The sequence below is a fragment of the Melanostigma gelatinosum genome, assembly GCF_949748355.1.
Source record: "Melanostigma gelatinosum genome assembly, chromosome: 9".
Taxonomy (NCBI): Eukaryota; Metazoa; Chordata; class Actinopteri; order Perciformes; family Zoarcidae; genus Melanostigma; species Melanostigma gelatinosum.
In genome coordinates, this window is record NC_136642.1 from 14,830,716 (window position 1) to 14,902,061 (window position 71,346).

A 71,346-nucleotide genomic window follows, 5' to 3' on the forward strand; every position below is an offset into this window, starting at 1 on the left:
GCAATTCTTAATTGCATGCAAATAACAACGACCTTGGTTCGAGATGCAAAGCGCCACATGCTGATCACCACATGAGAAATAAAGGCTGCCCAATGTCCTTCCCTAAGAGCGTCTTTATGAAATGACTCATCTTTGTGGAAACGGGTTGAAACCGCCAGAAAGACTTTTGCTTCCCAGGACACAACTGTCATTAAAGTTATGCGATTCGTGTTTGGCGTCAATCCTGAAATCCCTCCTCTTATCATCCATTTCTCATGCTGGCTTCCAAAAACACTCCATTCCTCCAATCCTCCAATCCAGAGTCATGTTTGAGCTGTTGCCCTCCTCTATTCCCTTACCTCCATCAGCCATCTGTCACAGGAGGGTCCATGCTGCCAAGCATCTCCCTTGAAAACATTTTAAAGCTAAAACGGGCTCACGCTCAACGTTTCTAACTCATTCTTGTAGTCCTCGATCATTTGCAACACTTATTTCCATTCTGTCACGTTAGCATGGGCAGAGCTGTTTTTTTGCATCCGTTGCTGCTGAAGGGAGTGAATCTTGAATTATACCGCCCTTACTCACAGATATTTGTATTGGAAAGAACATGAAATAGTCTGAAATACTGGCCTAAAAGGCAAAATACAGTAACTACACATTTTCTCAAAACAGAGTACAGAAGTGATCACTTCTATCAAAGCAGATTTTTATTTTTCCAGTAACTACAAAAGTGAGCTAAAAATCAAGTTAAAGCTTGGCCTGTGATATGATGTGGCTTGGAAGTCTCTGCACTGTAGAACCAACCGTCACGCTAAACAACAAGCCGATTGCAAGTGAAAGCAACCTGTTGAGATAGCCACATAGCCTCAGCGAAAGCTGAAGAATAAATGTACTCATTGATTATTGCGTTTTATCTTGACATGAAGAAAATCTATTTTGATGAACGGACATCTTTGTAATTCAGTTACTACATCCAAACACGATGGAGAGAGAAAAGAAAGCTCGCTAAACCTTTGCTCAGGGTACTTAGCTTAGATATCAGTGACTGCCATCTCAGCATTTGACTGAATTAGGATTTGGTGAGGTTAAGCAACCTTAAAATCACATATTCAAATATACTAAATTGTAAAGTGATTCATGATATTTCTTTGTGATATAGTTGTAGAAGATGGACAGACACCTGAAACAGAGATGTATTTATCTATGCAATGTTAATAATCAAAATAAACTTTATTTTCTTTCTTTACAAATATAAAATGGACAAGAAAGCTGAAAGAACGCTTGTGAGATATTGCATTTTGCCATTGAATCCTATGAATGTTCTTCACCAGCAGAGTGCAGCAGCATTATTCAGGTAAAACAATCAGCCTAAAATGCAGACGTTGAAACCTTTATATCTGTTCTGCAGTTTGCAGCCAACTTCTTTTCCTCAGCTGTCACTGCTCTCAGTCGGGCGAACTCCAGACTGTGGGTGCGTTTCAGCATAGCATGTTTTTCACATCCAAACACAGTTTTGAAGGACATGTCATTTTTACATGCTTTTCAATGCAGAGGCCCTGATTCGTGACCTTCTTCATTGGGATACACATTTGCATTGCGATTCCAATTTCGCACTGAGCTATCACATAAGACGTGAAACGCCAAGACTTCTTGAACCGTGAATATGAGTGCTCGGGGGCTTGTTATCTGAATGATGTATTGATTCCTGTTGCGCCTTTATACTTCAGCTCTGTGTTTGCTGTCACACCTTGTGAAGATGGAAAAAAATGATTAGCGTATGTAAAATGCAAACAGTGCAGACATGCCAATGAAAAATGATTCCCATGTGGAGCATTTCATGGAGGATGGATTAATTAAAAGCCCAGACAGCGTCTTTTAATGCAATACATGATGTGGATCGCATGCTTAGCCATGTCCCTTTTGTTGTGTATTTTTCCTCACAAAGTGGCTGCCACTGAGGATTAAAGTCAAAAACAGAGAATATTTGTTGTTTTGAAGCATTTAGGAGCAAAACATAATTTACAGCCCTGTCTGTGATACATCCCTATCAGAAAATGCAGCTGCAAATTCAGTTTTTATTTTGAATGTTGTGTGTATTCAGATAGCATTTTATATTTGGCTGGCAGCCCACGGTGCACTGTATTTTGGGACAACAAATGCGCCATGTTTTTGCCTATGATTATTACAACCCTGTGAAAGCCCCCAAATAGCTCGCTGCTCCAGGAATAAAAATTTGTAGAAATCCTCCTTGACCTTTGCCAGAATGCTTTAAGGTAGGCCTTTAAAAGCTCCGACATGTTATTGTCCCAGAGATACAAACTAGCACTTGATTAAATATTCTATTTAAATTCCCCTGTGTTATCATTAATGGACCCCGACTCCTTATCACCTCATGCCAGTCCGCTCTATAAATATTTACCCCAGAAAGTTGTGCCTGCAGAAGAATACCAATTCTATGTCAGCAGACCTTCACGCCGAGGGGGAAGAAGTGTGTGGCACGCCGCTGAGTATTGGATTAACAGCAAGTAAATGAATACAGCATCGGTTCTTCTTCTCATTCACTTGGTTTTAATATGTTTATATTATTTGTGTTCCAACTACACTCCAATCTGTGCTGATGTATGTTATGGTTTGAGAGTTTTTGGGCGGTGGCCATCGCTGCGATAGACAGTCTGAACTACACCACAATTTAAATATTTACAATGTCCAGATTTCATCATCTAAAACATATTGACAAAGACTGTTATTGCCAAAGCTGCAGACTTCTGCCTTTTTTTATCGAAATAAGTAGACAAGACAAAACTGCCAAAGGACTCTCTGACTTAATTTCCTCACAACTGGATGAGCAAAAGTAAAGAGGTATTCGGAAAAAAAGCCTTTTGCTAAAAAATATGTCCGTGTCCAAGCTGAGATAACTGTGATGACATCACTATGACATCATCTGGGTTATTGAAAAGGACCCAGATTAAAAGCTTCCTTCAGGAATCACAGTAAATATTTTACAACTGTTTTCTCCGAGCAAGACTACCCTCAACAAGTAAACTGATCTTGTTGTGTAAAAACTGTTGTTTGTCCCTCTTGAGAAGTTAAAGTCGTACTTTATGTGTATTTGTTGCAAGTGAATGTAATTAGAACATCATCTCACAAAAGATGCTCTCCTAATGCAAAATATGGACCATAAAAAAAGTTTGCTGTTTAGCATTCATCACATTACATTTAATTGCATATTTAAGAATAAACCCAAATAAATACTAAAACTTTGTGGAAATAATACATGAAGATATGAACGACTTTAAATAAACTGCTGCAATAACTCAAATATGTTGTTGCCAAGTCTGGTTCCTGAAGCTTACTTATTTGCTGCTCCACATAAATTGTTAAGCCAACTGTCAACCACAGCAGAGGGAGATGACTCACATGTGCATGTGCTTGTGCATACTTTGCTAAACCACAAAGGGTTGCTCATCACACAGCTCGAAATGCATCGTGGTCCCTTTCAAGGGCATATTCTTTTCGAGGATTCTTGAGTTTCCACCAAAATGCAAACCACTGTCATCTTCATAGCGTTTATTTGAAGTGAGCATGTCATCAATCGTTCATGAAATCTAAGGCCTGATTGTTTTTGGACTTGAAAGTGCTGCAATACATTCTAAATAACACCATAACTAATCTTCAAATTGACCGAAAATGGAATACCGCCAGAACGCATTCTGCTTATGTATGAGTAAGTACACAACGTTTTGTTTGTCAATCCCTAAAAAGACATAAATTATTATATTTGGCATATTTTGATCATGTCTAATTGGAAATCAGCCCCTCAGCAGAGGGGGTTCCAGAGATTAGATGGCCATGTCTATTAAAAAAAAAGAATAATAATTACACAGAAATGTTCCTTTAGGTATCTGTCCAAATGCAGGCTTAAAAGGCAAGCGTAAAATCTAAATTGATACAGTGGGGAACACACTAAATGCACATGATGCTAGACACCTCTCTACTCCTGCAGAACTAAAGGGCTCATGTTAATTGGGATGAGCAGGAAGTTCTTCAGCTCCCTCCAGCATCTCTAAAAACTCTCCCCAGCCAAGTTTAAAAGTACTGCTCTTTTACAATGGAGAGGCTGAAAGGGAACCTTAATCAGAAACAGTGCGACAGGCCCAGAGTTTTTATCAGCTCTGCCCCTCCTCTTTGTGATTTAGTTACTGTGCCGGCGCTGTCAGCCCGACCATCTATCAGCCTGTGTCGATTCTCAGAGCCGGGAGCTCCACGCCACAGCGATTGCCTACTCCCATTCCTTGTTTTCCCTCAGACACTTCTATTTAGATTTTGTCAAGATACACTCATCACATGATATGCATTGTTTCAGAGTGATGGGCACGGGGGGGGGGGGGGGGGAGTTCTCTTCTGCGTAGATATCTTCACAGTCCTTTTGTTAATACTCCCAGCGCACCTCCTCAACAGATAAGAAAAAGTATGTGTTACATGTACACGGGGACTTGGAGGTTTATACTATTGTGGGTCAGTCGGAGTTGTTTTGAATGAGGAAGACGATCTGAAGCATGTGTACAACACCACCTGTGACTCCCAATCACTCACCGTTTATGTCTATTTCACGGAGATTACATTTCACTCTCTGATTCAGCTCTTGACACAAGTAATGACTCGATACTGTAGTGGTTGAAAAACAAACAAGCACATTGAAAGAAAACTGAAGAAAGGCTTTGTGAAGTGACCCTCACTTGCAGTGTGAATATGGTCAAGTGGCAATCACTAAATGTCTTATTCACCGCTGTTCTGCCTGAGAGAGGCTATTATAGAGTATTTATTGAATAATGGCCAGTTATGCAAACATGCAATATGTACAGATAGATTATTCTTCTTTTGTTTTTGTATTTGTGGTCATTTTCAAACCGAATAATAACCCATGTACAATGCACAGCGGAGCACACCCCACTGACACCTTCGACCTGCTTAACTGCTGGCAGCGAAACAAGCATCTTGACAATTGTATTGAATTATATTTGCAACTAATTGAAATACAAACTGCTGATGCATTCATGTCTTCCTCAGAGCATACATGAGAGAAGTGAGATCTCTTTTTAAAGGAAGTTCTTTTCACATTGCCTTTGGTTGTATTTCGCCTGCAGGGCATTTGTATTCTCAACGTGTATCCATAAAAAATAATTAGTTTGGTGATTAGTTTCAGTTGATGCCATCATTACTTTTTATATCCTTATTGCAGTCGCTATGCTTACCGGTACTTTTTTTAAATCTTGCTTTCCTCTACATCTGGTGCACAACTTTTCACACAAAAACAACCTCCCACCAGATGCTCAACTGTTGCTGAATAAGCCGGTTTAGACTGTAAGAGATCAGAGAGGGTTGCCAGTTTCAAGCGGCTCTTGGGTCTTCGCCTCTTTGAAGAAGAGCAAGTCTATTCCGCAACACTGAGCCAATATACCATACAGCACCATTTCTCTTTATCGTCTCTCCCCAAAATTAAATTTAACAATTTCTGTACTAATCCTTAGTGTGGATGTAATCCCTGAAAAAGTCACGACAATAGCGGAGCCTATCCAACTGCATAATCCAAGAATTACATTCAGAGTGACAAGTGAAAACTGAAAATAGATATAACTCCGTGTATCTACTGTGAGGGCATTGTTCTGTCTTGTTAACTACTTTCGTCATTCACTCAAAGAAGGAAGTTATTTTAACTGCTCCATCATAAAACAACTCTTCACATTGACTTCCAATATAGAATATTTTAAAGATATTAAAACGAGTAAATGGCTTCTCTTTGTCTGTAGCAACATGCAGGAAAAGCTCATTCAAAGACTTCTGCTGAAAAATCTAAAGCGGCGCTGCAGGTTGGTGGATAATTGAATCGTGTGCATCAACATACAGAGATGAGCCGAGGAAGCCTACAGATAGGCCTCGACAAAGGGATCCCGAGCCATCTGGAGTCTTTTGAGAAAACTCATACTGTGGCGGAGGAGGGGAGTCTTCACCAGGTGATGGATTTTCAGAATTGGAACATAAAGACTCTACTGTGAGGCACAATGTGAATAAAGTAAAAGAAACACTGAGTAAGAGGATCTGGGGCTTGACATTTTGACAAGCACATAACCATCAATACTTTAATGAATTCAATATTTAAATCAGCCATACAGATTATGTAAATCCTTTGTCCCAATTCCATACTGATAATATACACTATGTGATATAATCATTACACTGTGAGTGAGGACACAAGACATCAATATACTTAACTGTGTGATGCTACAGACTAGTATCTGTACAATACAGGTGCCATGCTGTCAATCAAACTTAACAAGGAACCAAAATGTTTCAATAAAAGAGTTTTGTTTTTTCCTCTGAGGTGTTCATGAAGCTGTTTCAACACAATCCACAACGAGCATTGTTAGAATAGATTCAAATTTTGGGAAAAACCGAGTTGTTTTTTGCTGACAGTTAGAAGTTGTCATCTAACTCTCAGCAAGAAAGCGATTAAGAGGATTTCCTGCAATGTCAAATTCTGTTTTCAGTTAGGAACAGATCATCTGCTTCCTTTGTGCAGTGCATTGTGGGAGAATAGTTATATTGACTCTCAAAAATCAAGCGAGTAGCCAATACTTTATGTTAACAGTGTGGCAGATTACAAAGAAAGGTTGGAGTAAAGGAGTAGCGCTACAGAAGAATGGAGTACTTAAAGTGAGCAAAAGGTTATTCAAACCACAGCAAGTCTCCCTTCTGGATGAGACAACACAACGTCCAGGCCTCTTAAAGTTTCCCCCTTTCTGGTTATCTGGGTATAATGTGTGTCTGTAACCCTGCTGTATACAGAGCGGTTAAGGGAAAGGAGGGAATTCATTATCCTTGAGCGGCTACAGGCTTTGGCAAGAGAGAGAGAGACCTTCAGATAGGGCATACGTGCCTCCTCCTCACCTCCGCCAGCCTCCAGTATCTCGGCAACCACCTCATGATGAATAGGCCCGATCAACGGGCGAGCCGATTGGTAAAGCAAGTAGCGTCAAGACTACAGCAAAGATGAAGAGGAGGTAGGAATTGTCTCTTTTGGAACAGACTGAATCTATTACGTCTGTGGTAAATTCTGACAGTGCTGTAGTACAAGTGCTCCAATATAAATCAATGCCAACAAGGACAATGCCATTTTAGTGCAATTGTAAAGACGCTGATTCCCTCATGATACTTTATGAGTAGCATTAACATTAGACTATCGAGGAGCCGTTGCCTCATTAATGCTTTTTACAAATCCAGTCACACTGTGTAACCTGAGGGGGATCATAGTCTTTCTAAAACAACCATTGATTGGCTGGAGCCTCACAATTTACATTCCTCGACAGTTTGCTTCATCTACCCCGTTATTTATATTTCATGGTTTGGTTTCTTTTAGCCTTTATCCGTCCACGGCAGTTTCTTCCTCTGCTTAAACAATAAACAGTAAGACGACTGATGAGAAACACCGCTGTGTGCCGGATTAACTGAACACTGTGCGAGTAAAGTACACATTTTAGTTGCTAAATGTGACTCCGGAAATCAATGTCAATCAACACAATGCAGAGAGCGATACAAAGGAGAGCAGTCGAGTGACGAGTATAGAATATAACATGGAAAGTCTAGCCAGAGGGCCAGCTTTCTCAGAAGGGTCAGATTGTAAAGAAAAGTTGTGAAGCTGGAGCCATGCGGGTTGTGAAAAATCTGTTTTTGTTCTTCTGTAGATTAAAAAGAATAGTTTGACTTTTTGAGAAATTCTCATTGTTCACGTTCCTGCTGAGAAGATTGACACCACTCTCAAAGTCTGTTAAATGTGAAGACGGTTGGGGGTGAAAGCTAGCCTGTATCTGTCTTACCTGATGTTATATCTTGTCTGTTTAATCCTCGTAAATTCACATAGTTTGTTTAATTCATATAGAAACTGCAGTGTAAAAATGACAAGCTGCAGGTTATGTGTCTCAGTAACTCTTGGCTGCGAGCGGTGACTTGCTATCCCCCATAAAACCTGTAGCTTGTTATTTTTATACCTCAGTTTTGGTGTGAATTACAAACAGTATATAATGTGTTGATTTGTGAGTTTTAGAGATGCTGGTAGGTGGATTTGGTTAACTTGGAAGGAATCAGGCAAACTGTTTACCTCCGGTTTTTATGCTAACCATCTCTTGGCGTCAGCTTCATATCAAACAGACATATATGAGAGTGGTATCAATCCTCTCATTGAACGCTTGGGAAGAAAGCAAATTTCACAAAGCTCCCAAAAGTCTATACAAGCACAAGAACAAGTTTTTTCAAAACCCTGCGTCATGTTAGGTTAATCAAGTGTATGTCTTTGTACAGCACTAAAGGTTATCTGGCTTTTGTTCAGTTTATTTTAGACTTAAAAAGCCAAATTAACTTTTCAAAATCGTTTCACTACACTTTCCAGACTTCAAATAGACCTTTGTTTAGACTGTAATGTGAATTACATCTACTGTATCAAGAATACAATGAGGTTTTAGTGGGAGAAACATTTCTAGCCCTGCTGTTTATCTACTTTCACATGCACCGACTCTGCACCATTATTAGTTACGAGTTGCAGGGACTGGAGGACAGGTATTACATTTTTGATTCATTTCAAATTTACAGTCTGACAAAGGATTGTTCAGTTCCTCATATCATTACATCCCTCATAACACAGTGATTTTCCCAAAGCTTTTCTCCAAGTAATAACAGAAGCGGGAGACCACATGAACATGCCACAATAACAAAAGATGCGGGGACAAAAATACCAGGCAGCACAGAAGAGGTTCATCCAAAAAAAGAAAAGAAGTTGGCTGTCTGTCACTTGGCAAAAAGAGGCGTTTTAATAACTCTGAACAAAGCCGTTCCATTATAGCAAGTCAAACCTTTAATTACAAAACACGATAGGAGACCAAGGCCCCCCCCCCCCCCCCCCCCCCCCAATATTACGTCGGGAACCTTGATACAAAGCAAATGAAGCGTTTAAAAAGGAGAGGAGAGAGGAGCAATAGCTTTGCAGAGCAACTCGCCGAGTGAGGGAACCACAGAGAGAGGGAGAGGAGTGATGCTCAAAGGGAAGCTGCTCAAGAAACAGGCGTATGGAAATTGATGGGAGTCTGGAGCAGCAATTGATAGAGGACAGGAAGCAGGCTGTAAGGCAATTAGCGCTATCGCTGCCATTTGATTTAAGACCGTCTTGAGTGTGTAATACTGTGAATTAATCACATCCAGGGTAGGTGCATCAGGAGCCCATTCCTGCCTTAAATTCCAATACTTCTCCATCACTGAAAAATGTACTTTAGAGATTTTCAAATTAGTGCAGCTTATTCATTTCCACTCACTCCGGGTGGATATGTTATGCATGTGTTTGTAGGTAGGAGAGGCAGAAGGCGAGGCATGATGAGAAAGTTACCCGATGTGAATGCAGTGCCAACTTAATTATCAGATGCAATCAACAAAAGGCGCGATGCTGTGGAAACCCACACAAACGTCCATATAGTTAGACTAATGTAGGAAAAAAATAAATAGACACGCGTCAACAAAAAGCATTAACACCCGAGCCATCGCATCAACACATACAGAGCATGCGTGCATTAACAATATGTGCCACGCACGAGGCTGCAGCTTGAGCGAGACGCCGCTCCAACTGTTGTTCCGAGGGAAACATCTGCATGAATACAATCCGATTTAATCATGTAATATTATTCTTAGTCTGTTAGGCAACTATTTACAACAATAATTAACTTGTGTTCGTTTTAACTGACGGTTTAATTCAACTAAATAAATGACAGTATACAGTGTTGTTTTGTAATCGAGGCTGCAGATTGTAATAACTACGTTACAGCAGGGCATCACTATCAATAACATGCATTTATGAACCGCCTTGATCGACCTGCAAGTTCATTTTAAAGAGCTGCGATACATCGGTAATATATATTCGGGAAGCTATGCAGATCGTTTGTGCCCCCTAATGGTTTTTTTGTGGGATGAAATAAATCGTGTGAGGGATATCCTGAATACAATTTAAAGCTTTTCACCAAGAAGATAATTGTGTGCTTATCTATATTTCACTCATGTATACTGTACAGAGGAGAGAAGCCATCTGTTTTGCATTTTTGCCACCAGTGGGATCAACATAATAGTACATTAATCAACATGCAGCAGTAAACAGGCCAACACTGGCTTTCAATGTGCCCTCTAATTTAAATATCAGCATTTGTTTATCAAATAACTGAATAATGCTCATGACTGAATCGGCTACTCTTGATGAACATCTAAAGCCATTTTCCTTAGATTCACAGGTTTAACTGTTTTTTTGTATGTTGCACAATCAATGAGAGGATGCCTTTAACGAAAACCTCCATAATGACTCTGTGAGAACTGCTCCTACGTCATTGAAGACTCTTGTGATTAACAGCACGGCTCTCATTAGTTCCTCTTGCAAAACAAAGACGTTACGCATCTTCTGCATTCATCGAATACTTTCCACTTCAAAATACCTCTTCAGCGTCAGTTTTACCTGAGATGAGTCAATGCTCTTAATACGCTGAAGTTTTTCTCCTTCGCTGTCAAACTGCAACTGTCCTACCGAACAACAAGGCTGCCCTCTGGTGGTGCTGGAAAGAATGACTCTTACAGACAGGTGTGAGAAACAGCTAGAGTCTTTCCAGCCTATTATTTACATTTACCAACTCATTACCTGTAGTCCGGGGCTATTACTCACCCAGTAGTTGTGTCTCAGAATAAAATGAACTGCCCGTCGTATATTATGTGGACCATATAACATTACTGGTGAGGGTATGGCTTAAGAAGATCTGCATTCAGGACTGTTTTATTGTCTGCAGCGTGAACAGAGAGGCCAAATAGATAAACCATGAAATCTTGTATCTTGGCAGACCTTTATGTGTTGGAAAATAAAACAATGCAAGATTTACAATGGCGTGCAGTTAAAATGAGTCTTCATAAACCTTCAGCCTCACCAACATTTGAAATGAATTTAAAATGTTGAAATATATTGGCATTAATCCGTCGTGATATATGGAGCCAAAGAAAAGCCGTAATAATTTTACTGAAAACATACTTGTGAAACCTCCACCGGAATATATATCCTTGCATTTCTGACTACCATTGAATTTATTACATTTGTACACGGTTGACATGAACATAATGTCACAGAGCAGAGGTCATTTCAATGTGGGGAGTGCAAACTACATAAGATTCATACGTATTCTTTTCAGAGTAAAATACTTCAATGTATATGAATTCAATGCCTATTGAACGTCAACATCCAGCAGCGGTTACACTTCACAATAAAGGTTTTCAGTTGCGACTCAAGTTATGATGGGCTTTCTCCGGTTCCATTTAATCCCTAACCTCTGAAGAATAAAAAATAAAAAAGAGTATTTGAAGTTACTTTATTGAAGTTACACTTTATTTTCTTAAATACAACAGAATATTAGTACAGTCAGTCACACACTTTTTCTTTTTTTTTTAGAGGCAGAAGACATTCTGGTCCCTCTCACCCTGCTTTCATAAAGGGAAACCTTGGGTGGCATCAGAGGCTACGTTTACACACAAATGCACTTATACAGTAGCGAGTGCTGGCCATATTCCAGTTAACATCTTCGTCAGCTATAATTGGCATGCAACCTAGATCATGTTGCGACAAACACTTCATTTAGCAAACAACACTTCTCACTTTCCCACTGCCCCTTTCCTGACTGAACAATCCAGGTCATCGTCAACACGTGGGTAAGAGATGATAACCCCAGTAGTCATATTTTTGGTTCTTTTGATGGTCAGGACAATAAAGTCATGTCACAGGCATGACTAGCGAGGCTAGTGAGAGACTTGCGGGCTTCATTCGCCAATCGGATATCATTAGCCTGCGATGAAGCCTCCCAGTGAAGCACTACATGAACAAACTCAGCCTTGTGCACGAGAGCCTCAATTTAGTCGTCAACCCATTTTTAACCGATCCCAACAAGGGCGGCGTCCACGCACAGGTTTCTCCAGGTTATTCGGAATGACATTTCCAAGAGTCACCACAAAACCAGAATAACCACATTGACTGCAGATACCTCCAGGCATGTAAACATAGCCAGTGTTGTCAGCTACAGTACATACAGTGTTGATTTCAGGCAGTGCATGATGAGACCAGGTCAGTAACGCCAAAGTTTAAAAGTTTCATATTTAGGGGAGTGGCACCGGTAGCATGTTCGCAGTCAGGTCAAGACATCATTTACAATCAACTCCTGACAGTCCGTCTCTGGATCCATCTCTCAGTAGTACCATCACTGAAGCAATAACAGATTCATTGGCATGTTAAACACATCATGGACAGAGAGCGCTGTAATGAATAGAGATCATTTCTGACATTTAAAGATTTCTGTGAGGTAAACACCTAAGCAACATTATCAGTGAGCCATATCTGTGTGATATTTTCATAACAAGAGTCATCAAACTAAGAGGAAGAAAAGAAACCCATCAGGACTTGTCAATTAACAGTGCGGCAGTATGAAATGATGTATTCATAGTCATTTAAAGTCTGACAGGCAGCTGGACACTGAACACAACGTATCAAAACCGGAATGTGCCGTATTCCACGAGAGGGAAGACGCATTCAGTTGGGAGTGCTATTAGGCGAGAAAATGGGATGCAAACGACGTTCTAGAGAAAGACAGCTTATTTACAGGGTAAGAAAGAAGTGCAAGGCTAAGCTTTCATAGACATTCACCCACTTAATATCCACAGTACATACCAAAAGACATGCATAGAGGCACATACATCATACAAAACAAAAAACATACCAAAAGCAGGACACCAGCCAGGTGGCTTTTTGCGTGTCAAATCTGTTCAACCGGCGATTAAAACAATGAGCTGAAAAGCTTTGACATCATGGGATGTGAAAAGGCAAAAGCTGAAGTTCCAGCCCTTTGAATTAAAAAAAAAAAAAAAATAGATTAACACCGTCAAAACTAAGAGACATCAGTAATCTTCCATCTATCTCTTACTGAGTGCCAGCCTCATTTGCAAAATAGTTCAACAGAATGTTATCACCCAAAGAAAGAAAATCGCCTCTTTTTTTTTGTTTGATGAGAGGTACAATATTTGGTTTTCAAATTGGGTTCTCAATTCTTTCCCAGAATATGTTCAAACATTAGTGTTAGCGCCTTGATAGTAAAAAAGGAAGAAAAGAAATCCCTGTTTTGATCCTTACAGAGAGGGGCAGAATCAAATGTGTCTCAACACCAGCAGTTTAAAGTGGATCTGAATCTGGCATCTGGCTGAAATATACAAAGTGTCATGGGACTTGTAAATTGTAAAAAATAAATGCTTGCGTCATAATCTCAAATGCTACAATTTGATTAAGACAGTCAGATTGTTGTAGATACAATTGGGTAAAAGGCATATTAGGAAACTCGTCTGTTCCTTGTTCTGCTCACCTCGACAGAAAGTGTTCTTGTACGGTGAAGTAAAACCACATTCTCTTAGACGCTGACTAAAAACAGACTTCTAAAATGCAGGGACTCTTTGCAGTGTTAGAGTACTACCTGTATCGCTACAGACAAATTATAAGATTCTCTTTTCATCATTATAAGTCACAAAAAACACACCATTAATCACTTTTACATTTTTTTTTTTTAGCTCACTGTAGTTTGGCAGATCACATAGAGGAAATAATGAAAAGTCACTCGCATAAACTGATAACCATTGACAAAAACATTTGAATTTATTTTCAATGGAGGTCAGTAAAATAAATTAGACTTTCTTTTTTTTACTCTTTTTAAACTCTTACTCCTCCTTCTCGTGCAGCGAGGCACGGACACGATTGCGCACATAAAAAGCGGTAAGAGCACTGCAGCAGGCAGTGAAGATGAAGAGCGCCACGGCGTCGTGCGCCAGATCGCCGTGAAGGCGCTCGTAGAAGGGGCGGCGCTCCGTGAAGTCTGTTTTCAGCGCTTCGATCTGCATCAGGGTGCACACCACCACGAATATGTGAAAGATCTGGTGGCCCTGCCCGATGAAGTCACACTTCCCGGGGAACAAACTCTCCGGGTGTGGGCAGCAGAAGAAATAGGCGCTGATTAGGAAAAAGACCACGTGGTAGAAATGGTACGCCACGACTGGGTCGGTGCAGCCCTCCTGGTAGCAGCTGTAGATGCGGTGAACCACAGGGCTTATGTCTAAGCAGTAAGCCAAGGCAGAGGGCACCACTTGGCAGAGCTTGAGGGCGAACTTTGGCAACTGAGGGCTCGCGTATTTGCCGTAGCAGCAGCCGAAGCACGTAAGCCAGGCCAAGAATGCTGCAGCGGGTAAAAAGAGCCCTTGCACTCGAGTGTGCCACTCCTTCTCGATGGCGTAGTAGTAGTGCGCCAGGGCACTGCCGTACTGGTAGACCGCGACCCCCACATAGTCGAGGAAGTAGAAGCTGTAGTAGGAGAGCTCGGACTTGGCAGAGAGGAGATGAGCCAGAGCGCTGAAGGAGAGGTAGGTGAAGGCCGACAGGAGGACGATGAAGAGGGGCTGAGCGTGAGGGTCTCGCAAAAAATCCACCGTCACCGAGAGCTCCTGCCACTTCACCAGGATGATGAAGGCGGCCAGCAGGTGGGTCCACACGTTGAGGGTCTCATTGTGCCTCTGGAAGAGGGTGAGGAAGTAGTAGCGCCAGCTTTGGTCCGGCTGTCTGTAGCCGGTGAGGATGTGTCGCTCGCGGAACACCCAGGGAACATCGGACACCTTCACAGTGCAAGGTAGCGTGGGGAAGGCCGACTCCAGCAGCTGAGGGATCTGACGCAGCTGCTGCGCGTTGATGAACAGGCGACCGATCTGCTCCATCACCACCGTCGCCATGGCAAACTGGAGGCCAGAGAGGAAGGGGCGGAGAGAAGGAGCGAACAGTCAGTTTGTCAATATCTGTCTGACGTTGAGCTATGGTGGTCTCCAGGTAACCCTAAAGGTCTGTTTGTGTGCAACTGCACCATGCATTGTGTGCGTTCCTGCATTGCCACTATCGCAAAGCAATTAGTATGTGCAATGAACAGAACAATAATCAAGGAATTATTGTCTAAATTATCAAGCAAACAGTTGTACTGTTGTTCAAGCAAAGTATGTCTTTTTTTGGGGGGGAAATTGTAACGAGCAGCTTTTCTGTGTTCTTACATTTTCTGTACCAAAAATCAAGACAGCTGAAAACATCTGGTCAAACGATAAATAAGTCACCCATGGGATGCTTGATGACGTTTTAATTCAAATGTTTCCTTAAAGCTGCAGAGAAAAAAAACACAAAATAGAACTGGAGTCCTATTCCATTATTCCTAGCTGCGGTATTCAGGCGACCGATTTTTACTTTGTCAACATAAGAACAAACCATTGTCATAACACAGAGCGATATCAACGTTCATCAGCAGCCATGTATCTGGCCACCTTACGAATGCAATATTCCTTTCAGCTCGGTTTTGTTCCACACCAACTCCTAAGAAAAATATCCGTCTCTTCACCTCAAATGCTCCACATTCTTCACCAGCTAGTCGCTAAATGTGTCTTTCTGCCCATTGTGGTGGACAGTGGTTATTGCTAAAAGCAGCTGCTGGACTCGAGGTTGATGAAGAGTGGAGTTATGAGAGTTATGGGCCAGAAAACCAAAAGAATAAGCCATAGACGAAAAGGCTCCGTAGAGATCAATTGTCGTGTTGAGTGATAATCCTGTGTGTTTTACACTGACAGCGACCTCATTCACATTAGTCATTTGGGTCTATTGTACAAATATATTGATTAGTGCGGTTTTAAGTGTCTTCATTTGAATGAGTGAATCACTTTGCTTCATCGTGCATCATGGATTCTTCTCAAATTGTTGAATATGAGTATTATCCGCGGTGGCAGTAGTTGTGTCTCTTTGTTTTTGTTTGTTCGGCTGACCATCTGATTTGTGTCTCTGAACGTGTCCCAGAGGCTTTAATCTGCTCTACAACATGATGCACTGCTTTGAAGGACTGTTGCACACCACAGGACCTCAGGTGCAATAAAGCTCTGACCTCAGCTGCCCTCACGGTCATAAAATCTGCCAATGAGGCCTCCTTTTTCGGTGATTGCAAACGGTAAAATGACTTCCTGTAAGGCGTACAACTCGACAGAGTCAATATTTCTTGGAGCGTCTCTGTTCAAGAGGTGTAGGTCAGATTTAAAAATAGGTTTTCATGTAAGAGAGAGTGGACAGCGATGCTAATAAAAGGAAAGATTAATGAATACAATAATCTGACTGGTGTCTGTTTATGACCCAGAGACATTAAAGGTAGGGATCATAACATAACCGGTAGAAGACAGTTGACAAAATGCCTGATTTTTGCTTCCAAAGCCTTAACTAACTACCCTACAGATAGTGGGACCATGGTTACCATCAGTTCCACTGTCATTGATGTGATGTGTCCACTCCAGATCTTTGCGGGTTCATTAGCAGTAGTTGGGAAGGCAGCGAGCAGAGACAGCGGCCTCTCAGATATATCAGGCTGTGTGGGATGAACACAGGCCGAGGTTCAGGAGGAAAGGCTGCAGTGATGGATGGGAAGAGATTACATAACCCCATCCACCGTCCACACCCTCCGTTCCCAACAAGGGTTGCATGCCTTTAAAATATTTATGGCGAAAGAAAAAAAGCTCGACAATAAGAAGGAAGGGTGCATCAAATTGTATGTATAAAACCCCGGCCTGTGTGGGCCTGTTGCAGTCAATTCCCTCAAGCGAATATATGCACCTGATGTCTGTGTGAACGTGAGATCCGGTGTCCGGAAGAAAATGTGCATCATTCACCGTTTCCCCCCGAGCCTCGCTTCTGTCCCCCCATGTGCATCTAAACCCTGCGCCGTATAGTGCTGCGCGTATAGTGTCGTATTAAGAAGATGCCGCTGCACATCCAATGCAAACTGAACGTATTTCACGATATGCCACTTTAGCATTTTACCGGGGGGGAAAAAATGCTTGGATTAAAATGAAGCGCAGGAATGAAACGGACCTACCTGTAGACGGTAGACTCAATCCAAAGCCTTGGGTTTAGCAGTCGATGAAGGGTTTAGAGCCGTGCAGAATGTAGATAACATCGTTTGAAGGGGTAAACAGAAAGGATGACCGTGACAGGAGTAGCGCCTGACGGCTCTCACCGTGCAGCTGCTGGGAGGATACAGGGCGGTTTGACGAGCGGGTCTTCCAGCCAATCAGCAAACGCGGCGCCGCTCTTTCCTGCGGCCGCGCGCATCGTTTGACCAATGACAGCTGCCACCTGGCCGATCGGCCCACCCGCTGTCCACTGAAATTCTTCCACTGACATGTGAACGCATGGCACTCATATTAGGCATTTCTATCCGATGAGGACCGGTTTGTTGTCTTATAGTTGACCTCAGATTTAATTAACAGATATGCCTTTTAATAAGTAATGTAAAGTTTCGAGTCTAAATGAGCAATTATTACTTTATGATAATCTTATTTTAACTCACAGGGGACACCATGATGTAATGAAGGAGAGATTTTAATATACCGGTATCCCTCGTGACTAAGTTATGAGACACTGTCTCGTATACAGTCTGTGCAAACAGAGACCTTCAACAGCAATACTGATGATTAAAGTCTGTACTCTGTAAAGCCTCACATATTTTCCCACATCTTTGAATTCAGGCAATCTCCAGAGGAAGATAGTTATAACACACTATTGGAATGGGTGTCCCGTATTCAAAGTATTATTCAGTTAAAGTGCTAAAGTATCAACAGTAGTGGCAATCCTTAACATTCATTTAAATATAAAGCTTCATGTTTACCACTTTAAAGTATGATAAGTAAAAGTGTGCATTATTCAAAGTGTTACATTACCTATATAAAATAGATTCTGTTTCAATCATCTTTTTCTAGTTCAATGTGAATTTAATATGGTAAAGTAAATGTACTACATTCCTCCATTGCATACCTCACCTGCATGTATCGTGTGTCAGGCTGCTACATGAAAGCAAAAGGTTACAGTTTTGCAAATAGTATTCCTTTCAACATGCATCATTCTCCAAAAACCTTAAGAACTAACTGGGACGTAAAGCCTGTAGATAAATGAAGTGGGCAGTATCTTAAATGGCCGGTACAAATTTCAAGTTCCTACATTCAAATAAAATGTAAAGGTTAGATAGTAGGCCTACTTCATGCTTCGTATTGTAACAAAGCTAGCATTTGATGCATGACATTATGTACATTCTTAAATTGGACGTCCCTTCTGTCAGTGATTTTGGTTTCTAAGTTGACATCCAAATTGCAGCAATAACCCGACTGGATCTCATTTGGTTATCAAAACAAGCCTCCTCGACTTGTGTGGCCAAATCAGTTTAGGGGCCTGCGACTTTCCCTTGCGAAGCATTCTGAAACAAAGTGTCCTTTGTTAGACTCAGAGCTTCTGAAAGATCTGCATTGTTTCCTGAATCAAACCATCCTGGAGTGTATATTCCCAATAAAGATGGATTCAGGGTGTGTCTACGATAACACTGAATATGTTTTGGGGTATTTATTCACTCCAGGATGATCTGCAACAGAAGCTCAAAGCATGATTCGTATTATGGAGTAGAGCAGATACAATTTATGCTGACAATGCATCGGTGAATCCAGGAAAAGTCATGACCATGAGCAAGACTCCAAACAGCCAGCACAGGCTGGGAAAGGCATCTTGGAGTCGAGCCAGCCATTGTCCCCGGTGTTGTCGGTCAAGGAACACTGCACAGTGGGACAGGCAGCTTTCTGGGCCGATGAGTCCGGCAGTTTCTTCCCAACACATGACAAAGATGGGATTGTGCAGCAGTGTGTGTGTGTGTGTGTGTGTGTGTGCGTAGCCATACAAACAATTCCAAATTATACTATACTACTTGTGGTGAGTTCAAGTACTTCTCAAAGGAGCGACGTTTCTATTGTTGTCCTTGGTTGGATTTAAGCACAGTAAGAATTATTTCTTATTGAGGAAGTGAACTGATCCTTTACTGCAACTGTAAGTGTAAACAAACCCGTAAGACAAGAATTCTGAATGCACACAAAACACTGCTGAACTCGTCCCTTTTAGCTGCTTATGAGTGATGATGTCACTGCTTACAAGTGAGAGAGCCACCGCTTTGTACACTTTCAAGAGCAAGTATAAGCAATGGATTGATGGAAACATATTGATCCATGAATCACATATTACATTCTGTATGACAGTGGTTCCCAGCCTTTTGGGCTTGAGGCCCCTCAGAGTGATGCAAGCTTGTGACCCAGTCATTGGTCTCGTGTGTGTTGGTTATGGTCAGGTTAACTAAAGAGTGCGCCTTTCTCTGGTTTATTTAAATCATTTAAAGATTTGTACTTGATTGAGAAGAAACATTAAGGTGTTTTGTTAGCTTTGACTACATTGAATATGATACTGCCAGTACATAAATAGAATACATTATTTTGTAATAATGTACTGATTCCCAAACCTGCTCCAAATGAAGGCTGAGCTGAACTGCCTGTGAATCAGGCAGCATGTTTCATTCAAAGGTTGCCTCTGTTAACTGTTAGACGTGTTAAACACGTATTCTATTCTTCTCTAAAACCTTTGTCATGTAACATTGTTCTTTCCTCTCCTTAATCGAGTGACCCCTGATTTATTTTGGGATCATTTGAGAACAGCGTTACAATTTCAAGATTACCTGACTGCCACTAGGTGTCAGCAGTGTCAAAATATCACTAATTACATTATATGCCACATGACTAGTCAGTTTCCCCCCCCCCCCTTCATTTAAGTTGTCGATTTTCATCACAAATTACGGAAATATAATCCTTCATCTTCAACCCTCATGAGGCACAGACACACAAAGAGAAAGAGAAAAGAACTTCGGAATATAGTTTAATGGTTGAACCTGTGTATCGTACAGTACAAAACATTATCATCTTCATTTCAACAGCATGAACTAAAATGAAGAATTTGTTACAAAGTAATGCCTCTTTGTAAAAAAAATATAGTTTGCACCACAATAACTAATCAGCTGCCAATAAGAAATCTACAAGCGAAGTAAAATCTGAATACATGCACACCCAATCTAACATTGTGTAACTAACTTTATGCAACAGCAGAACTAACACAACAAACATGTCGATAGAAGTGTCAGTTTAACAAAAAATAAAGCTTATCTTTGGAGATGTAAAGACTGTTTTCCAGATCCTAAACAAATTGACTGTCTTCTTTCATTGCCTCCTTGTTCTTCCTCACTTCGTCCAGCTTCTTGTCCTGTTGGTGTTTATAAGCAGAAGCATCACAACGCTGTAGTTTATTACTTCAGCACTAAACATGACAACGGTTGACGCGCCATTAGGAGCTTACCTTCTCCTTGAATTTCTCATTGAGGGCTGCCATCCTTGCGGTGCGGTTCTCTTTGTTTGCCGCCATCTTCTGATTGAGTTTCTCTTTTGCCATCTTGCTGAAGTTGCTGTCTGCTTCTATGGCGTTCTGGATGACCTCCTTCTCATGCTCTCGTTGCTCCGCCAGGTGTTTCAGTACCTCAGCCTCGTGGCTCTGACAAAAAGAGAACTTTTGCAGTAAAAACCTGAATCCTAAACCAACGTGCAAAGCTTCGCAGCTCAGTAAGGGGTATTCACAGTGGTACTTATTTTAAAAATACCTTGCGTCTCTCTTCTGCGGTTTCCAATTTCCTCTTAATCTCATCCAGTGAAGTTGGCTTTTTCTTCAGGGGGGACAATGGGAACGGGGATTTGCACTTGGCATCTGGGGATGTGGGACTCAAGATGACCTCAAACGCCTGACCGGAAGCACGCTTGTTCAGCTCCTTCACTTGGATGTCTGCAGATGTGTGATGAGCTCAATGTCACAACATAGCAAATGCTTTATTTCACATTTTCAATTAATAAGCTATTTTTATTTGAGTAACACTAGATATAGATGCTTCCTTTGAGATTGTTTGTCTGAGGATATTAAAGGAGGTCGAGCCTGCCCCCTACTGCACTTTCCGGGGTCACTGCTTCGTCAGAGAGGTCAGAAGAGAACATTAATCCCTGCTGTGTGGCCGCATTTTGTGTTTCCAATGAAGGCTAAATGAACACAAGATGTGACAAAGCAGCTTAGACTGTTTTAAGAATGGCATGAGGGCGGCTTTACAGGTCACTTTTGCGATGCAATTCATTATTCCCAGCACATTAAAGGTCTCCAGTTACTTGTATGGAGTTGAATAACATGTTTACATCTTGTTGGCTGTTTCAGAGGCATTAAGGACTAAGCAACTTTGCATCGCAATACTTTTCTGATGAATGTATAAATGCTGTTGTTTTGTCTTACATTGGAATTGTAAATGCAAGACCACTTAACGACATAACTAGTTGTTTACACCTACCTCCACAGTCTTCCATGTCAGCAGAAATGTTGTCTCTTTGATATCACTAGAAGAAAACATGAAACAAAGAGATTATTATTTAGCAAGAGACGGCTAAACTGGATAACCTTTCATTTCCCGTTGGTCGACTGTCCACATATAAAAGTACTCATGCAGCGTGCACATGTCCTCTCAGCAGGAGCAGCACAGCAGCAATGGTGCTGGAGCTGACAGCTTACGTTTTGATAGATAATCGACCATGCATGCGAGCACTATCTAAGTTTCCCTCCCTCTTTTGCTTCTGGAATCAAACCGCCGATTGTTTGCATAACCTCATTTCTCCATGTATGCACATGTTGTTTAATTTACTGCATAGTTGCACATTGTGCATCGTAATGTTGCATTGTCTGTCAGGTTACCAGTTAAAACATGACATGACTTGTCAGGCAGAACAAGTTCTCCACCTCACTGGGGCCTTCAGAACTAAAAGTACAATATAAGACCCCTCCTCCACTAGCACGTGGAGGAGGGGTCTCTGAAGCATGGTAAGACCATGATGTCGGTTAGCTAATCACGAGTCGGGTAAACGGTGTTGATTATTGGGGCCCACTGCTCGAGAGTGTTGTTTCAAAAATGGCGGAGGTGGGGCAATACAAATGCTGCACGAGACCTCATTTAACACACACACTTGAAATACGCAGACACAAACAAGTCACTTTGGAAAGGTAATTAAATGTGATAATGGTGATGAAGAGCAAAGAAAAAAGAAATGCCTGACTACACAACGACAGTTAACTAACGTTAAACTTAACATTATTACAAGATTACATCGTGTAATTGTCGATCAAAAAACACTACATACAGCCAGCCAAAGTGAGCTTAAATGAATGAATCGTCCTTTAGTGTTTGGTAAGATGTTGGAATAAATCAATGTTGTGCCTAGGACCCAGCGTGAATGCATTTTAAAAGCTTTTTGAATTTCGACGTGTACAGCAATACAGTCCACTAATTAACGTCACTACAGTTAACTTCAGCGAAGCTGAACAAACTTAAGCAATGCTGCAAAAGGTGACCACATTGACCTTTAACTCCAGCAAGACGTCGTCTGAATGGTCTGAAAGCCTGGCTAATTATAAGCATAACCGCATTGTTCTCACCGTCAAGTGCCTCACGTGAACAGCAGCAGCAGCTCCTTCTTCTCTGTTCACAACCGCCAACATCTGCACCTTCTTCGCGCAAAAACCCTCCTAACTCTAACCGTCACGAGAGCTGTTTGCAGTCATTGGTCCACATCCACCAATCACAGAGGGGGTTGTAACTTTAGCGCGAGAAGCAGCAGGCCAAAATAACAGACACACAAAGCTGGGACAACCTCGTGGCGTTGAGAGCAAAACAAGCCTGCGTTTATCCAAAGTTATGTAACGTTATTTAAATCATCCACGATAGCCACATAAGTAGATATGCAATTCAGTACATGTTACATTGAAAGGAACCTGGCAGGTATTATGACATACAGATTATTTAGTGTACAAAACTACATGCAACTTAAAAAGGAGTATGTTGTTCATGAAAATAAACATGTTTAGACTTTATGCAGTCTTGCTTGTATTTCTTCACACCACTAACACACCCACAATTATAGTTGAATAATGCCCAAATTCAGAACATGAATGTCTCAAAGTGTATCTATTGACTTTTGTCAGAAGATACTGTAATGTATTTATTGTCATCACGTTCATCAATAGCTGCTCTTTGCAGAGGATGCATGCATGCTATCATCATGCTGTAACAAAACATATGATTAATCAGCCATGATAATTCAAAAATAGAAAAGGAAACTCAAGGTATTACCAAATCCACATTAACAAGTGTTAGACTCTAACACTTAGAGACATGATGTTTACATGACTACATATTGTCATATGTCATTGTAGATATCTAGCCTATCAAAGCTTTGTGAGCTGGGGCTTCCTTGGATGAAAAATACAACTAGTTATTGCAGCCTGTGTGGTTCTCCTCATTCACAAGAAGCTTACTGACGCCCAAGGCAGCTCGGGTTCAGACCCTGCTTCAGGGACCCGGAAGACTAGCGCAGCATTCCCCGTTGTCCGGCTCCTCTTATGCGCATAGGTCCTCTGGGATGGGAATCTTTAAAACATCATCCAACCCGACGTTAAATTAAAGACGGCTTCAGGACATCACCAGTGACAGCAGACCACCCCTCCGCACTGTGGAGAACTATCAACTGGCAGACAACCTGAATGTGTTTTACTGCAGATTTAAAAGGCCCAAATTCATATCCCTAACCCGGACCGACTCAGAAATCACACAACCAGGTTGAATGGCTGGCCCTGCCCCATTCAACATACTGAACAACACTGTCTACTGTGGAATCCTTCAGGTTTATGGGATCCACCATCGCCCAGGACCCACACTGGGCGCCAAACATATCGTCACCATCAGGGAAAATGCCCATCAGAGGATGTACTTCCTGCTCAGGAAGGTTCCAAAAGATGAATCTACAATAAACTGAAAAAATAATCTTATTTTCTCAGAATAATCTTGTTTAAAAGGAAAACTACAAGAATGTCCTTGGAGTGAGTGATGAAAGAGAAAAAAAGTGATGATGAAAGTAAAGTTTTAATCCTGCTAGCTTCGTTGCACAAAGGCAGACATTACCAACTGCTGCCAGCCAAGTGAGCCCGCCAGTGTCAGAACAAAGAGGTGATTATACAAGACTTACAAGGGTGAGTGGCTTACCCGCCAATGGATGACAGAGGTTGGTTGCACAGGGGTCTTACTTTTCAGTTTGAAAAGTACCTCACCACATACATGCAAGAAAATTTAAATAATTGAGATTCTGGGGGAAACTAGGTCCCTGAAGGCAACTCATATAGCTGTTTAACGGGAGAAAACCTGCATACAGGTTGACTCTCATCTCTTTTAATTAGCAATGTCTTGTACACATGTAAAAGCAGCAGTATGTTCGTAAGGATCCCTTATATAATGGCACTGAGGTTTCTGTGTTCCTCATCAGTGGACATGCAATAAGATGATGCTTTTTATTTTTTCATTTTTTTCATCGTACAGCTGACAAAGGAGGATTTTAATTAATCAGCATCTACATCCTCAATTAGAAATAATGAACGTTTTAATTGCAGCCAGTCTTAAGGCACTTACGGCACTCTTGAACTTCAAAGCCCACAAATGAGTGTCACCACTAGTCCTTAAATCGTCCCTTAATTCTCTGGAAACGTGTTTTCTCGTTATCCTCATGGAAACCTGGGTTTTGACTGTAATTAGCAATATACTCCAGTAACATTAAAAATGAATCCCAGAGTTCTAGAGTCAGTATCAGGAGCTACAGCCATCATCGACTTATGCTCATGTCACTTGTCCATGCTTTATTGTCCATCCCTGATCTCAGTGCAGATACTATGTCAACACCTTGCAAGGACCTGAATACACAAACCTTCCCCGGGTTCCAGGCATTAATCATAGATTTCAAATTTCATATTCATTGACAGACCTTCTTCAAATATTAATCTCAGTCCTGCAAACAGCCCACCTCTTGCCATTCATCTCAAACCAATAGATAGAATAGAATGGCACAGATGGGTTGACATTGCACGGATTCTTACTCTAATTGAATTGCTTTCTAGCCAACGACCAGTTCCTTCTGTGGAATCATCATACCATCTAGTGGTGAGAATAAGACATGAACAGTTTTCTCGCGTTTAGTGATTCGATTTGACTGCTGTTGTTGATGTGGTACAAGGCATTTTGGGACAGGTTACATTAAGTCAAAGAGAGGCTGTGTCCCAAAATGTCCATTGAATCTACTTTCTTTCCAGCTCAGGTTGTTCAGTGTTGCTTGTATTTAAAAACCTTCCCCTGCAGGAATATGTAAAGAAAAGGTAAGAGGTGTTCATGCTCTAAACTTGTGTGTAAGGCCTGTCTATCAGGGCCATCCAGAGGACTGTCTTTTAAACTGTAACATTACTATTGAAAGTTGATTAGTCTGTTGAAATGTGAAATATAGGAGCTCACTGAATTGAATACTGTATCTGTGGTGTCTCAGTGTCTTTCCATGTATTTTCAGTTCATCAGGTGTTTTAATGCTTGTTAGAAATGATCAAGTCTGTAGAAGTCACAAAGTGAAAGCAAGGATGTTTTATATCTTTGTGATAGAACATCTTAGAATATCTGAGGTGTGAACTCTGAAGCTGTGATTCTCTTCTGAATGTAAATATGTTTAATGGAGGTTTTGTGCTGTATGATATATTCAGTTTCTCTGTGGTTTTCTCCAGGCCCTGGTGGACTCCACAGACTTCCAGATCCACCAGGAGCAGGTGCTTCTTCCTCCTCCTCCTCATCCTCCACGTTCAGCCACCAACTCATGCTCTTCTCTATGTTGAATAAAGTCCATCAATCTCTGCCGTCATCTGATCAGATCATTTGAGTCCATCATTCCAACAATTAGCATCAAACAGATTCCTTCATATTTGAGATCTCATTTTTATTATTTGTTTTGTAGTTTGCCAGCAGCTTTCTGCTGTCATTAATTTAAATGAGGAATGCTCATTAAAGTACATTTAAACTTCGAGACGATCAACTCTTATTCTTCAACTAACATAGATAAAGATCACAGGTTGTTCAGTCTAATAAATGTAACCTTTTATATAATATACAAATAGTTAACTAATAGTCTGCCAAAGCTGAAGAATTAAAGCTGCCTTTGTGTTTAAACTTTAACTCTTTTCCTGGAAAACCTGAAATAACAGTTGACTGATTTTCCAGTCATGAAAAGCACATGGGAAATAACAGAAAAGGTCAATTGTCCTGGAAAATTTGTTCAAAATGATTCTATTTTCCTTCAGCTGAGAATAAACTTCTTGGCTATCAGAGCTCCCCAAAAAAGGTACCATCTGAAAAGACTTGTTTATTTTCATGAACATAGTAATGTACATGAGGTAGTTTATCGACAAGAGTAAAACAATCAGTAGGAAAGATAATTGTGATGGTAGTGGAATGAATAGGAGTAATAGTGTGGAAAGTATTATTAGTAGTAGTATTCGTGATACTAGTAGTAGTAGCCTTAATAGTCTTGATAATAGTAGTACTGGTGGTAGTCATATTAAAAGTAATGGCAGTGTTGCAGAATTAATATTATTAATAGCAGTAGGCTAGTGGTGGTTCTTGTGAACGCGATGTCTCAGCAATGCATCCAAACACAAATGTCTAATGTAATGGTGCTTGAATGCTTCCACCTAGAGTTGTACATCCAAATCAACCCGTACACATGTTTTAAATGCATAAAACGACTTTGTGTCTGTAATCCACATAATATTTGGAGCAATTAATTAAGTATTTCAAAGTAAATTTTATGTTACACAATCCACTCATGTTAATTAAATTAAGTTGCATGGTCACGTTGTGTTTTATGAATACCCTTGAAATAGTACTCCTGCTTGCTAGTAAATGAATCGAGAGTCTGGCACTGGCATATTTCTTGTTCCAGATAAGATAAAGGGTCTAATAATAACGCCTTCACAGTTAGCTCCTTGCTGTGCTGGTGCACTACCAACAGCAGGGGCTTTGAAGAGGCTTCTGTCCTGATCCCTCTATGTCCATGTAGTTTTAAAAAGACCTCAGCTCCTGGGATGCTGAACAGATTGTTGGTTTCAAAGTTGGTTCCCGACATTTACTGTCCTGTTGTCCACTGTGCTCTGCAGACAGAACTATAGACGTTTTTTTTTGGATTGGTGGAAATAAACAGTGCCGCAACATATACAACAGCGTTTACCACATTAACCAAGATGTGTTATCATTCCTAAAAATGCAGCATCATCTCATTTTTATCCTACGCACTCTACGACAGTTATGTGTTTTATATTGAAGAGTTTTTAATCGTGAATGCCTTTATTTTGAAAAGCATTCGAATAACTTCCGACTGTTTGTGTACACTGTGAGCGACAGGCTACGCTACACTAACATCATTTCAGCAGTTTAATGTCAAGATGGGGGCTTGTCTGGCATTGTTCTCTGTAGCCAGCTGTGTAAGTATATAATAGTTATATTAACGTTATTTAAGATGCTAACGGGGTGCTTTGACGTCAGCTCACTGTCGTCGTTTTACCGTTAGGTGAGCTAACGCTAAACTTAACGTTAATAGCTAAACTTACATTAACAGTAACGTTAGCTAAATAATCAACGTTACTTTAAGCGCAGCGTGACAGTCAGCGATAAACGCGTTTACTAACGTTACAAGTTAATGTATTGACTTTACGTCAAATGTCAGCCGTACTAGACGCACTAAACATATAAGGGAAGTTGGCTTATCAAGATAGTGAATTAGCATTGCAAATAATGACAGAGGGAGTGACCGAAGAGGCCCTTTGCGCTAACGTCAGAAACATTTAAGCTAGGTGAAGTAGCTGTTAGTGCTAATGAATCCGATATGTGGGTGATGCTCATCCACTTGAATCCAGTGTCCACTATCAGTATTCACTTCCTCGTTAAATAATTGATCAGGCCAGTATTTATAATGGAAAAAAATATAATTTTCTGCCAAAGCAATTGCCCACAATTGTGTGTGACTGTGTCTGTGATCTCCTTTTGCCGTCCTCTCCATCCTTCACAGGCCTCCTGTCTGTGTGGCTCAGCACCATGCCTTCTATGTGGCTGCTGTCCCTCCTCCAATAACTCCACCATCACACGGCTGGTGTTCTCCTTCTTCTTGCTACTGGGTACCTTGGTGTCTGTCATCATGATCCTTCCTGGAATGGAGACACAGCTCCGTAAAGTGAGATCACCGGTCCTCTTAATCCGGTTGCAAAACAGTGTTCAGGGTTGTATTGCATTCATTTGCTTGATGCTGTTACTGCAGTTGTATATATTCTCTCTGGTAATACTTTGTAGATGAGCTTAATTACACATTGTTGTCTGCTGTTTTGTAGATCCCAGGATTTTGCCAGGGAGGAACTGCTATACCGGTACCTGGTTTTGAAAACCAGGTTAACTGTGATGTCATTGTGGGCTACAAGTCTGTGTACCGCATGTGCTTCGCCATGACCTGCTTCTTCTTTCTGTTCTCCGCCATCATGATTCGTGTCCGTAGCAGCAAAGACCCACGTGCAGCCATTCAAAATGGGTAAAGTGCCTTATTGAGCTTATATGGAAGACGTGTGTTGAGCGATGTGCTACTTCTGTCTGTCTGCTGTACTGATGGTGGGTTTGTAACTTGTCTACTTTACAGGTTCTGGTTCTTTAAATTTCTCATCCTGATTGGGATTACAGTGGGAGCTTTTTTCATCCCCGACGGAACATTTCCTACTGGTATTAACATACTCTGTTGAATTTCTATAAACAGTTAAACTAGAATAAACCAGACACTGACTTTGTGAATTATAAGTGAGAAATCTCTCGTTTCAGAAAACTATTTTAGCTGTGCTTCCTTTTCCCTTCACAGTGTGGTTTTACTTCGGAGTAGTGGGATCCTTCATCTTCATTCTAATCCAACTTGTTCTTCTCATCGATTTTGCCCACTCCTGGAACAAGGTGTGGGTTGCGAATGCTGAAGATGGTGGCAGCAAAGGCTGGTTTGCAGGTACACCATTCACTTAAAAGAGGCATTTATTGCCAATGTTATTCTACATATTTGCCAAATGATTAATTATACAATTAATGTAATATTTGAGTACCAGTAGCACATTATTATATCTGTGGTTTTAGGCCATCGGTGATGGATGTGTATCCATGTCATTTCCAGGCCTGCTGGCGTTCACCGTCCTCTACTATGCACTGGCTTTCACTGCTGTTGTGCTTTTCTACGTTTACTACACACAGCCTGATGACTGCACAGAGCACAAGGTCTTCATCAGCCTCAACCTCATCTTCTGCGTCATCATTTCCATTGTCTCCATTCTGCCCAAGATACAGGTACAGTGTGGACCAGTCTAAGACCGTACTGATGCAGAAATACTTGGAAACACATTAAGTGTACGTCTGTCCTGTCTGTTACAGGAAGCTCAGCCACACTCCGGTTTGCTCCAGGCGTCGCTCATCTCCCTCTACACCATGTATGTCACTTGGTCTGCAATGACCAACAATCCAAGTGAGTCTGCTGTTGTCTTTGTCCACAGTTGCAGCTCTTTTCTGTAGGTTTTGGTTGTTCAGTTGTAATTATGCTCACTGTTTTCTGTTAATATATGTATTTGCTGATTATCTGCGGCATCATTTTAATCATGCGGGTACGTTTTTACATGGCAAGCTATAGGAACAAAGAGCTGCTTTTTGCTAATAGTTAGCACACATTCCTTGTCTCATGCCATGCGTTCTACCTTTCCTAAGTGAACGGGCACGCTTGTGGTGACTCTAGGGTTAGTTGTATCTACAGGTAGGCATCTGAGAACCATTTACACAAAACATTGAAAATGCATAGTGTGCAGAAAAACATGTACACTTTGTTATTAATATACATACATGTCCAAATGCATCTCTTATCACCTTCTAATCTATTTGCAGCATCTACAGTATCAAAAATTAAAGTAATTTACATATGAATTAAAACATTGTATTGCCATTACGATAGCGTAAACAGGTTTAATATCTAATGATGTATTTAATGATGTAAACTATTAACGTTTATTAAAATGTCTAATGTGTGTGTGCTCTAAATGTTTTAGATCGAAATTGCAACCCCAGCCTGTTGAGTTTCGTGTCAAACATCAGCACCACTGAGCCCTCTGGTGACGGCACCCCCGGACAGGTGCAGTGGTGGGACGCTCAGGGTATTGTTGGCTTGATCATCTTCCTCTTCTGCACTCTCTATGCCAGGTAGGTTTAAAACCATCACAAATTATATGTTTTATGTTCAGTTTTGTATTATTTATGTTTTTTGTAAACCTGGCTCTCTCCGTCCCTTCCCTAGTATCCGTTCATCCAGTAACACCCAGGTAAACAAGTTGATGCAGACAGAGGAGGGTGGAGGGTCTGGTGGAGAGGGCGTGGTGGGAGAGGACGGCATCCTCAGAGCCGTGGACAACGAGGAAGAGAAAGTCTCTTACAGCTACTCCGTTTTCCACTTCCACCTCTGTTTAGCCTCTCTGTACATCATGATGACTCTCACCAACTGGTACCAGTAAGTATCTGTCACCTACAGACTGTTAAACGTGTAACATGTCCAAAGGACAGAGACGACGGCTCGTCACATCTGCAAATACAAACTGCATCAAGTTCAGCTCCAGGGTCCTGACACTGTGCATCCTGGCTCACTGGCATGGCTAATGGGGACACATGAAGGAACCGAACCATCTTCAAAGGAATGTGTACCGGTGATCAACAGATATGATTGTAGTTGAACTTGACAAGATCCAGGCGTGAGTCTGACTACAGAATGTTGCCTGTAACAATATTAGATAAACATATGGACAGATAAAGTATGTGAGACAGATACTAATGCAAACAAACAATTGTATTGCCTAAACTGACAGCACGATTCTTCAGATATGTAATGCAATACCTCATGCAAGAATGTACGCATGTTTGATGCTTTTCTGATGCCCAAACATCTTGAAACCAGAAGCTTTCAGTAGTTGTTGCACAGGCACTGTAGGCCTCCCGCTTGGCCACCAGAGGGCACCTCACTGTACCTCACTGTCAGTTATCCATTCCTTGAACATAGCTTGAATGTCATTTTCTAAAATCAAAAAGCCCTTCTCCTATAGTGCAGTTTCCAATCATTCATGGGCCACATGTGAAAAATACGAGGACACACATTTCAGTGCATGTGTTATGTTAACTTTAACTTTTAAGGTTTAAATTGTACTTTTGCCTCTGTGTCCTACCTCAGACCAGACGCCACCACCCAGGCCATGCAGAGCGATATGCCAGCCGTGTGGGTGAAGATGAGCTCCAGCTGGCTGGGCCTCGGCCTCTATCTCTGGACCCTCATCGCCCCTGTCCTCTTCCCTGATCGGAATTTCAACTGAGTATGCCTTGTCTTTTTAGCTGTATTAGTGGTTGTTTTGTTTCTCGCCCATGTATCCGGCTGTGTGAAGGATGCTATCAATGAAATAGGAAGGGTGTTAAGAAGGAAATGCATTCATTTTTGTTCAATTAATTGCCTCTGGTGTTATAGTGCTTGTGGTGTTTTACTTCTCTCAGTTATATTTAGTGTGATGATCACTACAGATTATTTGAAAGTGGAAATGGATTTTTTTTTATTCAGCCTGATTGATGATGATTTTGGCGACAAGAAGTTATTTTTTCTGCCAATGCCTCCCCTTCATAGGCAACTCCCAACCTTCCGCCTGATGTAGTCTGAACTATCACAGAGACTCAAAAACAAGGCACTTTCTCCATAGCTCAGATATTTCAGTAACAGGTTCCCCTTTTAAGGGCCTGTGAGATCTGACTCCTCTGATTGGCCAGGTCTGGAATTCCTGATTAGCTGGACTCTTTTAGTGCTGGAGGCAGCGAGGAGAACCCTCCGTAGGAGCCCCAGAGTGAGTGTGAGAATTAGATAAGACGAATATGACACGCCCTACAGATCATAACGGGGCTTCCCTTTAGCTGCTGGGCCGTGTGCAAATCCACGTCATTACACCTCAAGCTAGAGATTCATAATAGACCACCAGTCGAAATCTCAGCTCTTCCTCGTCCACTCCAACGTAGGATAATTTAACTCTGGTGATACGCCTTTCTATGTCTAACAACCTGTACCTGTATAGCGGTGTGTTTGAAGCAGGGAGACGTGTATTGATCCATAGCTGTCGGCATCATGCGATGTGCAGCGGTACGGTTAAGGAGCTGATGGCTTGAACTCCACAGACCTGTGCTCTCGCAAATGCCATTATTTCCAGAATTTTGCAGCAGAGCGTGCTATTGAGTGGAGTTGAAGAAGGGAATTCTTAATTGTTACAAAACAATGATATATTTCAGAAATGATGAATTGCTGTTAAATGGTAATGACTCTCATCGCGTGTTCACGGTTGTGATGGTGGTACAATCATTTCGTGCATTTTCTAGTAGTTACCTCACTTTCAATGAGTTTAAATAAGTTGTTTTGTACCTTCAAATGCTTTTGGTACAATCCTGGGAATGTTATTGATTGTTGTGTTCTTTTCAAAAATGTCAATGCCCACACATATGAATTTAGATTTCCGGTTTCTCTGGCTGCATAATGAGTATTATAAATAGAGTGTTGCGATGAATTCAGATCTTTTTTTTTTTTTTTTAGATCATAACTTTTTAGAGCATAAAAACTCCCACACATTGTCCTCCTCACTTGCATTCCCAGATATTTAGAAAGCTTTCGGTACACTTCATCGGGTTACTTTACAAAGCAATCAGGTCACACTACTAAAATAACATCACACAATCAATCAAGAATCATGATTACCAAAACGTTGTCACTGAATATCTCTGAATGCAAGTGAAGAAGACTGTGCAGGAGTTTTTTTGTTTTTTTTGTAGGTATTCTCCTACGCACCTGTCGAGCTACTGGTGTGCAAACGTTTGCTCTATTTAGATCGAAGTGTTAAAATGTCAAAACGATGTGCCTTATTGTAGTCCTGCGTTTCAAGAAGAATTAAACACTAATGCTGACGTGTGCTCATTATGCCTTGCCTTACATTGTGGTCAGTCAGTCATTGCATGCGAGTAAGGCATAATCTTATGACATGAATTAATATTAATGTATAAACACTGTTTTTAATAAAGATGGAAATATATCACTCACTCTTCGTCTTGATTGAGCCTCAACAGAAGCCTTTCACTTGTTTCGTAAGTAAAATGATCCTTATTGGTATGCTGTGAAGATGGAGTGTAAAAACTACAGAATATTTGATAAAAAGATTTGATTACCTTTTGATTTACAAGTAACAATAATTACTGGTAAGCTAATTAATACATACACGTTCAGGGTGATTTAGGAGCCCCATGGATGTTATTGATTGTGCATAACATCTCCCTATGTCTAAGTACCACCAGGGTGCAGATAGTGTGAAAGCACTTTTTGCTTCTGTACATCGCCCCGTAGATTTAGGTCATGAGGTACCAGAGTTGAGGGCAAAGGAGGGGCTGATCTAGACATCACAGCGTGTTCCCTACATAGTGCAGATGTTTATCATATGCATAGATGACAGTCCAAAACAAGCAAACCATATGTTTGGCACGTTGCTTCAGTGCAAGCACTTTCTGTCAGATTACTATTTGGCCTTACTCTGCCATGTCCCCTGCTGTGTTTCACTGTTTGCTCCATAAACTCTTAACACCGCTTATCAGCCACGAATGTCTTGACCCTTCACTGTGTGTTTGCTCTGCCAATTTGCTTCCTGCGACAGAAGTCCAAAGATAAATTGAAAAACTTTTGAATCCAATAATAATCACAGCTCTGACCAGATTTTTGCCTAATTGTAAACCAAATCAGGAAATGTCTGTGATGTACTCTTGTTCTACAGAGACAGAGCAGTGTGTGCCAGTGTTTGCAACCTCTGCTGTTTTATTTCCTTCTCGCCTGGCTGGCAAACGGAGCCTGTTGGTTTTGGCAGCTACACTCACTCCAACTTGGCACAGTGGATCTGTTCAGGACACATCAGCTCCTGTCAACTTCCACCCTCCCACAACACCACCCCTCGTTCAGCCTATCCATGGCCATCCTGAGTTGATGGATTGTGTCACGCTTTAGTTGATAGAATGAATTCTCATTTCCATTGCATGTAGTGGAGGAAACAAATACTTCCCTGCCACTGTAGAGAGGACAACAGCACACAACTGTAAATGTAAAAACAACAGCTATGAGGTTGTTTTTGCTATTTGGCAGAGAGGGGGAAAGAAGCACTCATTCAAAATGGTAAAAAAGTTACGAAAACTAGAGCAAAAAAGGTGTTTTTGTGTCGTTACAAGCACTGAAGTTTCAGCGATGAAAGTTGCCTATCGTCTTGTTCTGTGAGCTCATTGGCCATCGCGGTGTCCCTGCGCTCTTGAAGCTGGTACATTGCACATCGCATGATGTTTTGCAGAGTGGAAGTCCTGTCTCGTCTCTTTTGTAGCAGCGCACCGCACACTGGCCTGACACACTTCACTTCAGGGGTCAGACACACGGCGAGGGTCCGTCGAGTCTTGTGCGATCATCATCGTCGAATGCACGGACATTGTAAGCCAATGATGTCACTCTAACAAGAGCAGACTGGTGGCATTTCCACCAAATCGTTTCAGTTTCATTGTTCTGTCCACTTAACACAGTCTCGCTGTTTTGTCTTTAAAGAACTGCCCTCACTCTTGTAGACATACCTCGTATTTCTTTTCACTTTCATGTCATTGATTGAAGCATTTATAGTATTTAGGTTTTACGAGACCAAAGAACTCTTTGCACTATACTCTTCCATTAGTCCCCTGAAGTTGTACAGCCTCTCAACACAGCCAAGAGCATCTGACAACAAATTAGCTAAGTGTCACGAATCACACTTTTATTTCCCCCTGTTATCAGGTTTACAAATGTGAACTCGTTTTTTTTTGCCTCCTAGGATAGATTTAAGACACTCTCCATCTTTGGCCATTGGCTCCAGTGTCATAAATCCCACCTTCATTTCCTCTGTTATCATCAGATGCAATTTGTCACTGTAATAAGAGATCAGAGGCTGTAATGTGCTGATTATGAACGACTTAGTGCAGCTCCGCGGCCGTGCTTGGTTCGGCATCCAGGGATTTTTAATTGCAGATTGACGGAAACAATGGTTATCACTTGCAGTGTTATCCCTGACCTTAATCTCCGCTTCCCCTTCCCCACATTAGTCTGTAAATGTCAGTGTTTAGCTGCATTTTTCACTCACTTGTCATGAATAAGGTCATTCTCACACAGATCAGCACTCTGTTTTAAGCTTTGTTTGTGTTTATCGTTACAACCAACAAAGCTTGAATAGTGTCCCTGATGTTGATCTGGATAAGCATCGTTTCATGAGAGGACTGTGCATCCCTGAACACCTCTTTGACAGAATGACTGGAAATGCCCGTCTGAGGTGTAATTGGGTTTTTAAGAGTGGGATCCAGGCCCATTAAATTATGTGCTGCATGCAGGGGAGTTAATTGAGTTTGAGCCCTGCTGGCATACTGCATGTGCACTGAAAACATTTACCCAACATTAAACCTCAATTAGGCTTTTCAGGATGGGACACTTGTTGCTGGATGACGGGAAGTGAAGATGTCGATGCCTGTCAAGACTCATTTCGCTGTTTCTTTCCAGTGAATACAATGTGTGCTGTAATAGTTCTGTTTGTTTCTCATAAATTGTTAAACTTCCACTGGACTTTCATTGTTTTTTCTGTTTCTGCTGCCGTTCTCTCACACTGGCAATGCAGTCACCAAGCTGGAAGTCTGAAAGTCGGAGTGTGTTTCTGTGTGTAGGGCTCTCCCCCAGCTCAGAGGAGCAGCTAATGCAGTTATATAACAGTCAGTGCAGCCGGCGTCTGCTGTGAGCCAAATGCCAGGCCTGTCTGGTTACATAAGCCTGTCAGAGTCATATTGTAGCAGTATGGAGCGCTCACACCACAGCGTGTCCCTGCACTCCTTCCACCGTCTCCTGCTCGGTCTCTCACTTCCTCCCACTGTCTGCTTTGCTCTCCTCTGCTCTCTTTCTGCAACTCTCCCCACCTTCCCCACCTTCCCTCTCCTCTGCTTTCCTGCCCTTTCCTCTTGGCTGCGGAGCCGTTTCCAACACCCGGATCAAAGAGTTAGCTTTGCTGGATGCAGATCCATGGACAGCATTGAGACATTGAGACAGAAAAGACGAACTACACGCTCACACGCAGAGAGGATGAAACGCTTCTTATTCTACACTATTTCTCCTCCACTGAACATCATTAAGCATTTACTTGCCCTGATATGACTTTTTGTACAAAGCAGCTTTAGGCTTCTTATTGACTCCCTGTGTGCTGTGCACTATGGCAGTGACGATGTCACTCAGTGGAAAATATGAGCTGTGTTGCCGGTCACCACCACCCGTGAGCTCTGATGTCTCAAGGATGCCGATGCATGCAGCAGTCACATCCACCAGGACTGCTTTTCTCAGTGGCCCCCAGCACTCCCCCCATCCATGGCCCTCAGGCATAAGGGGGGTCAGATTGACATGGTCATCAGTTTCACTCAGACCTGTGCACAATAGATTGCACAACACTGCCCATAAAGTTCCAACAGTTCACACAGCCATCCAGGAGTTCGTTTATTTGTGGCCCAAGATCTTGACCTTTAATTCATTTATCATACAAGTGCCACGTTGTCAGCATTACTTTATAAATAGCGGTATAGCAGGAGGGTGTGTATAATTATATGGTGATGAAATATTGCTGCAGAATTAGAGAAAAAGGGAAGTAAACCAGCTCAGATCAGAGGGTGCATGATTAGCCCAGTCAGCCTCCAAAACACTTGTTCAAAGCATGAGGTTGCCTGGCTAATTGGAATTAATAGCGTTAACCGGCAACTTCTCCGCTCAACCAATGGCTGCCTCTGCCACCTCGTGGTTATTCATGAGGCGGGCTTCGACGTGCCAGCCCACTGGTGGAGGCGGAGAGGGGGGCGGTGCCCATCGGACCTGCCGTGCGGGGCGGTGCGGAGCACCGGGAGTGTGTTGTGCGTAGGGCGCGATGTTGTTTTGTTGTGGCGATCAGCTGAATGTGGGTCCGGTCTGACACAAAACAGTGGGAAGCACCCCGAGCCCCTCCGGCTCTCCTCTCCACCCCCCCCCACCCCCACCGAGAGCAGCTCTATCCAGCATCGCAATCCAGGAAATGCGGACTTCTGGCCCTTTCGCTACGGGATAAATGGCTGCAGCGCCCGTACTGAAGCAAGCTGGTAAATATTAAACCGTAATATTACTGCCTGTTTGTCACTTAGTGTCCGTTGCAGCGGCTGTCACGTTGAGGAGTGAAGTTGAGCGCAGATCGTGTCCCGCCCGCGCGTTCACAGTCAAGAGTGTGTCATGAAGTTGAGTTGCCTCCTTTATGTGTTGTGTTGATATGTGATGTGCGAAGATGAGCTGCATGCAGCGCACCGCAGCAGCAGCAGTCAGTTCAGAGGGGTTTTTGGGGACTCTGAACTACAGCGCGTGCGGCGGCTGAAGTAGCGGCGGGTGCGCTGCGCATCCAGCTGATGTGCTTCATCACGTAACAAACCGGCTCAGGAGAGCAACAGTGCGGGCTGACACACGCAGGCTACGCACACGTTCAGGATTCCCGAATCATTCCTGTGAACTTATTGGGCTACAGCTACACTGGCCGGATGTTTAGCGGATGACATCATGCTTTTGTGCTCCGTTGATCCGCTGTTACATGATAGATGGGCGAAGTTGACCAAAACAGGTTGAATTTAGCAGCTGTTCAATCAGTAAGCCCGTCTCAAGTTGAGTCCCTTCTGTTAATGTGACTGTTTTAGAGTCCGACTTCTCACACAGCGTTCACCTTTGCACAGCAAGGTATCGTGTTATTGTAATTTGCATACAGACACAATCAATTACTGTGTCACTGTTGTTTGACACGTTTATTATGCTAAATAGTTTCCTTACAAACCATGTATCAAGTCATCATCTACAGCTACACCATCAGCTACATGCTGAACAGAGTACCAGGACGTCACGTTGAGTTAGCAGCAGTTTTAACATCTCTCTCTCTCTCTCTCTCTCTCTCTCTCTCTCTCTCTCTCTCTCTCTCTCTCTCTCTCTCTCTCTCTCTCTCTCTCTCTCTCTCTCTGTATATTTATCTATCTGTCTGTCTGTATATTTATCTATCTGTCTGTCTGTATATCTATCTATATGAGCTCTTAACTGTCAATACTTTGAGTTCCGCAGTATGCCCTGTGAGTATAATATCGATCAAGTAAAGAAATCAGAAAAATAAGAGGATTGACACCGGGCAAAGTCGTTGCATTTTGTGTGTCTCCGATGCCAGTTTGGCAGGAAGTGAGTTAAGGAAAGCACATGAAGTGTGCTGCTGTCTGCACATGAGGACCACAGAAGCCAATTACTGCTGAAAAATACTATTCTTATTTTATTTGTTTTCATCAGTGAAGTTTCAGTTTCTCAGTACCAATAGCAGCACTGCTGCAGTGTCCTACCCCCCCAGCTTTGGGTCCGTACTGTAACTTAGAGCACAGAAATACAGTAAAGTGTCAGACCACGGCGGTGAAGGGGGATGAGTGGAGAGAGGCCAATATGCAATTATTTCTTATTGAATCAGCACAAAGTGGCAGCCTTACAGGGCTCCACTCTGGCCTGGATCAAGACCACTTGTGGTGCTGGCTACGGAAAGGCGCTAGCTCAGCAGGCACCCGAGGAGAGCGCTCCTCACTTGCCTTGTAAATTCCCAAGATTGTTTGACATCGTGAAGCATTAAGCTGTGAGTCGGGCTACTTTGATGTTGTTTTTTTTATACCATTGTAACTTTGGCTGAAATGTTAGAAAGTGGCTTGTAAAGAATAATTCGTATTTTTTTTTAAAGCTTTCATAGAATGTGCTATAATCTTCACAACCTTAGCCGTGCCAATTCATTACAAAAAGCTCTGGTATTCGGTAACGTTGCCGTAGACCTGCCCAATGAGTTTGTTCAGGTACATCAAAGTGAAACACAACTCTGTCAGCAGGAACACTGATTACTGAAGACCTCAGTCAGTTAGTCAGGCAGGTTTGTGTGTGTGTGTGTGTGTGTGTGTGTGTGTGTGTGTGTGTGTGTGTGTGTGTGTGTGTGTGTGTGTGTGTGTGTGTGTGTGTGTGTGTGTGTGTGTGTGTGTGTGTGTGTGTGTGTGTCTACATCTCTCCCTGTCACAGGCAACATGGGAAAAGGACAGTTTTCTGCCAGTTAACACACAACCCATCACCTGATACAGTCTATTTTGATCAGCACCTCCATCTCTCACACACTGAGTCAGCCTGGCAGGTGGCAACGTGTTGATCTAAATGCATGAGATGCCATCGGCAGCGAGAGGGTCGTGTGGAGTTCCTGTTCAGGCCTTCAGACACACCTGCGGATAACGAGGCCCGATAACCACGGCCACACCGGCGCAAAGGATCAGGGGATGAGTAAGACTGACAGTGTAGTCTGAACCCTTGATGTGAAATTCTTCGGTGTTACACGGATGGTGTGACCCTGTAGAGAAAGTGAACAAGTGTTCGTTGGCAGTCTGTTCTGCTTCATGCATGAATGTAGGCTTGACAGATTACACAAAGTATTAAATGGCATGTGTGAACATGTTGAAAGTTGTGTTTTCTCCGCGTGGGCATGCAAGAAGGATGGCATGGTTATTGGTCTCCTGCAAGAAAACTAAACACACACCCCGTGAAGACGGTACAATCCTGGTGGCGGGCGGACACAACCTCTTCATGTCTCTGCTGACGGTCATTAATCCTGTTTGCTGAAGCACCCGAGAAGAATAGACCCACTGTAGTGCAGGGAGACCGGAGTGAACCAGGAACAAGACTTTGGATACACACTTGTACAAACATACACACACAGGCAAAATGGAGGCCATGGAGCGCCAGCCTGGCAACTTCACAAATGCCCCACTAGCCTATTTATTTTATTGCATGAGATCAGTTGCATTGTAACATATTCTGAATCGATGTTATTTAGTCTTGTGGCCTCGCTGTAGTCAGTGTGTGTGTGTGTGTGTGTGGTTGTCTATCAGTGCCTGGCCTCGACTCAACCTCTTGCCCAGGCCAGTGTGTTGGCGGACTCTTCAAAAGCAGATCGAGTTCCCTTGTGTTTGCCAGAGAGCGAGCGAGTCTGCCCTGCGTATGTGTGTTAGTGTGCCTGCCAGCCCAGGTTATGTAATGATTCCTGTGGACGATGATGTACAGGCGGCCCAGGTTCTGACATGACACTGCAGAGGGGTTACTCATTCAAACACTCCCCTTCGTCCGAGTTAATCATCAGCTATTTCGGCACAGTTGGTAGCCAAGTGGAACGTCGAGGGGTAATCCTCCCAAAAAATAGGTCACGAGGTCCTTACATCGCTCCAACTTTTCAACAGCCCACAATATGCCACTCTGACTCGATTAACATTCTCTATGGTTCACTTCTGTATACGTTAAAATCAGTTTTCTTCTTGTATCAACATTGAGAGAATCTTTGTGCAGGTGTTCACATTCCACAGTGGCCAGTGTTGTGCAATAGCGATTGTAAGCTCCTGCGCTGCTCACCACATGTATGTCTGGCAAGGGCTCAGGCAGGACCTCAATATCTCGGCTTGTGTAACGCTTGGGACTGCCCGGAAAACAATTGATAACACATGTAGTGGCTTATCATTTACTGGATATTCAGATTTGAATGAAGGAATGTAACCCCACCCTCAGGAGGCCGGGCATGCAGCTCTCCAGTGAGGATTCTGTGTTGGCTTGAAAGATTCGCTAAAGATGCACGTCCAGTGTGTTCATTGATTGGTGATGCAGCCGAGGTGTCATATTTCACAGCTAGATATCTCTGCCTCTTCCAAATCTCTCGCTTTCTCTCTCTGGGTCCCATGATACCCCTCTGACCACACCCCTCAGCACACACACACACACTGCCTCTGAGCAGATACTCCAGGTGTCTGTTCACCCCAATAATATGTGCTGATTAAACCTGTGGTTAGTCTCTGCTTTACTTCCTCCAAAATGTGTTTAGGCACCGTTGCATATCCCGGTGCCATGGCTATGTGCAAAATTAATGTGTGTGTGAGGGTGAAGGAGAAGAAGAGAGACAGTTCTACTTCGCTAATGAATAAACTCTTTCCAATGGTATTTATGTCCTTATACTGGCTTCCTTCTAATTCCTTCACTCTCCGCTGTGTCTTCTCGTCTTCTTTTCTCTCCTCTCCCCTTGTTTCTTTTCCTCACCTTTCCTCTCCTCTCTTCTCGTTCACTTTCCTTTTGCTTCTTTTCCTCTCTCCCCTTGTTTCCTCTGCTCTTGTTTCTGCTCCTCACGGATCCTCTCTCTCCTTTCCTCTCCTCTGTCTCCTCTCCTCCCTCACTGGGGTCCTTTGTCTCAGTGCGTAAGGCATCCCTGCAGTAACTGCGAGTGAGGATTGGAGGGGATTTCTGCTCTGCGGGAGGGTAAGAGGGCTTTGGGAGGAAAATCCTTCCAACCCTGCCGCGGATCTGCCGAGCAAATCAAGGCGGCAGGCGATGCTCCAGTACAATCCTCCCCAGCCATGTCGCTGAAGCAGAGCCTTTATAAAGTGAACTCACCCCTGGACCCCCTCCTTTAGCTGCACTCTTTAAAATCCCTGTGACATCTGTGGAGCAGCCTTCAGTAGATTCCAGATGTGTTTTGTCTGTCTCATGGTGCTGTCAGGGAGCTCCCTGTGGATGCTCCTTTTTAAATTGTGGGACATACTCTGCTGTGTGATCCATAGTCTCACATACAAAATATCTGAAACAAGTCAGCCTGTCTGTGTGCTGCGCGGTGGCCTGCATGCATGTGCATTTGTTATTCACCACATGGTCCCTGTAGGCAAGCTGTGCCGTGACATTGTCAGGTTAGGTCATCTAAAGAACACCTCGTTTTTAGATGCTGTTAATTATGCAGGAGTGTGGGCGACTGCCGTCACTCGGGAAGGTCATTTGCTCCGCACCCCGGTAAAGGGCACACATCTTTACAGATTTTGGTCTGTTTGTGTTGCGTTGGGGGTGGAACTGTTGCGTTTTGTTGTGGTCTTGCGATGCTACTGATGCTGTGCTGACGTCCTGTTTGAGGGTGAGACGAACTTTAAAAGGCTTCGGATTTTGCCGAAGTCTTCCGTTTGATGTCACACTGCAAAATGCATTTACACAAGATGTGTTTGTGTGTAGGTATATCTCCTCTGTGGCTGTTTATGTGTAATATTTTTGCTGACGCTTCCATAAGCGGGGGCGTCTGTTTCACCGCATTGAAGGTCTATATTTGCATGAGCATTCCTACAGACAACCTTCCTGGCTCGGTCGAAACAGAACACAGGCTACCACTGTACTTCAATAAAACCAGAGCACCTGTCATATTCTCGTCTCGTACTGCCAAAGCTATCTCACAACACTAAGGTACATTTGTACTGTGCCAATGCGGCGGGGAGGTCTTTCATAGCCCGCAATTATTCTGCAAGAGATGGGGGGGGGAGTGTTTTTTGTAAAACCAATTAGAATCACCAACTTTGAAAAGCCCGTAGTTTCTCTTGCTAAATACTAGAAACATGGCACAAGGCTAGTTCAATTCAAAAAACTTTCCCAATGTGATAAAAGAGTGACTGGGCAGACAGAATGCAACAGTCAGGCTCATTCTGACTGTGGTCTTTTGAATCAGTTTGGTCAAAGTCTGTGAGTAACTTGAGTCGATTGAAGATTTGAAGACGTCACCCGGAGCTCTACAAAGTTATGTTATGTTTTTTACATGTCATAGACCAAATGAATCGTGGTCAGATGAGCACTAAAAAGAAGTGTTCGTTGCAGCCCTCCTTGGGTCAACTGTATGTTGCATCAAGTGAACAGAACAGACTGTACTGTCACGGCAGAAAACAAAGGCCCAGTTAAAGGACCATACAGTCGTTTTACCACTTTGACTTGTTGCAACTAAGTTTCATTTTTGTATGATTTTATTTATGCTAACATAACATTATACTCACAAAAGTGATTGCTGAGATTTTAGAAGTCAGTTGCTAAGGTCCATCTGAGCAACAGACACGAGGAGTCAGACTGTTACTGATCTTACTGTTAATCTAAGATTATGTAAGGACAAACCCACATTTGTTTATTTAGGTTTCTGTCTGAAAGCCTTCATGTGATGAGACACAGTCAAACAGAAGACGTGGCAGCAGGTGAATCATCTCAGGCAGGATCAAGCTCCACCATGCTCTGCAGCCTCAGTGAAGTAATCCCGTGTCACATTTGTCACTGTCATGGTGGATTAACAGTCTGAGACCAATGGTCAGGTGATGGTGCTGCTGCTCAGCATGATTCGCTCTGTTGGGGCAGTTATGGATGGAATGGGAGAGAAACACGTTTGTTTGATATTCTAGATGTTCTGTCACACAGAGCTGCAGACAGGCTCACCCAGGCATAATTGAGAAAATAAACAGATGATTCAAAAAAAGCTGGTGCCGCTCGTCACTGGGCTTCATGTTCATCCTCTGCTGCTGGACGCTAAAGGTTTTTAACACATTTTGGGGGAGCAAGGATGGAGGAGTTGTGGGTGGAGCTGAGGAAAGAGGCAAATAGTTCAGGCTAACACATGAAAGTCCTGCATCCATAAATCCATTCTCCATACTGTACCCTCTTATCCTGTGCACGACCTGCAGTGTTTCCCAGCACATACTGAGCTAGAGGCACAGTAATGTTAAATTATTTGCATTTTATGAATCTTATATGAATTATGATTGAGATAAGACAAACGCTTTGACTTTATAATGCATGGTGGCATATGTTTTGGGGAAAAGCTCTTCCTCCTTCTGAGGTGTTACAGTGATCTATATTATGTAATCATCTTGTCCTCAACCTCATACAGTCAGCAGTCCCAGTGTTTGCAGCCAGGTAGTCCCCCACCTCCTTCCGTTTTTTCTGCTTTTGCACTGTCAGCACAGTGCCAGGGAGCAACCCAGGCTTTGTCACTGCAGACTTGGAAGTTTCATCAACACTCTGCAACTCTAATCTGCTTAATGGCGTCCACATGGCGCTTCTGGTGCATCTCGGCCCCGGGGTGAACGCCATAGTTCACTCTGACACCCGCACGGCATACGGAGACCAGGAGCTGCACGGCTGGTAGCATGTGACCAGCTGTCGATTTAGAGGGTACAGCTCCCCCGACTCCTCTTCTTCGGTGTTCTCCAGGACCCTCTCTTTGTCTCTCTTGGTCTTACTACCAAGTTGTAGCAGTGTGCTATCTGAGAAACTGATCAGTATTCTTTGAGAGTAAAGTAGCCGGAGCAGCGGGACTGGGTTCCCACTCACTGCCCCTGAGTAGGGTGTCCATTACCGAGGGAGTGCCTAAATTACACAGAAGAGTTAGATCAGGAGAAGCCCTAGGAAGAGTTTTGGAGCGAGAGAGGAGGATATCGAGTGGAGAAATCAATTTGTCTCTGAGCGACACGTACATTGTCGCAGGCATTCAAAAAAAGATGCCCCTGTGTGCAATTACAGGATTTCCAAATTACAAGATTGTAAATCTTGAGTCAACCTCTTGAGCTAAATCTTTTTTTTGTTGTGTGAAAGCATAATGTTTCTTTGTCTTGTGAGAGCGAGGTTTCCCTGTTGCTGAGCCTGCAACAGTCTTTCCTTCATTGGTCGTAGTTGTTTGTTTTGGCCTGCATGCTTGGTCATGTTGTTATCAGCATCACGGACACACGAGTCATAGGTTGGATGGCGTACTCGATGGCTTTTGGAGAAGCTGCATGGATGGGAAAAGGGCAACATTTTCTTTTTTTTTGAAGCTCAAGTGCAGACGCAAAACTTCAGAAGCTGCAGTTCGCTTTGCAGAGTCTCATCGTTTCATCCCATCAATCAGTGTAATTTGCTGTTTATTGCTTTTCTCTGTAACTACAGTGTTATCAGATTATCTTCTGTGCAGTTTTTCACGGTGAACGTTGTATTTCATTGCGTTGTGTCTTTACTCGACTCTGTGTGTCATCAAACAAGCTTGTGTAAAGATTTCAAAAACATGTTATTTAGTCAGAGGGTGATATTTATTGATTTATGGATTTCTATGTCAGTACATTTGGGGTTCTTTCAGTCCGTCCATGACTTTGGGCCAGACTAAAATATCTCTATTGGGTGGCCATGAAATGTTGTACAGACGCTGGTTGTTCCCAACCAGAGGCCCTGACCAATTTAGTGCCCAAGGCAAGATTTGAGCTGCTGCCTCTTGAATCACAGCCAGTTCCATCGCCAATCATTGTGTTCATACATTCAAACTGCATAGCTATGCAGAACACACTTAGTATAAAAACTGTATTCTCAAATGATTTAGTTATTCCCCGAACACCCAAATAGTCTTTCCATTTGTCCCTAATTAATTTACGGTGTGAGTAATTTCTGTTATTTTGAGTTATTTATTTAATTAGTAAACCATATGTCTTCAGAGTTAGCTAGTGTGACTCTGATTAAGCTATTATACAATAGATTCATTTACCACCACATTTTGCCTCATTTTTCCCCCGGGCCTCGGAGGGCACGGCCTATCGACATGATACGGTGTATTTTTAGGCTACTGATATTCATCGTATCACATTTTAAGTTCAGTCTCACTCGTCCACTCACTTGGGTAAGTCTAACTAAGACGGTAATTATGTTGTTGGGGGCTTTTTTTTCCTAATAAATGGACACATGTGAAAGTGGTACAAATCTTCTCCTCTAACTCTCGAATAACAGTATTTTCCAAAACGTCAAACTACTCCTTTAAGGACAGGAAGACTGAAACCTGAAAGGTTGCACATAGCCGGAATGTAACAGCTAGGAGTGATTTCTTGCTTTGCTGATGTACTCGCCAACACAGGGTCATTGAAACTACACTAATGTTTGAGGTCAGAGCACAATTCTTTTTCACGCCATTAAAAAAACATGTGGACAAAAATAGCAGTTCATGGTTCTTGATTTCCTCCGGGTTAGAATTCCTGTCTATTCCCTTCACAATTAACAGTTGTGTCTCTGAAACACTACACATTCACACAGTAAGTTATATAATCAACATGTCAGGAGAAGTTAATTCATTTCCTAGAGAGCTGACCGATGAGGGAAACCATGGCGTGGTTAACGAGCGCGTCAGCGGACTATTTGTGGTCAGCAGCTGTAGATTCAGGCAGGTTCAGGCAGTCAGTTTCTTCTGACAGGCACGACGTTTTCCAGGTCTCGACAACAGTTTTGAAAATATAATATTCAGAAAACAGCTGAATCCAAATTAATGACTGAAAGCTATTTAATTGTTCTTCAGTATAAATATATAATTGTTAAGAGTTAATTAGTGGTTTCAGTCAAGCTATTTTAACTTAATTATGATGAAGCATTATAAAAACGACTCAATAAACAGTACGACTCCCCTGTTTGAAAGCATTACATCGATGTAATCGAATCACTCAGAGTAAAAATGTCACCGTGCAGAGATGAAGAAATCAAACAGCAGCAGGTCAGGTAACCTACAACTGCCGAACTAACAGCATCACTTTCAGGAAGAATAGAAATGTGTTTATAGTACATATAAGTAGCTGATAACGCAGTCATAAGCATGAACTCACAAAACGTAAACAAGTGGCAAGATGTGCTCTCCAGTAGAGTGGAAATCTGTCACATCAGTGCCTTGTTTGCTGCGTATCCAGCCTTTTAGCATTTACTTGCGTTTAAACAATTAGATGGGAGCGCTCGGGGCTTTGCTTTATGCCTGATGATTTTGCTTTTCTCAAACCAGTTCAGTGTTTTAGATTAAAAAGAAACTGTGACATCAAGTTGTAGAAAGGCCAGAAATTTCTTGGCAAAAAAAAGAGTTTAAATTTAGTTCCTGAAGAGTATGGCCCTGGTGAATAAGCACTCATACATGCTTATATGAAATTGTGGTAAAATGAAATAATCTCAGGTGAGCGCAATAGTATTACAATAGTGGTTTCAGGCGTCAATTAAATGTGTGTTTTGCAGCAGGTCCAAACAGGTATTGCCCAATCAGTATTGATAATAGGAGGCAAATTGCCTCATCATGCGGTTGCTTGACACCCAATCTGCAGTCCTGATGCGAGCAAATGTGGTTCCTGAGGTGACACCGAGATATCTGTAACCTGGCATGACAGAAAATTCTTACAGTAAACATTCTCTGAGGTAACATAATGACCCAATGTACATACAGAGAAGCCCAGGAAGCCTGGCTTAGGGCATGTTCAGAGACAGCGTTTCAACCTGTATTGGATGACAAATCAGCCGTACGTAACCGGGCAAGAACTAACAGGAAATCAATGTATACAGCCACCTATCCTACATCAATACAGCGTCTCACTTTCTTGCTGATCTCGCTGCCTCTCTCTTTTTTTCCCTCTCTGGCTGTGTTTCAGCAGTGTGCTTCGTTGAAAACCACAGCATCTCTATTTTAAGGACGTCTTTGTTTCTCTGCTCTGTATTCAAATGATCAGGCTCACACCGGCAGGAGGATGCAGCTCTGTCTGAGGACGAGCAGGTTTGTGGGGAGGGTGGTGAAGAGAGAAAGGTGGCTTTCAGAGTCAGGTTTCTCCTAACCAGATGTTTTATGAGGTGGTGACAGCTGGAGGAATGCGCCGCTAATGCCCCCTAAAGCGGGTCTTGTGACCTTTTGGGGCTTACTTTCAGAGCAGAACGGTCTGGTTGTGCTATATATGATTTTATCTCATTCAGAAGCAGTGTACGGGTTTGTTTCTGTACCCTGGAACAAGACGCTGTGGCTGTGTGTGGCCTTCCCTCGTGGCCAGACTAGACTGCGTCTCCCAGCAACAATGAGTACAGCCAGTGACACATTTCTGTCTGTCTGCTAACCCAAAGTGGGCCACTTGGTTTGCATTGAGGTGGGCCATGTTTGACTTACAGCGCAGACTTTTGAAAGTGTCCCGTAATGGGATTTAATTTGATATTGGAACTGTTTTTGTCATAGCAAATAACTTCTTTTTTTTTTTTACAGTAACTTGAAGTCCTTGCTGTCAGAGTTTTGGCAAAGATATTGGACGCCACTGTATGTTTGCTTGTCCCTGGTCCTTTGTTACTAAGCAGCATGCAGGTATTGACACTCATCTTGACACCTTAATCCTTCTCGACCTAGTGTTTACAGTACAGTAAGGCTCTGTATCTCTAGCAATCTGTTGTTGACAACTGCTACTGTAACGATTAGCGCAGTGACAGCAGCATGATGATTTAACATGTTCGGTAAAAAAACAAGCTAAAAAAACAAATGTATTGTTTCCATCCATGCAGAAAGTTAGACTCGTATTTGCCCACGTTTTGAGATACCCGTCTCAGAAATTTCTGCCTCGACTTCAATACAATGGAGGTACATTTTTCTGTGGTGCGCAAAGCTTTGAAAAGTTGCATTAAAAAAACTGCTGAAACTTTAGATTTTCTGAATCAATGAATTATAATTATTATTTTTCAGGATAATTCATAGAACACGCTGTCAGCAGTATTCATATGAACTCTTTATTTTCCAGAAACTGCTTCTCGGGAATATCCAGGGTAACCAGGACCTTGTGTCAGTAGGGATAATAACTCGGAAGGATATTTCAAAAATCTGGATCAAGTGATGCCAAAACCTTTTGTCGGGCCAGACACCACTCGAGAGAAGTTAGAAAATCAGTGCAGTTTATGGTTGACGTGTATTCTGTAGAATTTCAATTGCACACACACACACACACACACCCACACACAGATTTACTCAGAGAGTTTTAACTGCACTTGATTGTCGTGTGTGATTGATGAGCTGTCTCACTCAGCCCTGGAGCTGCAGTCCCAAGATATACAGGCTGCACACGGCGTCCACATTTGATGGCCTTTTTATAAGATTGTCTCAGTTGGCAGATAGAGTCACTACTTGGTCAGAGCCATGTACTGAGACGACAAAATGACCACGTACAAGAGCTCTCCCTCAATGTCTCCTACGCATTTGCACGCGCTGTCTTTCTCCTCCAACTTGTTATTCTCCGTCTCGCACTCTTTCCCTTTCTCTATTTATCACATGCGCTCACAAACACCGCCACTTTCAGAGAGACAAACACACAAACAGACGGGTTACGGCACATGGCGATTGTACATGCGCATTGGCTTTGAAGGGCAGCTGACGAGGCGATGATGCGTCAGGTGAGCCTCTGCTGACAGGCCGCTAATTCAGTGTGGCACCGTGCAGAATGGGCAGCGGGGGGGGGGGCACCCAGCGGAGGAAACTGTCAACCAACACTTGGCTGAATGGAGTTGTTTGTCCTGGTGGGTAGCAATTACATGTACTGGCCTGGCTTCAAGTAAACTCCCTGATCAGAAGGGTGCCCCTCTGCCAGGCTGTGAGAGAGAGAGAGAGAGACGGAGGCCGTGTTGATACATTCTGCGGCCTGGTGCTCGTGTTTGAACACACTCAGGCTCAGCTCCCACCTGTTGACTCTTCCCCGTGTCTGTGTTTGTGCAGGCAGCACTGAGCGCACCAGCAGCTCAAACCTACCAGCCCAAATGAACATAGTCACAGGTTCCTGAGATGTGTCGATAAGGCATGGCGCCAGGTCACGCACAGTGCTACGGCGGTGCGCGTTGTACCTGCTCGCAGCTTCACACAGGATGCAGTGCAGCAGCTGCAGAAAGAGGAAGTGGCACAGGCTTCCCCATCACTGGGGATGAATCCACACGGGTGACTTCATAGCAAAATAGATCACTTCAGTGGAAACAAAGATAACTGCACTGAAATGACAGCTGTCGTAAAATGAGAAATGTCTGCACCAGTGTACAGACAGTTTTCCTTTGACAGCATGTAAATTCAGAAAACTACAGATGATACCACGTTTTCATTGTTGGACAATAGCAAAACATTTGAAACTTAACCGACCGAAAAAGACTGAGGACGAATATATATATTTGACCGCGCTCCAATCACATTAACTGAAGGCGCATCTCATCACAGCCTCAAGCACATTCTCTTCCGCTGCACCGCGACTTGAGAGAGCCGATGAAGCAGTCGACTGTGAACGACGGGTACAATAAGCTGTGTGGGAGAATTTGCACTGTGGTCTCGACATCCACGCACCACTGAAACTCGTGGCCGCAGGGAGGGCAGCTTTTGAAAATGTCAGTTCCTCTTTCTATATTTAACCGCTCCTGAAAAAACCGGCCCTCCCCTTTTGCTTTGTCACTCTTTTATTTATTTTGCACACCACTCACTTACTGGTACAGTAACTCCCTACGAGGCCCAAGAGTCACTTTGCACACTGCTGCTGTCCCGAGTGTATTGGTTTCATGTCAGAAGACCATTTTACGTTTGAGGCAGTGAATCAAAACTAATGCTTAAGACTTAGAAAAACACCCATACTGTATAAACCATAATTGCTGGGTATACACTACCGTTGCAAATTGCTAATGATATATCAGCTCTATATATGATATCGCTTACCAATCAGGGACGATGCTCAGGGCCGGGCTACTTTTAATAATCACTACCCACAGCGACCCTGGAGACGGGGTTTCCTGGTAGCCTTCCTCTTAATATACATGAAGTTTACTTAGCCGCATAGAAAGACAGTGGGGCTTATTAATGCTCCAGCACCATGGAACAGGAAAAGATAATGAGAGTGCGTTGCAAGGCTGAAACTGAGGCCTAAATGGGGGGAGAGTTGCTTCAAAGAAGGAACTGTGCATTTCTGTGTCTCAGACAAATGGAGATAAACAGAGAAAAGAGAGGCAGTGAAACCCCTCAAGATACAAAAACAGAGTGAAACAGAGGGTGGCCAGTCTTTCAGTGTTTTGCAGGATCAGATATCACATCTGCTGAGGACACGTATCGATTGGCTTTAACAAAAGACTTGCAGGCTCGACTCCATTAGCAGGCTGGTTGGTTGCATGTCTCCACTAGCTGTGTTATATATGTCTGTGTGTTTGTTTGTGTTTACCATGTTCAACATCGTAGTGTCGTGTCTTAATTAGCACTAAAAACAAAGTACGGCTGAGGCTGATGGGAATGTGATTGTTGCATCATTTTGCAAGTGGTTGGTCATCAACCAAAGTGTTGGACAAATTGAAATGATTGATCTGATGATGGTGCTTAAAGAAAATTCAGGGGATCAACAAAGTCAGTAGGATTCATCTCGTGGGAAACATCCAATAGTTGTTGAGATATTTCAGCCGGGACCAAAGTGCTGGAGAGTCTGTTAGTACGGCTAAAAACAAGATTTTTGGTATCATCGGGATCATATTGGCACCTGTATTAAAACATTTGGGCATTCCTCCAGCTCGATGTATGACTGAAAGCTGTTCCGAGGTTTATGTCAAGCTTTGGGAACTCTGTGTCAAATCAGATGCAGTCTATCTAAGTTTTACGTGTCACATTTTCAAGTGGAAGGTGAGAATCAAGTGATGAGTAAATGTAGCTGTATACATTTACCCGAGTAATGACTTGGATTTAGTGGTTTGACATGTTGTTCCCAGAAGACTCAGCCCACTTGGTTCAATGGACGTCTTCTTTGACCCGTTATTATTTTACCAAATCGACGCAAACAGGCAGAGCAACACTTAGCCACAGTGGCTTTTATACACTATATGGACTCCCTCTTTAAATGGGTTTTGTTTCTATCATAATACCGCAGTCCTATGGACAGACGGGGTCAGTTTACTGGAAGACCACAGGTCTGAAATAATCTGCCTTTGGAACAGAGAGAACCCTCTCTCAATACTCCCATATTTGCCCCTTTTACTGCCTGTGTCTGCAGTTTATAGGGTGAAAGTCCAAAAATATGTCGTCTGTAAATGCGCAAACCACTCATTTGGTCTAAATTATAGTCTGTGGCTGCTCCAAAACAACATGAAGTTTCTTATAAAGCATGATGTGTGCAGTTGAGGTGTTGCTTGCCTCTGCATTCTACGAGGTAGGTTGGTGTGTGTCATGTATGTGAGATTGTCTCATGTGACCACACCACAGGGGAGCCCTTGTTTCAATTTACTGTAAATGAGAACAGTTTTGCATAATGTGAGGCTGACATGCTTTGGGCCATTGGGTAGCATATGGTTACCATTTATTATAGCATCACGAAAGCAGACCTTTATGATCGTTGCACTTCCCATTTTTGATCCCTGTCTTCAAAATAGTTATCTTCTGTGTTGTCGCTTGCAGGACCGTTCAACTTAACAGCTCCCGGCTCTCTCTAGTTTAACCAGTCTGTGTGTCTGCAGGCCGGTCCCCGGCCTCGCTAATCGTTACGTCTGTGTAGAGCAACTTTCCTGTCAATCATTGCCACAGTGGCAGTTTTGTTCCCGGGCCTCTGCCCCCCCCCCCCCCCCCCCCCAACCTTCCCGTCAGAACCCCTCAGGAACAGAGGACAAAGGGATGACGGATGGGTGAAGGTCCCGCGCAGGGAAGTACAGTATAGAAGGTGTGTGCTGTAAAGGGTGACAATGGGCACATTCAGGGCAGACACAATACAGCGCCTCGGCCCGCAAAGCCAGCAGCCTGTGAGAGTAGTCCAGCATCAGGCCAGCACAGTCCCCTACAGCAGTCAGCCAGCAGCCGCGCGGAGCCAGGGGTAATCACCAAGTCCTGAACAACACTCCTATTGACTGGGACCAAATAAAATAAGAGAGGAAACACAGAGGAGAGAGAATAGGAAGACATGTGAACAACTGAGGAACAGCACAGGAGGACCAAAACAGAGCCAATGAGTAGGTGTATTGTTGTTGGATGAGGTTGAAAAGACAAACAAAAAAACAAGTATAATCGATCAATTAGGAGAAGGAGAGAAACATCTTTTCCTTTTTGACACATCTGGCCGTGCGTCCCACCAGGCCACCACGTGTTGCTGGGCTGTGAGGATCCACGTTCCCTCTGCCTGCCTTCTGATCAGCAGCCCAGCCATCCGCTCGTTCTGTACGCCGGCTCGTTGCTGTGTGAGTGTGTTTATTTTAGAGCGTGTGACTCACACTTCCTGTGCTCTGCCAGTGAGGCAAAGCTCTAAGGAACAGCAGGACCTCCGTTCATTCTCAATTCTCTTTCTCTTTCTGTTTCTCTCTCTCTCTCTCTTTCTCTAGTGTTGCACCGCTGATAGGCCCAGCCCGAGTTCTGCGTAATGCGGGGGCTTGCTTGAATGGATGCCACTCTGGAATTCATTTGCAGATGCAGCATGATGGCAGGGACTGGAAGCTTTACGTAAATGAGACTTGTATATGTGGTGTGGCAGCCGGAGGGGCAACCTCAGAGGAGAAGTGGTAGAGGGACGATATTGCCGGACATGGAGGCGGAGCCCCATGTCAGGGAGTGGAAAAGAGCGCCAAACCACCATCAGCCCAAACAAGCAACACCTGAGGAGGAGAGCCGAGGGAGCGACCACACCCTATCGGAGGAGGAGGAGGGGACTATAAAAGGGCCCCGGACACAGGAAACTAGGAGAGAGTAGGAGTGGAAAGAGACGGAGACACAGCAAACGCATTGGAGACAACTGGCTTACCCCTTGATCACCCTGGAACGTCTGACTACCCGCCCGGCTCCCGACCCCTGCCTGTACGACTACCCTGCTCCTGCCCGCGCCCTGGACCGTATGAGGAATACCCGTTGTGCACCGAACCGTGGAAGTGAACCCCGACCATCCCTCTGGAAAGCGGACAGTGTATTGTTGAGTGTCTATCCTACCTCTATCCACTCTCTATCTTCAGTAAAAACCTCACTTGCACCATTTATCTACCGACTGGTTGTGTTTATTGGTCCGTGTTGTCGTGAAACCCCCTTGCCACCCCGGGGGCTGTCACAATTTGGTGGAGAACGTGGGCACAGTCCGGTTCTGGCAACACTGACCGATAGACCGACCAACCCAGTAAGCATGGCCACCCCGGTGCCATTTCAAGAGCTGCTAGCGGGGCTAATCGCTAGCAACCAGGAAACCCAAAAACGCCACGAACAAGCCATGCAAGTACAAATGCAAATCCTCCAAGCACAGCAGCAACAACAATACCAACAGCAAGTACACATGGAGCAGTATATGGCGGTACAAACCGAACGCGCGGAGGCGATGCAAAGCGACATCAAGGGCATGTTACAGACACAACAGGAGCAACGTACCGTGGAGAAAGCCAACCCAGCGCGCTTCCTTCTCAAGCAGACGGCAGCTGACGATGTGGAAATATTTTTTCAGATATTCCAGACAACGGCACTCCGGGAAAAATGGCCAGAAGAGCACTGGGCTGAGTTGATAGCCCCCTTTTTGATCAACGAAACGCAAGTAACGTATCAGGACTTAGAGCGCGCTGGAAAAGTTGACTTCCGGGTGTTGAAAGCGGAAGCGTTACAGCGATGCGGGGTCACGCTGGTACTAAAGGCACAACGATTTCATGAATGGACATATGACACCTCCCTTTCTCCGCGAGCCCAGATGCATGAGATCAAGAGGATTACGACGGCCTGGCTGCACGCAGAGCCCACCGAGGTGTCGCCCACCGATCGTGTCGTCATGGACAAATTCCTCAGATCCCTCCCGTATGAGGCAAAAAAATTGGCCGGCCAGAGAAACCCCCGCAACCTCGAGGAACTGGTAGAGATCATGGAGGGTTACCACGCAGCACAAGCGTTAGTGCGTGGGGGAAGAAACCCGAAAGTGGAGGGGTCCACCCGCAAAGAAAAGATGAGAACGGAGGAAACTACCTATGTGTCTCCCTCCTTTCCCCCAGGCTTTCCCCGACGTCGGCCGGCGGGTGGACCGGAAGAGAGGAGGTGCTACCACTGCGGCGAGATCGGGCACATCGCATGGGAATGTCCTCACCGCCAGGACGCACCCATGCCCACGGCCAGTGAGGGGAGTCGCCCATGCGGACTGATTACCGGATGCTGGGCCACTCACGAGGACCTCATGCCCCTCACCCCGGTCAAAGTAAACGGCCGCGACGCCTCCGCGATGGTGGATTCCGGGAGCGCGATTACCTTGGTGAGACCTACGTTTGCTCAGTACCCGCTCCTAACCGGCACCCGAGCGGTCACGTGCATCCATGGGGAGACCCGCGAATACCCCACCACCGCCCTCGAAATGTACACGACGAGGGGTAGATACGTCGGCACTGCAGGAGTAGTGGAAGGACTCCCCGTAGAGGTGTTGGTCGGCCGAGACCTGCCCGTGTTCCAGGAGCTGTGGCGCAGCCTGGTGGTGAAACCAGGTACGACCCCTCACCGAAAGTCCAAGAAGAAAGCCATCTGTGGGCTGGGGGAGGAGATCTCCACCGATCCCCTATCGGAAGGAGTCGCCAGTGCCGTGGCCCGGGCGTTGGTGGAGGCCACCCAACCCAACCCCGAGGACGTATATGCCACAGCCGTCGAGAACGACGGACCCTCCAGCCCCAGTGAGCCCGAAGGAGAGGCGCCACCCATCCCCGAGGAGGCAGATACCCCCTCCCTCGAAGAAGAGGAGCTGGCCGGGCTGTTCCCCCAGGACCCGGAGGAGCCCATCTTACCCGGGCCCCTCACAGGGAGGTTTGGGACGGCCCAGTTGGAGGACCCCAACCTAGCCCACGCCCTTCGGCAGGTGGCCGCCGTAGACGGACGACCACTGGACGGGGTAAGAGACCTCCCTCCCACACATTTCTCCATTTATAACGGGCTCCTCTACCAGGTAGTAATAAAGGACGGGGCCCCCCTCAGGTTGTTACTGGTACCACGTCCTTTCATACCCTCTGTCCTCCAGTTAGCCCACTCCCATATCTTAGGTGCCCATCTAGGAGTGGAGAAAACCCTGGAAAGGGTGAGGGCCAGGTTCCACTGGCCCGGAATAAAAAAAGCCGTGGAGGATTACTGCCGGAGCTGCCCCGAATGTCAACAAGTGGCCCCACAACCCCATCACAGAAACCCGCTGGTGCCCCTGCCGATCATCACCGTCCCCTTCAGCAGGATCGGGATGGACCTAGTGGGGCCCCTACCCAAGACCAACCGGGGACACAGGTACATCCTGGTGATAGTGGATTACGCCACCCGGTATCCCGAAGCCATTCCCCTACGCTCTATGGCCACCAAGGGCATTGCAAGGGAGCTGGTGATGTTGTTTTCCAGGGTCGGAATACCGGAGGAGATTCTCACCGACCAAGGAACCCCGTTCATGTCTAGGATCATGAAGGATCTGTGTGGCATGCTGAAGGTGACCCAACTGAGGACGTCGGTGTATCACCCCCAAACGGACGGACTAGTAGAACGATTCAACCAGACACTGAAGAAAATGTTGAAAAAAACCATGGACCAGGACGGGAAGAATTGGGACCAACTGCTACCCTTCCTGATGTTCTCCATCAGAGAGGTGCCCCAGGCATCTACCGGATTCTCGCCCTTCGAGCTCCTGTACGGTCGACGACCCCGGGGGCTACTCGACCTGGCCAAAGAAGCCTGGGAACACCAACCCTCCCCCTACCGCACCATGGTGGACCACGTCGAGGAGATGAGGGTGAGGATGGCATCCCTCTGGCCCATCGTCCGAGAACACATGGCCGAGGCACAGGCGGCCCAAGCCCGCGTGTACAACCGGGGAACCCAACCCCGAGTGTTTAACCCAGGGGATCGGGTGTTGGTCCTGGTACCCACGGCGGAATGTAAGTTTCTAGCCCGATGGAGGGGGCCGTATGAAGTAATGGAGAAATTGGGGCCGGTAAACTACCGAGTCCGGCAACCAGGTCGGAGGCACCCGACGAAGGTTTATCATGTGAACCTGCTCAAGAAATGGGTGCGTAGGGATGCCATGCTCTGTTTCTCTCTCTCTACCCTCCCAGGAAAAACGGAGCCAGTCGAGGTACCCGTGGGAGAAGAGTTGACCCCCCGGCAGAAGCAGGACGTCCGGGAAATGGTGGATCGGTTCCGGGACGTGTTCTCCCCGGACCCCGGATACACCACACTGGTGCAACACCGGATAATCACCGAGCCCGGGAAGAAGGTGAAGCTAAGGCCGTACCGCATCCCCGAAGCCCGCCGGGGGGCGATAGAGAGGGAGGTACAGAGTATGCTGGAGGCCGACATCATCGAACCCTCGACGAGCGAGTGGTGCAGCCCTATAGTGTTGGTTCCGAAACCCGATGGCTCGGTCAGGTTCTGCAATGACTTTAGGCAGCTCAACGCCATCTCAAAATTCGATGCCTACCCGATGCCCCGGGTGGACGAGATGATAGAGCGCATCGGGAGGGCCAGATACATCACCACCCTCGACTTGACTAAAGGCTACTGGCAAGTGGCAGTAGCCCCCGAAGACAGGGAAAAAACGGCCTTCACTACGCCCATGGGACTGTACCACTATAAGAGGCTGCCGTTCGGTCTCCACGGAGCCCCCCCCACGTACCAGAGACTGATGGACCAGGTACTACGTCCCCATCGAGAATACGCGGCAGCCTATCTGGACGACATCGTCGTGCACGGGGAGGAATGGGGGGCTCACCTCCAAAGACTGGAAGCCGTCCTGAAAGCTCTGCGAGGGGCGGGGCTGACAGCCAACCCCAAGAAATGTCGCCTCGGCCTCCGGGAAGCTGACTACCTGGGGTACACCATCGGCCGCGGCTGCGTCAAGCCCCAGGTAGGGAAAGTCGAGGCGATCCGGGAATGGCCCCGCCCCCGCACAAAGAAACAGGTACGAGCATTCATTGGGCTAGCTAGCTACTATCGACGGTTTGTTCCCCAGTTCTCTGCTCTTGCAGCACCCCTGACGGACCTAACAAAAAACCGGCTGCCAGATCGGATCGTATGGACGGCAGAGACCGAGGACGCCTTCGAGAAGCTGAAGGAAGTACTCTGTTCTGAACCAGTGCTGGTGACCCCGGACTTTACGCAACCATTGGTGGTACAGACAGATGCCTCCGAGACCGGGGTGGGGGCCGTCCTGTCCCAGCTGAGGGATGGAGAGGAGCACCCGATCACATACGTAAGCAGAAAATTATTACCGAGAGAAACGAGATACGCCACGGTCGAGAAGGAATGTTTGGCCATCAAATGGGCTCTGGGGGAGTTGAAATATTATCTGCTGGGACGACACTTTACCCTGGTCACGGACCACGCCCCCCTGGTATGGATGTCCCGTTCAAAAGACAATAACGCCCGGGTCACACGCTGGTTTTTATCCCTTCAACCATATGCTTTCTCTGTTGTCCACAGATCCGGGGCCGCTCATGGAAACGCGGACGCCCTGTCTAGACGGGACGCCCTAGGTTCCTGGAGCAGTCCTCCCCCCAGGTCGGATTTAAGGGGGGGGGTATGTGGCAGCCGGAGGGGCAACCTCAGAGGAGAAGTGGTAGAGGGACGATATTGCCGGACATGGAGGCGGAGCCCCATGTCAGGGAGTGGAAAAGAGCGCCAAACCACCATCAGCCCAAACAAGCAACACCTGAGGAGGAGAGCCGAGGGAGCGACCACACCCTATCGGAGGAGGAGGAGGGGACTATAAAAGGGCCCCGGACACAGGAAACTAGGAGAGAGTAGGAGTGGAAAGAGACGGAGACACAGCAAACGCATTGGAGACAACTGGCTTACCCCTTGATCACCCTGGAACGTCTGACTACCCGCCCGGCTCCCGACCCCTGCCTGTACGACTACCCTGCTCCTGCCCGCGCCCTGGACCGTATGAGGAATACCCGTTGTGCACCGAACCGTGGAAGTGAACCCCGACCATCCCTCTGGAAAGCGGACAGTGTATTGTTGAGTGTCTATCCTACCTCTATCCACTCTCTATCTTCAGTAAAAACCTCACTTGCACCATTTATCTACCGACTGGTTGTGTTTATTGGTCCGTGTTGTCGTGAAACCCCCTTGCCACCCCGGGGGCTGTCACAGTGGGCAGAGGGTTTGTCACTGAGGAAGAAGGCTGCCGTTGTTTTTTCTTCACCCACCACTACAATACAATACCTTTGCTGATAAGGAGGTGATAATTCCAAGGAATCGCCCTCGGGGTTGTGTGTGACATGGGAAAACCCCACGTAAGACCTGTTTGTAATCCTATCTATTGGCAGTGGCTCCAGCCGCAGAACGTGTTTGACGTTAAGAACCTGAATCTGCATGTGCATGTTTTTGTTTTCCCGATTAGCTGTGCACTTTGGTTGCAATGAGAAACGTGGCAGTTGATGCGATGACTGTGGTTTCAGGGAGGATGGTGTGACTTGTTGGAGGTGTTACTCATGCTATGGGAATATGAGTCGCTTTTAGCTTATTTTTGCGACCGCATCTTTCTCCTCCTCCCCTTCCATTTGTACAGTGGAAACATTCATTTACTGTCTTCCCCGCTCCCTCTCTCTCCATCACTCTTTTTTGCCTCACCCCCAGTCTCTCTCTCTCTCTCTCTCTCTCTCTCTCTCTCTCTCTCTCTCTCAGCAACACACCCACTCAAACAGTCATATCCGCTCTCACTCTCTGGCTCTCCCTGCTTGTCTCACAGTGCCTGTGAAGCGTCTCTGAAGGGGAAGACCAGACTGCTCTGTCAGGTAATCTAAACTCTGTCTTTTTCTCTCTCTCTCTCTCTCTCTCTCTCTGGTCGCCCCTCCCCTCACTCATGTCTTTCGCTCTCTGTCTTCCTCACTTATTTAAATCCATCTCGGTCTTCCTCTCTCCCTTCAGCCTCCCCCCTGTCTTTCCCTCCCTATCATTACTTTTCTTGTCAGCTATGGTAAATTAGTTACGTAGTTATTGCAGCTGTTCCAAGTGAGTTTACATTTGATCGTTTGTTATTTCAAATTTGTCTTCAAGGTTTCTATTGAATGTCCGTTCTGGAAGAGGGATCCCTCCTCTGTCGATCTTGCCTGAGGTTACTCCCTTTTCTCTGGAAATCTTGTGGAATTTTTTCACAATTCAAATCGAGGGTCTAAGGATAGAGCTCCTCTCCAGTCAGAGGCAAAGCCATCTGGGACAAATGTTGGACCGTATAATTTAAATTGACAAACTAAGTGACTACGAAAAGATGATTTCCATCCGTGAAGGTCCTGGCCGCAAATAAAGTTGTGGAAAGTCGAGCAACCATCAATTTAGTCAAAGTTTTGGTCACTTTGTTTTTACGGTTGATTATGTCACCCAAAGTACCAGGTTTTCCGCTGCCAGGGGTATTATTAAAACTCTCAATGCAATCTTCTCCCGCCGTCGAGGTGTGCGTTACCCGGCGCTGCCGTGCCACTCATGTTTGATTTAATGGCCGGTATTGACCTGCAGTTCACTGGCTTGTGTTTAATCAAAGTGAACACTGCAACGGTTGTGAACTGCCAGTCTCATCAAAGTCCTGTGAAATCCTTCTCTACACCCGCAGAGGTGCACAGAGCTGAGAGCGAGTGAGTGAGAGCCCTGGTATGTGGTGTTTTTTCAGACGGCGTCCTCCTTAGCGAGCGGCTTCTCCTGACAGCAGTGATATCCCTGGGTGAGTGTGAGTGTTGGCCTCTGAGGTTTTATGCTGTACCAGGCGTCTGGTTCTTTCTCCTCCAGTCATCTAATATCAAACCAAACCGTTTCTTCCTGTGGTTAGTGCTAGACTGTATAGTATTTGTGGTTTGATTGGCAGCTCTGTTTTTGGAGGTGGTGGCAGGGGAAAGACTGTGTACTAAAGGAATGCTGTAGAGCCTCCTGTACAGTATCACATGTTGTATTGCTGCATTGAGATTATGACCCTTGTGGTTCAAGCTGTTGCAGGCATGACTGTATGTTTTCGTCTGCTGTGGTGTCAACCCGTCACTCAGAGGGCATGAGATGTCAAGGGTCATGCCAGCTTGTCAATGCACGCCGAGGCCAAGCATTTCCCCTCCTCACTTCCTGCTGCCAGTGTGCGTCTGCAGTCAGAAAGGATGCTGGGAGATAAATTTAGACCTCCAGCTCCCTCTCCATCTGCCGTTGCTCAGAGTAGGCTGGTTTCCATGGGAACCAGAGAGAGAGAGAGAGATTTGGAGGGTATGACAACAGATTTTTTTAAAAGCACTTAAGAGGGTTTATCTGTTCTCAGGGCACAAGGTAATTTACTGTTTAGCCCATATTTCTTTATCCGTCATTACCAGCTGCATGGATGCGTCTGGGTATTGATGAGGAAATTAACACAAACTGCCCAGCCGCACTCTCCTGTGCATGATAATGAAGTTTTAACTGTAAAATTGCTGCAAAGCTCCTGCTACTTATTGAGCAGGAGTCAAGCTAAATTTTGTTTTATGGGATTTACAGTTTTAGAAGTAGAACTGATGGACTTAATAGACGCAGCAGAGATGATGGACGGAGACAGTGTGCGTGTGTGTGTGTGTGTGTGTGTGAGACAGTGTGTGTGTGAAGGACGTGGAGTGTGATCTCTTATCATCTGTGTCAGGGCTCCCTCAGGTACCTGCATCAGTGCTTGTTTCTGCTGACAAAGCCTCTACATGTACAGTACACACACACACACACACACACACACACACACACTCCTCACTCATTCTTTTCTCTCTGTGGATAAGTCGTTCATCACATTTGAGGCACAGACATCAGAAACTAGAGAGTAAGACTGTTCTGTGAAGTATCATAGAATGGGTCATGACGAGGTGAAATGTTCATGTGTTCCCAGTTTGTTATCTTGCAAACTGCTACGAGTATTATCTCTGTGGTTTTGATCTGACACTGTTTTAAGAGCTGCATCAGTGGCTTCCTGCTCGCACCTCAGCCTAAAAATAGAGCGGAGAGAAGAACACCCTCGCCCCACCCTCATCGTAACGCTAAGACACATTTACATAACCTGTGTGTTTCACCGGAGGTCTTATTATTCTCACCTGCTTTATATGAGAGTGTATACTGTAGAAAGCCCTCGTGCATTAGAGTGTTGCGTGTAAAAGGCGCCACTGATAGCAAGTCATCTCTGTGGAATGAGTATGATGAGAAAGGAAAACCCCTCGTCAGACAGCAGGAGGAGCGGCTGAGTGGAACCAGGGTAGGTCACCTCAGGGCGCTGCTGCTGATTGGCTGGTCAGATGTGTCAGGGTAGACCCAGGGCTGCTGCTGTGTGTTAGGGGCTACTGGGGAGAGAAGTGCTGCACACTGTATGTACGGTGTGTGTGTGTGTGTTTTGGCTTAATGTACGGTAGGCTAGACTCTGGCTTTTCTTCTTCCTGGCACGGGCCTGACTGTGTTTCCCCGCTCAGAGGTGGCAGTCTAGACTGCCATGAATAATGTAAGCAATGCTCTCCCCAACCTTAAAACCTTCTAATCGCCTCGTTTAAGGGCTGCATCAACAGCTACGCCAGGGATCATTCTTCTCCTCATCCATGTTCATGTCCATGTTCACTTTTTACTACCAACTTGGTTGCCGTCTCTCTTTCATCTGCTTGTGTTTATTGTCGTCAAACTCTTCTCTCTAAAAGTCAAGTGTGAAAGGAACGACTTTCTTCAGTGACGATGTGATGTAGACACATCTGCAAGCTCCATTCCCCTCCTGATCTAACTTATGTACATGTAACTCTCGAGAGTAATGTGTCTCTCTCACATGCAAACGTCTCCCCCGTACAGCCGAACATGTGGAAGACGAGCAAATGACAACAGAGAAGTGAAATATAATTGGTGTTGATTTGTTTTGTTGTGCTGCCTAATTGCTGTGTGTTGATGGTAAAAGTCTGCTGTAATCAAAGCGTTGATCTGCTTGGAGGAACGCACACTAAACAGATGATCAGCCCTCGGCAGATGTGGGGGAACGTGGAGATGCAGCGAGAATCTGTCAAGTTGTTTCCAAGAGGAAGACGGATTCTCTTTCTTTTTTTTTCCCCATTGTAAACTGGCGCTAATGAAGGCTGACTGTGCAGTGGGGTTTTTTTTTAGACATACGGAGAGAGCAAAAGTGTGGCTCATTAAAAAAAAACTGTCAGTGCTGCTGTGCCACCGCTGGCACCTTGAGCTGCAGTCTTCTGCTGGGCCTGTTTATTCAGCCACTGGATCACTGGAGTCTTTTCTCTCTTGCCCACCTCTTCTCAAGTCATCTTGCACTCTTTCTTACCCCTACTTCATATGCATATCTCTAATATTATAGAAAATCTATACATTTTTCTATCTCTCACCTCATTTTAGTCAGTTTCTGCGTTTGCTCTGAATCAGTACCAATCCTTTGTTTTCTTCTGGGATGCTCTTTGCTGTCATAGGTGGTGCACGCTGTCTACACCATCACATAGATCTACAGCTGAGAGGTGAACACACACAGCGTCCTCCCTCAGCAAGCGCTGATCTGCAGAGTCTGACAGAATATGGGGGGGTAGCAAGTAGTGTCAATGTCTGAAGGCGATGATTGACACTCTGGATCTGCCTGTGCTGGGACTGTCAGCTGGTGGGCATGGCTGCTCGGTGAAAATGTTATGATTGGCCCCATCCATTCCCAGAATGTGTTTTGATTGGCCGCGATACAAGAATCCCGTGTCTCGAGTTGAGATGGAGTGCAGATATTGTAGTAAGTAGGGATTATTACAGAACATACATCTTGATAAAAGAGAAGATTTCATCGCACCCGCAAGTCTCCGTAATCAGCTATATTGGCTGCTCATATACACAGCTCTCTAGTATTGTGTGTGTGAGTGGGAAATATTACAATAGATCTGTCTTGATCAACGTTTTCACAGTACCCTTTCACTACAGGCTTCATAACAAGCAGCCACTCTTGGCCCCTCATAAACACTGCACCCTGGTGGCTGTACAACAGCAGAGCGTGAGTGGTGCAGGCTGAAACCCAGTTGCATGTCAAGTCCCTTTATCGACTCGTAAACATCACCCCCTCCATTTACCCCCTTTAGCTTCAGTGCCAGATCAGATAAGCAGAGGCTATATTTCCAGCATTTCTTTTGACTCCTTGCCCTGACACTGTGGTCTCCTCCTTTGGTGCCTGTGCTGTGGATGTTGCCTGACTGACTGTGAGCTGCTCTCTGACTCCTGCAGAGTGGACCAGTCGTGGCTCAGATATGAATCCGATTTGCTTGTTGTTTTTTTTAGTAGAAGGCTCAATTTGTTTGCGAGTCAAAAATGTTAAAACGTGTTTAAACAGTATTTGGACATGCGCATAATAGATTCCTGTGTCTTCAGATCACCATGCCAATAACAAAAACGTCTTGACTTCACATTTTCCGAACACAGTAGATTCACAGTACGTGTTCCTCTATCTCCTGAATCGCTGCACACTTTCTGCCTATTAAGAGTTGAAGCCAGGACAGATGAGAGCAATAACATGTTGATGATGCAATTACCGTGCTAATGTTCTCATTACAAAACTGACCCCACTCAACACTACTCCTGGAAATGTAACCCTATTTGTCACAGTATGATATGTGGGGGCAATATTTAACAGCGAGTTTGATATAAGGACACTACTGATTTTGGCCTTCTGCTCTACCAACATAACTCTTTTTTTAGACTGCATGGGAGGCTTTTTGGAAACCCTTTGGATGTCAAGAAGCTGAAGTAATCCTGACCAGGTCCTGTGTGTTTTGCTGTGTTGTTCTTCAGCAGACTGGGACCTTTATTATCTTTGTTTTGTTGCTTTTATTAGGACAAAAAAAGGAGGGAATATTGCGTCCAGCACTTAGCTATGCTGTAGCTCTTTGTGACGACAAAACCTTTTGAAATATCCAATAAATGTTCTAATATGTTTCCACTTTTGTAACTCACTCCTTCTTTGGCTTTTTCCTTGTTTCTTTAGACCCATTCAGAAGCTGACAACCAACTCTTGACACTCTTGACAACCAACAAAAGAGATGCAGAGAAGACCTTGGGAGAACTGTTACAATGGCTGAGGCTGGACAGGAGCACATCTGCTTTGTACAGAGAGATGATCCATGTTTACCTGCAACCGTGCAGCTCCAGGGCAGCTTTTAATGATGCCTCATTTGGTCTTCTTGAATAACTCTTGGCCCACACTGAAAAAGGCCCTCTTTTGTGATTTACAACTCGGTCTGTCGATGTTCCCCTTCCTCTGACCTCTCTGCTGCCATGCGGTTAGCCCCATGAGGCTCTGAGAGCCCCTCCTTGTGTGTCTGTGAGGCCTCCTCCCCACTCTATGGAGGCTGAGCACAGCCGTCCGGCTGATGGGGAGAGCTCTGGAAGGCAAGAGCAACAGCACTTGACAACTGAATCCTCTCTAGGATCGTGTCCACCTCAGCAGCCCCAGCACCCTCCTAATCCTCGCCCTGTACACAGAGCCTTGGGTCGCCTGCAACATCGCCAACCCAAACGCTCTGACCTTCTGCTTCGGTTACAGCAGCAGCAAGCAGTAGCATGGCAGCATTCAGACACCCCAGGTCCCTCAGGAGGCAGCTTCTTCTCTCCAGCTTCCTCATCAACCACATCCCTCCCATCTACGTCCTCCACCCGGGGTGAGCACGGCCAAGGGGTCCCATCTCAGTCCAGCCAAGAGGGCCTAGAAGGGGTCAGCTCACCCAGAAAAGGAGAGAAGAAACCCCAAAAACCAGGAAAATATGTATGCACTTACTGTGGCCGTCCATGTGCCAAGCCAAGCGTTCTTCAGAAACATATTCGCTCCCATACTGGAGAAAGACCCTACCCTTGTGCTCCCTGTGGCTTTTCTTTCAAGACCAAGAGCAACCTGTACAAGCACCGCAAGTCCCATGCCCATCGCATTAAAGCGGGCCTGGCATCCAGTCGTGATGAACCCAGTTTGAGTGGACCAGAGGGTAGTGGCGTTGGAGAAGACCCTGAGGAACACACAGAGGGAGAAAGCACTGATTCTGAAGAAGAGACGGGCCAACACAGAAAATCCTCCTCTAAGGAGATGTTGGGCCAGCAGAGGAAAGGTGGTAAGGAGCCAATGGGAGGCTCAGAGGAGAGCCAGAGGCCTGAGGACTCCCAGGCTGTCAAGCAAAGGCTGGCACTGAGGCTTAGTGAAAGGAAACGTGGCCTGATGGCTTCTCCAGATGACCCTCCTTCCTCCCTGTCCACCTCATCTTCCTCTCAAGGCCCTGGCAGTAAAGGCAGCACAGAGTCTGGCTACTTCTCTGGGTCAGGCAGCACTGACCTGTCCCAAGTTAGTCCTCCCAGTGCCAGTGCCAAAACCTACGCAGAAATTATTCTGGGAAAATATGGAAGGCTGGGAGGGCAGCAGCGCAGTCCCCATCAGCAGCAGCCTCATTCTTTACTTTCCTCGTCTGCAGGGACGGAGGAGAAAAGCATTCCCTTCGCTGTACCCAAAACCCAAGTAATAGAACACATTACCAAGCTCATCACTATCAATGAAGCGGTAGTAGACACCAGGGAGATTGACAGTGTGAAGCCCAGACGCTCCTCTCTGTCCAGGAAGAGCAGCATGGAGGCGCCAAAATTCACCTCTCCAAGAGATCCCTACACATTCGATCCCAAAGGAGAAGCCCCGGGCCCTAGTGGTTTGAAGCACCTCCACAATCCTGAGGCGGATCCAGCAGGTACCCAGGAGCTATCAGCAGTGCCTCTGCTTAGAAGCCACTCAATGCCATCCCCTACCAGCCAAGGAGAGCCCTCCACCACTGGCACCATGTCTCCCAAGGATTACCGTCTCTCTCAGTCATTCGATGAGCAGCAAGCGGTGGTAGCAGAGATGAGGGTTGGCCATGCCCAGCGTATGCTACGGCGCCAGCCTGCCATAGAAGATCCACTGGGAGCTGAGCTAATGCTGGAGGAGGCCGGCCCCACCTCCTCCTCATCAGCCAGGCAGCTACAACAACAACAACAACAGCAAAAGAGTCCGAGCCTGTTTGAATGTGAAGCATGTGGGGTCCACTTCCAACACAGTGAAGGCTACGAGGCCCACAGAGGAATATGCCCAGGACAGCAAACCCTGGAAAAAGTAAGCGGGGATTCAAGTAAAACATGTCGGGAGGATCGCCCCCAGATGATGATGCACTATACGTTCCGAGCGCTGGCAATGGCCGCGAGGAAGAGGAGAAAAGAGGAAAGTCTGGAGGAGGATCCTCCCAGCCCGGGATCTGTAGCCATGTCAGGGAGCTCTGCAGGCCTCATTCCTGTGCCTAGCAGACCAGAGCACAGCCACACCCTCTCAGGTTTGTTTATAAATCGCTGCCGCGGCAGATCAAATTTGTCAACATCATTCGGTGTGAGCAATATATTTCTTTCCTTTCATTTTTAATATCTGAGAAACCTTAATAGCTAAGGAAAATATGTAAACAACATGTGATTATCTGCATCTACATCAATAGTGTAAAAGCAATGCAAAAGCAATTAAAGGTCCCCATTTATAAGCAGTTTACCTGTATAATATAATGGTAGCTTTTTCTTCTTTATTTTGTTTGTTTCTAGGTGTTTCTTTACAAACTGAGCCACAACAACAGCAGCAGCAGCAGCAGCAGCAGCAAGACAGGAAGGGTGTGTCTGTCATCCAACACACGAGCTCTTTTGAGAAGCAGGAGAGTGTATCCATGGAGAGTCAGGAAACAGAACTCAGAGAGAGTCAGCATACACAACAACTCGAGCCAAAACCATCACCGTCTACATCTCGCCTCATCCGCCAACCAAACATCCAAGTGCCAGAGATCCTTGTTACTGTGGAGCCTGATGCTGACATGCCATCTGTCTCTCCGCCAGTGACGGCATCCTCATTCAAGGTACGCGATTATTTAAAATAGCATTTGGCCAATATGTTTTTTTTTTTGCATTTTACACAATTTGATTGCTTTGCTTTTGTTAACTTATTTCATTTCCCTTCCCTCAAATATTTGTAAAACATGCATTGATTTAAACCTGTTTTTTGACTTCAACATCCTGGGAAAAATGTTTAGCACGTGAGCAGTCAATATCACCTCATCTTACACGTAATGTTAGTTCGTAAACTATTTTTCTGTCCTAGGAGGCAGAGCGAGTGGAGGAGTTCCAATGGCCTCAGCGTAGCCAGACTCTGGCCCAGCTCCCTGCAGAGAAGCTGCCACCAAAGAAGAAGAGACTCCGCATGGCAGAAGCAGCCCAGTCGTCTGGGGAGTCTAGCTTTGAGTCTGCATCTCTGCCCCGCAGCCCCAGTCAAGAGAGCAACGTCTCCCACGCTTCAAGCCTTTCTGCTTCTTTCGAGGACACAGCAAGACCAGAGACTGCCATCTGGGCCTCAAGTAGCCAAAGCTCCCAGATGTTAATGGTGCCATCCGCTTCCCACCAACACCACCAAAGCCACAAGGAGATGAGGCGCTCAGCCTCAGAGCAGATCACAGCCACCCCCCAACAAACAGAACAGGTATCAGAGACCAGAAGTAAGTCATTTGACTACGGCTCCCTGTCCCCTCAACAGTCTGCATCCTCCTGGAAAGAAAGGAGAAAGTGTCTCCTTGTGAAGCATGCTACCTTAGGGGAAGCTGAGCAAGAGGAGGGGGCCAGCATGAGTCAGCTGTACAGAGCAGAGAGTCCAAAACCTGGGCCTTCCCGCTCCATCCATCCTCCTATCTACTCAACAGAAGCAAGCTCCCGGTTTAGCCTGGAAGTTACAGGGAAAGCCTTGCAGCTGTTACAGCCACAGCTCTTCCCACATTCTCAGGATGCGCTACCTTTGCAGCAAGCATTTCCCCCAGGATCATTATCCCAGCTGCTCCCCGTCACCACAGCCATCTCTGAAGTGCTATCCACCCAAATCACCCATAGAGCCTTCTTACATTCGCAGGCAGCACCTCCAGCTATACAGATACACCCGGGGCAGATCCACATGGCAGAACGGTTGGGTATACCATTCCATCAGCTTCCTGCTCTAGTTCCTCTCCCGTTCTCTTCCAGGACTACAGCTAATCAGGCTCTGTACTTGCCTTTTCCTCCAAGACGAACTGTTCCTTCCCCTCGCACTACAGAGAGCAGCCCCTCCATCTCCTCCATGTCTTCTGCTCTTACACATCAATCCCTTGTAAGAATCTCTTACCACCACCCACGGCCGGTCATCGCCACATGCCTGGCTCAGCTTACACCAGTGGTATCCCTTGTGGTGCCAGTCCGCCGCCAGACTCATATACCTACCTATGCCAGTGCCATGTACACCACCTTGTCCCAGATCCTGGCCTCCACCTGCTCACAGGAACCTATTTCTTGCACAGCCATGGTCATTATGGGCCAGGTGGAGCGGGACAAGTTGCAAAGGTCCTACTTGAAGGTCCCTTCCCCAGACATCAAGAGCCTTTTTCCCCTTTCTCTGCCCACGGAGCTGGCCTCAGGATCTGGGGAGGGATACGGTCCACTGGGGGCTGGAGGAAGTAAACGCATGCTTTCTCCTGCAGCTAGTCTGGAGCTCAGCACAGAGGCCCAGCGCCACCAGAAAAGGGTAAAAGAGGAGGAGGAAGGGGAAGAAGATGAGGCTGGAGAGGAAGAGGAGGATGTTGAACAGAAGGTACGACAGGAAGAAGAAAGTAAAGCCACTGGGAGAAAAGTGGAAGAGAGTGAGAAGAAACAACCAGAGAGGGTAGAGCTGACAACTGTGAAAGTGGAGGGGGAGCATGAGCAAGTGCCAAGGAAACATAATAGGAAGGAAAAGGAGGAGAAGGGGGAGGAGGAGGAGTCTACTAAAAAGACGAGTAAAAAAAAGGAGGAGGTGGCAGTTGTGGAAAAGGGGGCTGAGAGACCAGCCGCCCCTTCATACCCCAGCCTCCATACCTCTGCCTCAGTTAACTGGTGCTACCTGAACTACGTCAAACCCAACCCGTCTGCCCTGAGGGACCCCCGCAGCTCAGTCTATTCTACCTGGAGCGTCAGTGCTCACAACCCCAACTTGCCGGGCCTCACCACTAAGGTGGCGTTGTCGCTGCTGTGCTCCAAACAGAAGCACAGCTCAGAAACGTACACCGTGGCCACGGCCCCGACCCCGACCAAAAGCAAATTGGCCCCTGCCAGTAGCAGGACCCCACGGGTGTCAGAGGTAAACATCATCACAATAAACACTTATATTTATAAGTTAATGTAGACCTCTCTGTTTAAGGAACTTTAAACATCTGTAGAAAGTATTTCTATCATCTTTTTAATCTGTTGGATTGACATACTGTGCAGCATTAATGTGCTTAAAGGGCTTCGCCACGATTTTACTCAACAAAGTCTGTTTCCAGGTCTTGAGGAATGCAATGTTATAGGAGTGCTTGGTGGAATACTCTTCACAAAAAACATTTAACATTTTATTTTAAGTTGTTTTGAATTTTTCGATGTGTGTCTTGAGTGTAGGTACATGCCACCCCACCCAGCACCCTCACCAAAGTAAAGGATCAGCAACAACACGACAAGGAGGAGAATAAAGAGATGAGAGAAGAAGAAGAGCCCTCCACCTCCAAACAGAGCGAGCCCTCTCGGGTTCGCATCTGTGAAGGCGGGTAAGAACTTCAAGTGCGAGACAGTTGACATGCACATCTTTTAATTCAAAATCCGACATTTGCCAAAGATTGCAGGGCCTCATTACACAAGTAACCTGTTCTTCTGTCACAAACCAACACCTGGTGACAGCAGAACAGCGACTATGGTGAGACGAGTGCACAGAGAATTACAGTAACAGATGGGAGGTAGTGGAACCCGCAGGGACTGCATTTGTACCTGCAGCCAAGCTTTTTCCTCTTACTCCTGGCATGGAAGTCTGTGTTTCAGAAATGTTATTTTGGAGAGACAACAGTGTGTGCGTGTGTGTGTGTGTGTGTGTGTGTGTGTGCGTGTGCGTGTGTGTGTTGGTTAGGTAATGGGGAAAAGGTTGTCTCCAACGTCACTTTGTGAGGCTCTCATTACCGTAATACCAGTTTTTTTTACAGTTGCATACGTCACTTAGAAAAAACAGAGGAAAAGTATGAAGCAATCTGCAAACAATCATAGTCATGATTGTCATGTTTGTGTGCAATGCGTGCATGTGTTTGTTTAACCTTTTCACAGTTCTACTCTTGACTGCATTCACATGTTTGTGCTGTCCATAAATGTGAGGAGAGAGTGATTTATTTTCTCAGTGCAGCCTCTCTCTTCTTTCCCAGGTTTACTGTGTTACAGTAAGAGGTCTAAGTTTCCCCAGATCTGTTACCATTGAAGCAAGTAGGAATAGATAAGAATAAAAGGGAAAGCAGTAAAAGGATAGTGGACCGAGGTAAAATGTTCCCAAACATTTCAGAGCACACTGGTTTTCTTCTGATGGGAACAGACATGTTGAGAGAGATATTATGGAGGAGATATCACAGATATTTTTAAGGAATGGGTAGTACTTATATGTGTGTGTGTGTGTGTGTGTGCGCGCACTTGCACGTTTAAGGCCTGTGTTTTGTGTTAATGTGCACACAGATTGATTGTGAAGAAGTAGTCTGCTTGACAGTAGATAAGCCACTAATTACCAGTCTTCATCATTTCCTCCATCCGTTCATGCTGCCAGTGTCACTCTGGCACCTCTTCCCGTTTTACTGATGTATTATTCTCTCTTCATTCCCTTCCAACGTCATCTGTGTCCTCTCTCT

General features: G+C 44.9%; 4 protein-coding genes across 4 annotated transcripts in view; 2 read left to right on the forward strand and 2 right to left on the reverse strand.

Annotated features, from left to right (window-relative positions):
* Positions 1–11,465: 11,465 nt before the first annotated feature.
* paqr7b (progestin and adipoQ receptor family member VII, b) lies at positions 11,466–17,135 on the reverse strand. The gene is made up of 2 exons (XM_079275133.1): positions 17,007–17,135; positions 11,466–14,853 (listed from the first exon to the last, which is right to left on the reverse strand). Exon 2 carries the CDS (start codon positions 14,845–14,847, stop codon positions 13,789–13,791), a length of 1,059 nt encoding a protein of 352 aa, XP_079131259.1. The 5' UTR covers positions 14,848–14,853; positions 17,007–17,135; the 3' UTR covers positions 11,466–13,788.
* A 2,722-nt stretch (positions 17,136–19,857) lies between these two features.
* stmn1b (stathmin 1b) lies at positions 19,858–22,594 on the reverse strand. The gene is made up of 5 exons (XM_079275140.1): positions 22,505–22,594; positions 21,369–21,414; positions 20,643–20,821; positions 20,345–20,536; positions 19,858–20,251 (listed from the first exon to the last, which is right to left on the reverse strand). The coding sequence occupies exons 2-5, from the start codon at positions 21,382–21,384 to the stop codon at positions 20,186–20,188; spliced, it is 453 nt and encodes a 150-aa protein (XP_079131266.1). The 5' UTR covers positions 21,385–21,414; positions 22,505–22,594; the 3' UTR covers positions 19,858–20,185.
* A 4,689-nt stretch (positions 22,595–27,283) lies between these two features.
* Positions 27,284–33,089, forward strand: serinc2l (serine incorporator 2, like). Its single transcript, XM_079276041.1, has 10 exons — positions 27,284–27,406; positions 27,991–28,152; positions 28,307–28,500; positions 28,606–28,685; positions 28,819–28,956; positions 29,119–29,288; positions 29,373–29,463; positions 30,035–30,185; positions 30,280–30,489; positions 31,201–33,089. The coding sequence occupies exons 1-10, from the start codon at positions 27,368–27,370 to the stop codon at positions 31,337–31,339; spliced, it is 1,374 nt and encodes a 457-aa protein (XP_079132167.1). The 5' UTR covers positions 27,284–27,367; the 3' UTR covers positions 31,340–33,089.
* Positions 33,090–64,967: 31,878 nt separating this feature from the next.
* Positions 64,968–71,346, forward strand: part of hivep3b (HIVEP zinc finger 3b) — a gene marked incomplete at its 5' end in the record, with an annotated part of 11,247 nt that continues 4,868 nt past the window's right edge. The window contains 4 exons of the mRNA XM_079275743.1: positions 64,968–66,960; positions 67,217–67,521; positions 67,764–69,794; positions 70,091–70,236. Coding sequence (XP_079131869.1) covers positions 64,968–66,960; positions 67,217–67,521; positions 67,764–69,794; positions 70,091–70,236 — 4,475 coding nt within the window. The remainder of the gene's footprint in view (positions 66,961–67,216; positions 67,522–67,763; positions 69,795–70,090; positions 70,237–71,346) is intronic.

Excerpts from the sequence above, each read along its gene's own strand:
- stmn1b (XM_079275140.1), bottom strand. Across the intron at positions 20,537-20,642 it reads CCGCAGAAGAGAGACGCAAG|AGCCACGAGGCTGAGGTACT; the intron begins GTATTTTTAAAA and ends TCTTTTTGTCAG. Across the intron at positions 20,252-20,344 it reads ATGAGAAATTCAAGGAGAAG|GACAAGAAGCTGGACGAAGT; the intron begins GTAAGCTCCTAA and ends AAACACCAACAG.
- serinc2l (XM_079276041.1), top strand. The coding sequence starts at position 27,368 with ATGGGGGCTTGTCTGGCATTGTTCTCTGTAGCCAGCTGT. Across the intron at positions 28,686-28,818 it reads CGACGGAACATTTCCTACTG|TGTGGTTTTACTTCGGAGTA; the intron begins GTATTAACATAC and ends TTCCCTTCACAG. Across the intron at positions 29,289-29,372 it reads CCATTCTGCCCAAGATACAG|GAAGCTCAGCCACACTCCGG; the intron begins GTACAGTGTGGA and ends TGTCTGTTACAG.
- paqr7b (XM_079275133.1), bottom strand. The coding sequence starts at position 14,847 with ATGGCGACGGTGGTGATGGAGCAGATCGGTCGCCTGTTCATCAACGCG.